This window comes from Astatotilapia calliptera, chromosome 7, assembly GCF_964374335.1.
Source record: "Astatotilapia calliptera chromosome 7, fAstCal68.1, whole genome shotgun sequence".
Taxonomy (NCBI): Eukaryota; Metazoa; Chordata; class Actinopteri; order Cichliformes; family Cichlidae; genus Astatotilapia; species Astatotilapia calliptera.
The window spans coordinates 39,144,070-39,214,389 of NC_137428.1; the positions used below are offsets into that span (position 1 = coordinate 39,144,070).

Sequence of the window (70,320 nt, forward strand, 5' to 3'; positions counted from 1 at the left end):
ACGCACTGAAGGGCAGATAAATAGATACTCACACAAAGAACAGAGGGAAATAAAATAAAAAATACTATAATGATGTAAATACTCTCAGACACAATGAGCGCTAATCAGACAGAGAGGAAACACCTGGAAAACAAAACACAGCTGAAACTAATCAAGGACAATGAAGCGGGGAAGTAAATCTGAGGAAGAAATAAGAGACAAAATGATTGTCAAAATTAAACAGTAAACAAGTAAACATGGAAAAAGCCAACACACAAATGGTGATTTAAGCAAGAGGAGACAAAATAAAAATGATTAATACCAAAACATGAACAGTCAACACAGAATAACATTTCTAATAAGAAACATCAGAGATAACAAACCAAACAGAAACTCACAAACACGACCATAACATCCAAATAAAATCCCACTGAAACCAAAGCGCAGATGGACGGTCTGTTAGTACAATTAACTGCACAGCAAGCTGTATTGTTTCTCAGATAACTGCATTAAAAAATTTTCCAAATGGCACCAACAGCACAAACACAGTCCAGATGTCCAGTTCAGAGACTCGAGTTGACCAGTTATTTTGCTAAATAGGCTTAATTATCAACTGTACTACAGCCTAAATTTCAAAGTCAAAGTTTCTACCGATTTAGTTGGACCCCCAGTTGCCATAAAAGTTGAATATAATATAAATGAAATACTCAGTTCAGGCTTCAAAGCTCAGCTCTTTTAATTAACAGATCATGGCTCATTTTTAGACCTTAAATATGGTTTTAATAAAGAGGTAACACAGTAGGAATCCCAGCTGAGCTGACAACAACACTCCCATTCAACAGTGAGAGGCTCGACTGCTGAAGTTCACACAAAAGGTTTGTTGTAGAGATTAATTTGTTGATATAGAGAACATGTCTACTCTCAGACTGCCTCTTGCTTCCAGGAACTTTGGGTTTTGTGTAACTGTGAGCAATACACAAACGCACACACTGTGCTCAAGCGTCCATGAGTCACCACAATGACGCACGCCTGCTGAACATTTGCTGTGTGCTTCAGCGTTTCATATGTACACGATGGCAAAGGAAGGAAGAACTGCAGAGCTGAAGGGAGAAAAACCAGCCTCGAACATTTTATGTCCATATGTTCCTGTGCTGCGTTCATGATCACATTTTAAGGGGAATTAAATCATCTGTGTGTTAGAAAATAGAGGCTGTGCAGAGAAGTCTGTGCTTTAAGCTGAATAGCTAAATGTTCCATGTTTGTAGTCTGTGTTTGCAGTGCTCAGTTTGAGACTTTTACAAGACTTGATACAAAAATCAGGCACACTCACGTCTGTCAGGTTTATTATGTGCTTATAAGAGGTTAGCAAGCTTGGTTAGCATGCTTCATCCATAAAGCACCAGCAGCACAAACATGGTTTGGAGGTCAGCTACAGCCGCCTGTGTCACCATCCACCTGTGGGAGCCAGCCTTAAGTGGACATTAGAGGAACTGCAGTTTTTAGCATTCCAGCGCTGGCTTCCTTTCTTTAAGCTCCAGAGCTTAGAAGTAGTCCTCCTGCTGGCCAGTAGGAAGAATGCAGGATTGAATCTTAAACTGTGTGCCAAAAAGCCTTTTGAGAAACAAGATTACACTAAATAGTGATTTTTAATGGGGATTTTTTTTAATGTTTTTCTAGAAGAGTTACACTTCATGTGTCAGACAGACAAGCATGTCTGCTAGGTCATATTTTTTCTAAACCTAACCTTAGCTGGATGAAATGATATTGCATCTTTTGCAAATGCTCTTTTAATTTCATTAATTTTGTCTTTTCCCACTGAGTCTTAATTAAATATACACCTAAGTATAAAATGACTTACTAATAAGGTCAATAATATTCTTCTATATCTTCCAAATTAATAAAGAAATAGCTTTTCACAGCACATATAACTGACTAATCTCAATAATCTGAAGGTGCATCAGTTATTCTCTCCTCACGTCCCTCCTCTTATGTCCTAAGTGTGAGGATGCAAGGGGTGGAATCAAGGATGCATAAATGAGAAGATTCCCAGTCGAATGAATCTCAAGAGTCAGAAGGACTAAATGAAAGCGAAGGGAATGTGTGCAGAGCCAAAGGAGGAGGGGGAGGAGGCACAGGATCAATATCTAATTTCAGTGCTGGGCTCACTGTAGAGGCTTTTCCTATAAGGCTGGGATGGAACAGCAAAGTTTGAATAGCTGTGTATCTCTGTCTGCCTCTTGGTGCATCTCTGTTTGTCTCTTTGTCTTTTCCTTCTGTCCGTCTCTCCATCTGCAGCCTCATGGGTGGACCACACCTCCATCTGTCTTTAGGTCCAATGTGAGTGGCGTGGACTGAGTAACACAGGCTCAGAGAGTTACTTTTAACATCTTAACATCCTCCAGGTCACTGAATTAGGGGATTTCTATTAGGTTAACATCCAGCTTTTTTTATGGACACAAACAGCAACGAGCCAAACAAATTACCAAAAATACCCACATGAACTCATATTCTTTTACTTGTTTAGCTAACTCAAACTATAAATCCAGACTACCTCACTGAATGATTAAAAGCACAGCAGATATGTATTACTTATGAACACATTCTTGTATATTTGCAGTTTCCCACATGTGGAATTTTCTTGGGTCTCATGGGTATATTTTGAGGCTTATTTGTATTATTTTCACCTATTTGAGACAACACAACAATCATTTTACTAGAGGACAGTATCCCAGCTCTTATTCTGGCCAGTCCAAAATAATACTCCAACTCATCCGTTTTGGGCTGTAGCTGGTGATGGCTACTACTGGTGTTGGTCTGCTGGACCAAGAGAAATTACAACCTCCCAAGGATGAATTAGAAAGTTCATCTCAGGTACGTTGCCCCATGTTTTTCCCACTGTCTGATTTTATGCAGGCTGTATAAAATGAATTTCAAATATAATTTCATTACCTTCACCTTTGGTCACAAGCTCTGTGTGGCGACCAAAGCAATGAGTGCATGGATACAAGGAGCTTTCTCCAAAGGGTGGCTTGTCTCTCCCTTTGAGATAGGGTGAGAAGTTCAGTCATTCAGGAGGGACTCAGGGTAGAGCTGCTGCTGCTCCACATCAAAGGAGCCAGCTGACATGATTCGGGCATCTGATTAAGAGGCCTCCTGGGCACCTCCTCAGTGAGTTGTACTGGGCATTTCCAACTGGGAGGAGGCTACTGGGTAGACACCAGATTGCATCTCTTAGCTGCCCTGGATAAGTTATGGATAGATGGATGGATGTTATCAGTGATGTAAGTTTAGTTTTATGAGTACAGTATGGATTAAAATCCTCCTCTTTTTATTGTGTTTTCTTCCAATTTGTGTACCTACATGGAAACACCTATGACAGAAGAACTGGCCAAGATGTAACAGGTGCCATTTGTTATTCAATCAGCTGTTAAAACATAACCAAACCGCCTACCCTTACCCTAACCCGACGTGGGTCAGCAGATACCTGGTGGAAGTTTACTGACTAAGAAATATGCTCATCTTGACAGTTTCCTAGCCTTATTGTGTTTGAGTCAAAGGTTTATTTAAAGTGCCAGTAACCTCTTATCAACCTCTCAGGGAGCCATCATTAAGTGTTTTATAGGTATTCTTATGAATATGTTCTTAAGACAGTTGGCAGCTGAATGAATTTACCTCACCTCAGCCTTTCATATTTGAGGAAAATCTTGCTCTGATGAGTGTTTCAAAAGCTCATTTTACAGTTTATCATCCAGAGTAATTTACAGGGTTGAACAGCCTCAACAATGCAATGGAACCACCAAGCTTTGGTCATTTCTTTTCTCTTTCACTGCAGTCCAAACCACAGCAGTGAGTGCAGGATGGAGGAGTTTGAAGAGGCGAGTTTTCCTTCCTGAAATATTTATAAGAAAATGCACCAGTGCAACTCTGCAGCAGCCACAGCCCCGATGTTGCCTCTCAGCTGTTAGGCTCTTGCTTTCTTCACATTTGTTTTTGCTTTTTTGGCCATTGTGCACCTGAAGTCATTTTTAACTTGGAAGCTAATCCATCACTTTGTCCCTATAAACATCCACCCCACTTCAGATAAATACGCTGGTTCAAGTAAACGTAACTTGTAGTGTTTTATTTATTTGAATGAAATCAGACCCAATGTAAGCTCACGTTTTCATATTCATTCAGCCCACTATAACTGCAGCCCTTGAGTCATAATGTAATAAGCAGCAACACATACAACCGACTTTGAATTCATTCTCAACGATAACATAACATCTTCAAAACCCTGCTCGTCCTCGGGTCATTAAAACCCTCAAATTCACCAAAACAATACAGAGGCCATGGCCTCGGTCTCTTCAGCGGCGGCCCTGCTGCCCTGAAGATGTCTTTGCAGATCAGCTGCACTTATCTCTGGTGGGTCTTTAACATTTCACATTCCAACATCCAACATGACATTTCCCTGACTTGACGATGAAAGATAGATATATAGCCCACATTATCATACTCATGCCAAGGTTATTTATAAGTTCAGTGTCGTAGGCGTTTTACATGATACCAAACCATCCTGGATTAGGCTTGTTGTAATTATTGACCTTTCTTCATTGGAGAATTCTTTCAGTTACACGATGTTTTAGGGTTTTCTTCCAATCAAATCCCCCCTCAGTGGTTTAGTGGCCCGGTTTTGACCTCCAGGGCTGAAAAATGAGGTCAGTTCTTTTAATGTCCATTTGAGGCCCGCTCCAAACATGAGTCAATCCCCTAAGACTTCCATGGCATAATGTCCAACTTTACAGCAGAAATAAACATGTGCGTAGCCTAATAAAAAAATGTTTTTTTTGTTTGTTTGTTTGTTTTTTTTAGCTGACCTGTTTAAGGCGTCAGTCATGGCTCAGTGACCCTCTCATAACCAGCGGTGACTAGTAGGGTCGCTTTGGAAAACAGTGTATTCCATAACCGCTAGCAGGATGCCATGGTCGCCAGTGAAACTGTGTAAAACATCAAAAAGTACAATGAAAACCAGAAGCAAAGACGGTTTGCTTTCAAAATAAAAGTGGCACCTTTTGAAACGTGTTGGTTGCAGTGGTAAGGAGCAGCTTTTACTCCTTTTTTAGTCCCTTGAAAAGAGTAAACGGCAAGTGACAAGTTGGCGCCCTCCACGCAAACTACAGGTGACCTCAGTAATCTGAACATTTACAGGCTTAGTTTGACCTTCTCTGTGGGCGATCGTGGCTCAAGAGTTGGGAGTTCGCCTTGTAATCGGAAGGTTGCTGGTTCGAGCCCCGGCTTGGACAGTCTCGGTTGTTGTGTCCTTGGGCAAGATACTTCACCCGTTGCCTACTGGTGGTGGTCAGAGGGCCCGGTGGCACCAGTGTCCGGCAGCCTCGCCTCTGTCAGTGCGCCCCAGGGTGACTGTGGCTACAATGTAGCTGCCATCACCTGTGTGTGAATGTGTGTGTGAATGGGTGGATAACTGAATGTGTAAAGTGCTTTGGGGTCTGTAGGGACTAGTAAAGCGCTATATAAATATAGGATATTTACCATTTCTCTGTTCCTCTTTCTCAAAGGCCTGGTCTTTGCCCGAGCACTCATCATCAAATATTTCTTTTTTCTGGCACAGTCTCCTATTTATTGTTGCTCAAGGTGCTGAATTTACTGGAGCAGCCAGTCTTAAATAAATAAATAAATTGGTAACCATGCTACATCACTTGTAGATGATTTCACATGAAGTGGAATGATTGATTTCAAGTGGTCTAAATATACTTTTATTAGCCCGTTACTTACTTACTTAGCACTGTTTGGCAGGTATCTCTGTCTGTGTGGTGCACTAATACAGTCTGTGCACGCAGCTTCATCACTCCTCTCATCCTCATTTGGTCACTTCTGACTCCAAGAAAACCAACATGGTGTTGACCAAAACATTGATGCTGAGGCTTCAAAACGAGTCCAAAACCGGTGGGTAACATCAGTGATGGTGATTTAGAACATGAGCACATGGCTTCACACTGAAAAAAGAAGCAATTTAACTCATAACTGGCAGCTCAGCCGAGTCTGACTGCTGGGTCTCTTTCAAATTTATGACATGCATCCAGACTTTGTTCAATTCCTCTTGGTTCAGTCTTGATATGGATATGATGGACCCATCAGGCAGTGAGAAATAGGGTGATTTTTGGCCACTTTAAAGCTCCTAAAGGGAAAACAATGAGTGGAAATTGTCAGCTGTGAACGACGCAGAGAAGGAAAAACGTAAACTTCAGAGTGGAATGGACTGCTTTTCAGAAAAAGCAGTGATGAATCCTCTCTTTGTCTTTTTCATGTAAGAGTATCAGTAACTGCTGTTTGTGTGCAGAGTACGTGTTTCCTGAGCAAACAGTATGTTGTACATACAAACATGTGTCATATCCTCACAGAGCATCCCAGTTTTCTCATGATTGTTTGATATGTGCTGTCCCTGCAGGTTTACTGAGGTTTGCTGTGTGTTCAGTGCAGGAATGAACAGCTCTTCAGCACTGAATCCTCAAACGATGACAAAAATGAACTCTCACTCTCGCTCTCTCTCTCTCTCCCTCTCTCTCTCTCTCCCTCTCTCTCTCTCTCTCTCTCTCTCTCTCTCTCTCTCTCTCTCTCGTTTTCTTTTGCACTGGAGCTCCTCTCACTGGTGACCGCAGGAACTGACTGTGTGTCGCTTGAAAGCAGCAGCGGAGTGGATGTGACTGAAACACGGGATTATTTTCACGACGGTTTTAAATATTTCAGAGAGGAAGCCTTTCTCTGGAGGTATAAAACAGAAATAATCAGTTATATTTTTAATGAGTGCACATGTGCAGGAATGTGGCTGGTTGTATCTGCGCAGTGTAAGCGCTGAGGACTGGATGCAGATGGAGACTGGCTCTGCAGACTGAACTTTCCAAATCATCACAGTGAAGTTCTCCCCACCTTTTCCTTTTTTCCCATTTAGCTCTATACTGTACTGCCCTCCTGTGGTTCAATGAAAACACTGCAGCTCCACCATGAAACTGCACCTCTTTGTAATGTAAGCAGCTGGGGTGGATTATTGTTTCTGATTTCTTTTCTCACACATCTTGTATGAAGAAGTGAAATAGTTAAGCATGGTCCTGTGCATGTAGTGAAGGACTGTTGTAATGATCGTTGGCTCTGCTGCAAAGATTGCCCAGCAAGCTCTGCTCTGAAGAAATTTAAACACTATATTGCTGAAACTGTCTGTTCACTTTCTAGCATGAGCTGTACTTCGTATACAAACTGAACTCGGGAAATGGGATTTAAGTAACCTGCTGCCCAAACAACAAATGTGAACTACAGTCTTTGATTTAAAGGAAGGTTATATTTATATTTCTGCAGTTTCATTTGTCACATCTATTATGTGATGTGTTGTGTTTGTATGCTTTGAAAGTGTATATATGCCTTTTGTACACGGGTCAGTCTGTAAAAAGAGATCTCACTTTATATGATAGGACTCTTACTCTAACTCCATCGGCTTACTGTGAGATTTATTCCTTTGCTGTTAAAATTCCACCTAAGCTTTAGAATTAGAAGGACAGTGGTGCTGTTTTTATGTTACAAAAATGAAACAACGAAAAAAGAAAAATGAGGATTTATCCATCCATCCATCCCCACCTCTTCCAGCTGTTCCAGAGAGAAAATAAGGTGTTTGCAGACCACTCATCTAGGAGGTGTCCAGGAAGAAGCCTGAACCACCTCAGCTGGTTTTGTTCAGTGTGGAGGAGGCTTTAATGACCACCTTATTAATGCCTCACCCCATCTCAGAAAAATTTCTTCAACCTTAATACAGTAATACTACTATTATTACTACTACTACTACTACATCTATTGCTACTACTACTACAGCGGAGTAGAGCTGCTGCTCATGCGTGTTGAAAAAAGATGAGGTTGTTCAGATATCTGGTTAGGACGCCACCTAAAGCAGACCCAGAACCCCCTGGATAAATTCCATATCTCGTCTGGCCTGGGAACACCTTTGGATTCCAAGGAGGAAGTGGAAAGTATAGTTGATGTGAAGAACATCTGGAATACAGACTTCAGGCAAATGCAAGATAATAATAATAATAATAATAATAATAATAATAATAATAATAATAATGAGTAGTAGTAGTAGCTTTATTATTTAATTTTTAACATGCAGAGATGACTGGAACCACTGAAAAGTGAACAGGGATTTTTAAGGTGAGGCAGATGGGTGTGGACCTTTTTGTTTTATACTCGGCTTTTTTTCTCCTTGTCCTGCCACAGTTCTTATAGAAAGTCATAATAAGTAACCCTGACAGGAAGCAGAGATGATCCTGAGCTGTGTTTTTTATGTTTCATCCTGGGTCTGAAATGACCTGATCCAAAAGCACAGGTGAAAGAAGTGGGTCTACGAAGGGCAGCAGGGGGCGCTGTGGCCGCTTCTTCTCCCAGGAAACCAAAAGAGGAAGTAACGTACCGTCACAGGTCCCAAATAGAAAAGTGAAGCACAGCAGACACCGGGAGTGGGTTCAACAGGGGCCGAGGAGGGAGTGGGACCAGGCGTTGACTCCAGACCAGGTCGGTGTGATCACGGAGAGTGAATCTATCGGGCTGATATCCGGCAGAGGCGGGTATTTAACAGCGGAAACAGCGTAACGACGGCGGCTAGGTGCAAGTTAGCACGTGCAGAGCGTCAGACGAAGGAGAGGGAGAGTACGTAAAAAGTGACAGAGAGCGACAGGTGGGAAGTTTCTGATTAAAAACGACAGAAACAGGCAGTTATTTGTTGTAGTGAGCAGGTGTGGGAGGCAGATATAGGTGCAGCTGTCACTTTAAGAGGACTTTGTAAACTTTATTAACTGCTCGGTTAAATCAGAAATCATAAACAGTCATTTACTTCCACTTATAACACAGTTACTCAGATTTGGGGAAAATATTGGCTGTAAAAAGCGAGTATTTCGTTCTGTAACTGTAAATCAGATACAAGAAGGAAAAATATAACAGAAAACTGTCCTAAAGCCTGGCAGTGATTACGTCCACAGCCCCAGTGTGAAGTATTATTAATAATGATAATAATAATAAATAGCAGTTTTATGGTTTCATGTAGCTGCTTCTTTCTGTAGTCAGGCTGTTCGTGTGTGAAACACACAAAACTCTGCACATTTAAACCATCCACTCTGTCCTGCTCACAAGACAGGCGCTGACAGCTGAACTGCAGCCACATGATGCCACATTTGGTGTGTGTGTGTGTGTGTGTGTGTGTGTGTGTGTGTGTGTGTGTGTGTGTGTGTGTGTGTGTGTGTGTGTACGCACGCGCGCGCGCGTTCCCCTTTCATGATGAACAGGTGATAGACCTCATGTCCCACTGTCCGGTGCCAGAGAGTGAGGTTTGTTGCTCAGAAACAGGACCTAGCCTGTTTATTTCTGCGCAGGTGTCTTTATTTATTTTTAGTGTGGCTCGGTCTTCTGTCCAGAATGGAGACAATAAAAAGCATTTTGCTGTCATCATAACAATAAAAGCAGCACAACTCTCAGGCTCCTTTAGGCAGGTATTTAAATTTTTCCCACAGGAATGTGAGTCAGTCTGACCATGAGCTGAAGCTCGAAACAGTTGCGTGACCTCATGGACGCCACAGCAGAAATCTTTCTGGATCTTTTTAGAGCCACTAAAGTGCAGACACCTCCAAACAAAAATCCAACTATTTCACCCACCAAAACTGGAGCTCAGACTTCTTGGATGGCCTGTTATACAATTAACCGCACAGCGGCCACATCATTGGTCAGATGATGGAATTATAAACACTAAAAAGACACCAACAGCACAGATGTGGTCCAGAAGTCCTGTCCATGGAGCACCACGCCGCTAATAATTCAGTCTTTCAGTGTAAACAAGCAGATATACTCTATATGGAAGAAGCAGCTGGTTAGCATCAACTGAACTTTCAAAATAAGAGTGGTCAGTGATATTGCAAATTTAACCTCCTTCAAAAATCATTGAATCTCTTTTGATGTTGACTGAAGCTTTTTTTTTTTTTCATGATTCAGCCATTGATTGATTTTCACATTTTTGTGCATTTTCCTTTCAGGATGGGGGACATAGTCGAGGACGAGGTGAGTTTCTACTCCAACGCTCAGGACTACTGGAAGGATATCCCACCCACGGTGGACGGCATGCTGGGAGGCTATGGCAGCATCTCCAGCATCGACATTAACGGGTCCAAGGCCTTCCTGCAGAAATTCCTTGGCGTAAGAACCTCTAAAAAGATTGTAGCATGTTTGAGTTAGCACTCTGTGTACAGGGAATTCATGGTTTTCAAACATTGTTTTCAGACATTGGTTGTTAAAATATAAAATTAATAATGAAATGAAAAACCGGAGAACAAGACCTTTCACGTGCCAAGCAGCCACTAATCCGACATGCTGATCTGACCCTTGTAGGGTTCTCCAGTGAATTATTATCATTATGCTTTGGATTATATGTAGGAAAAGCTTATTATTTTGTAATCTGTGGATAAAAATGGGTGATAACAGCTGTATGACCTTCAAAGGGAGCGAGTGCTGCTGTTTCCTTGTTTGTGATGCAGTTGAATTGTGCTTTACTTGGGTCTTTGTGTAAACCCTAGTCATCTTTTTTTCTCTTTCCTCTGCAGGATGGCGAGGGGAAGACTGGCTCAGGCTGCGCTCTGGACTGCGGCGCAGGCATCGGTAGGATCACAAAGCGCCTGCTGCTGCCGCTGTTCAAGACTGTTGACCTGGTGGACGTGACACAGGAGTTCCTGGACAAAGCCAAGACGTACCTGGGAGACGACAGCAAGAGGGTGGGCAACTATTTCTGCTGCGGCCTGCAGGACTTTGTGCCAGAGAGCGGGCGCTATGATGTCATCTGGATCCAGTGGGTCATTGGTGAGTCTGAGTCGGAAAGCAAATGAAAAATGGTGCGCGATTAGATGACCTAAACTTCCATCCATCCATCCATTTTCTTCCGCTTATCCGGGGCCGGGTCGCGGGGGCAGCCGCCCAAGCAGAGAAGTCCAGACCTCCCTCTCCCCAGCCACCTCCACCAGCTTGTCCAGGGGAACACAGCGTGCGCATCGCTGCAGCCGCTGCACCGATCCGTCTGTCGATCTCCGGCTCCCTTCTCCCGTCACTCGCGAACAAGACCCCGAGATACTTAAACTCCTCCACTTGGGGCAGGAACTCATCCCTGACCCGGAGTGGGACCTAAACTTTCCTCATTCTAATTCATTTTTTTGTTCTTTCCACCCTTAGGTCACCTGACAGACGACCACCTAATAGACTTCCTGCGCCGCTGTCAGAAGGCGCTGCGGCCCAACGGTCTCATTGTCATCAAGGACAACGTGTCATATGAGGGCGTGATCCCTGATGAGGAGGACAGCAGCGTGTGCCGCGATCTGAACATAGTGTGCAGCCTGGTTAGCAAAGCCGGCCTCCGCATCGTCCATCAGGAGCAACAAAAGAATTTCCCGAAGGAGCTCTACCAGGTCCACACGCTGGCCATCAGATAGAGGACAAGCGGCGAAGGGGGTGGGGCTTTTTAATAGTCTGTTTTCTATCATGGGTCGCTCTCTAACTGTGGGCTTTGTCTATTCTGGGGTCACTGCAGCGTGGGGTAATGATCAAAATGTTTCTGCATCATCCACAAACGCCACTTCCTGTGCTGGACTTTCTCAGGACGTCCGCCAGATGCAGCTGTGTCGCTGTCTCCTGAACAGTTATCTAACGGACGGTTTCTCTGTGAGGATTTGCTGCTTTTATATCACCTAGTATTTTTAAAAAGCTCACTTTAAGGAAAATGTGACAGAGATTTTTGTTACTTCTGGACATTTTATAGGAAAAATACACCAAACTGCAGATTAACGATCAATAAAAATGATGTATTTATTGCAGCAGTCGATTTTTGATCTGTGAGGCTGGACGTTCTCCTTAAGGTGTTTTTATACGTGTGAACAGTTAGCTAACTGAGTGGTTGTATCCGGGTTACCAGGTTTGTACTACAATTCCTGAAAGCCTGCCTAATGATGCACGGGAGAAAAGAGCACCACATGCATCTGGTGGACGGTGACACCGCATTGGATGCTGGGAGTTGTAGTGTAGTGGGATTGTATGAAGGGGCGGAGTCAGTGCTGAGAGTCATTTACCTCAGGGAAGCTGGAAGATAAAAATAAGGAAATGGAGTCAGTGTCGTGTTTCTTTGCTCTGTTCACAGCACACAACCAAGCATCTTTATTTACTTTTAGAAACCTGTGGAGCTGTGTTACAATTGGCTGTGCAGTTTCACATCAAAATGAACCGATGCAATGCCCACATCAGGTGTTCAAGCACTACATGAACAAGAATTCTCTTAATGTGGGATTTATACATTAGATCCAGTCACAAACCCTAATGAAAGCCTTCACCTTAATCTGCCGTGCGCCTCCTTATAAGCAACTGCTTGTCGTGTTTTCACGGCTGATGATGACTGTGATTGGCCTGTTCAGTTCCATTGTTTCTTGTTACAGATGTCAAACCCACCGTCAGCCAGCTGTGGGGGCTACAGCGTAGACTTGTCTTTGCTTGGCATGTCGGCATAGTAACAGCGAATAACCCCGGAGCTTTAAAATTTAGGTTGAGCTAGCCGCTCGTTGCTTTGGCTGATTACTCACAATGATCAACGTCTGCTGTTTTCATAACATTGAGGTCAGCAGCAGTGCTGTGGCGTTTGCATGATTTGATTGGCTCATTCCTGTAATGATCAGTAGCTTAGTCACTGGAGTGTTCATAGTCGGCTAATTTCAGATGCAGCCTGATGGTGGATGTATCTTGTATGAATTATTAATTTTCAGGAAGAAACCAGAAACAAAAACACTCTGGAGGAGTTTTCAGATCCAGATAGTTTATTGTGACGTATTTTACTGAATGCTTATAGCTTCATTTAAGAGTTTAGGACCTCACTGACGTACTTTAAGGCAACACTGTTTACTTGGTTTTACTTTCTGGTCAACACACTTAATAAAGCTCAAGAAAGGCAATAAATACTTCACAGATTACCATTATAACTCCTGTTCAGGAGGAATGAACATGCCCTTTATCTGCAGTGCATACAGTTCTCAAAGGGTTTATCTGACTAAAAGTTCACGCCAAATGATTTCATACAGGTTAGATGCAATCAGGCAAACTGATGTGATGAAATATTGTGATCACCACCTGCTGAGATTCTCCTGATGTCACAGACGATCAGAAATGGAGGCAGGAAGGAGGAGAAGAGCGACTTGTTCCTTAAACTGTTTCTGTAACTTGATTCCAGTTGTGAGATGCAATCCTCTCTGTCCCTGTTATTGGGTAATATTCAGTGATGCTGTACACCAGAGACTGTGTGGTGACTACAGTACTCTTCCACAGAAAAAGCTAAAAACTATTGGGTACGTCGTTCACGGATCAGGGTTTAGATCTTCTACTGCTTGACTTTAAAATGATTCATATGTTGGGGGATCAGTGAGGTTTTTCATCATGACCTCCAGAGACTTCTCATGAATGAAAGTGTAGGAAGCACCAGATTTGGTTTGGGTTTCCACAGCAGGCCAACGCAGTAGAAAGAATTAAGGAAACTGGTCCAATGATCTACTGCAGCACATCTCTGCGGCTGCGTCACAATAACAGTCGACTTAGCTCAAAGCAAAGCAGCCTGTTCAGGTTTTTAAAGTAGTGTGTAGAAAATATGCAGATGAAGCTAAAGCCCAACCCTAAAAGCATCCAAACCCACAAACAGAGCCAAAGTGTGAACTTTCTGTGGGGTGAAATGATCTCGTTCTATGAAGAGAGCGTCAAACAGAGACTTTTGGTTATTCTTTCATTTGTTGGAATAAGTTGATTCTGACAGCTGGACGGATCCCAGTGTAGTCAAAAGGTTGTTGGGGCCGAGCGATCACGACCAGGTCTCGCTCTGAAACCGACCCGTCTTCTCCATGGTCGCCAGCATCTGCTCGGCTTCTTCAGCGGACACACCTCCCGCCTGCTGGAACGCCTCTTTGAGGGCGTCGCACACACTGGCTGGCATCTGTTTAGCGTTGCTGCACGGAAACACAAAGAAGACCTGAAGTTTAGTTAAAGAAGAATCAAAACTAGCTTCCAGATGTGATCCTTAGACAATAAAAGACCAGGGTTTTTGTTTTGTCCCAGAATTGTATTTTAAACTCTACAACCTGAGTTTCAGTGGGGGAGGTTATCAGCGGCAGCTTCGAGGCCTCAGACTCACCCAGCGATGTAAAAACAGGCGTTTTTATTGGCGATCAGGTCCCACAGGAGCTCACCATTGTCCCTCACACGGTGCTGCACATACACCTTTGCCTCCTGAACAAACACAATAATGCTTGAAGGTCAAAACCTACCGAACTCCTGGACACTGGAAGTTTGATCATCTCCCATTTGCTGTTGTTCATATTGGTGATTATTTACAGGGTTAACAGGAGCGTGTTTCTGACCTGGTCTCGAGAGAAGGCCGTGAAGAGGGTGAGGAATCCAGCCTCCATCATCTCCTCCCACTCTGTCCTGAAGTAGAAGTCTTTGGACTTGGAGCGGCAGCCGAAGAAGAGGACGTTAGCTGCCGTGCAGGAAGAGGATGAAGAGGCGTGTCGTCACGTGAGCTCTGAGAGACTGTGGAGCGACTGGGAAATGTAATCAGATATCTCACCAGTTCTCCCCTCAGCGGTCCTCTCCTGTAACACCGATCTGAAGGGGGCCACTCCTGTTCCAGGTCCCACCATGATCACCGGGGTCTCCTTGTCTGAGGGGAACTTCAGACTTCCCTTCTTCACCCACAAAGGCACATACACATCGCCTGGGACACAGATTAGGAAAACATTTAAATTCTTTAATTAGACTGACTTATTAATCCGATCTAATTATTTAAAGTTCTTCAGGATTTCAGCTGAACTTTATTTAATGAAGACTATCCTATACCACAAGTAGTTTCAGGGTTACATTGCATGAGGTTTGTTCAAAATTAGAGCTTTGTATCCAAAATGAATTTTAAAAAGAGTCGTCATTTGATGCCAGTTCACTGCTGGAATTTGATTAATCAGCCCTAATCTAATCATCAGTGTATGTAGGTGGCTGCTAACAGTTACGGTGAGCATATGCTACAGATAAGGTGGAGTACCTTGTGCAGGATCCAGAGAGGCTAACCAGGAGGAGCAGAGGCCTTTTCGAGGTTTATACAGTTTGGTTTTGTAGCAAACAACAGCAACCAGGACCTGAATCCTGTTTGGGTGGGCCTGCAGGCAGACCACATCTTTACAGTGACGGCTATAACGCTAAAATATAAATACTTTTTAAATCTAATAAAGAAGGATGATCTACCCGCAGAGAGGAGGCGATGGAGAAGGAGCGAGGCTGGATCTCAGGGAAAAGGTCCAGGAGATAGTCCACTTTGAGTTCTGCTGTGGTGTGAGGGAAATCTGCCAGGACCTGCAGCAACAAGGAGCAGATCGGAGGTAAAACGCAGATGAAAACAGATTTATTTATTACACAGGTCTGAATCCTGTTTGGGTTTAATAATTGCAAAATTGCTTCTAAGCTCCACCTCTTCGACCGTTACCTCCAGCATGGTGCGTCGGGGTCGGTTGCAGTAGTTATGCAGCTCATCCTGGCCCGCCGCTGAGCTGAACTCGGCCAGCTTCTCCTGCTCCAGCTCGTTGGTGGCGAAGGTGGACAGCAGCTCGAAGAAGGAGCGGCGAGGCACAGCGGCGATATCCAGGTAACTCTCCACCAGGTGGCGCACCGTGCAGGGCTGAGGAAGCCTGGCTGGGACTGAAAGATAGACTCAGACTGATCAGTGATTGTCTTAAAATTATTTCCAAGCTGCTTTTAAATGAAAACAGTGAGGTCACTGTAGCTACCTCGATCTTTTATATACAGATTATAGATCTGACTAAGAGTCATTAAAACATTCAGAGGTCAGATTTATTCAAAGGAAAGGAAGTGCATTGATAGGAAGGGATATTTAAGAAACAGGGACTGACCTGCAGTGTTGTCTGTGGGGCTGAGAGTGAACCGGGTCTCTGGGTCCAATTTCAGCAGCTGGCAGAACTGCTGCACATCCTCAGGGGCGTTACATGGGCGCATCATCACCACGTCACCGGCAGCAAACCTGGAGGACAGCAACACAGCTGGAGATGGCGGCAGACCAACGAGGCTTACTGCTTTTACTTAAATACTGAAACTCAGGGTCATATTCAGAGCAGATTCTGCTCCAAACAAGGCGTTTCAGGACAAAAAAACCATGCAGGTTTGAAAAGTAATCTTCAGGGGATCAAGGTTACGTACTCAATGTTGGACCCAGTGACGTCTAACTCAATGTGCCTGACGTCCTGGAAGTGCGACGGCTCCGTCACCCTCCTGTTGAACACCATTCTGGCAGGAAATGGGTGAGACTGGGAGGGGACAGTTTGATCCATGGGAATCCTCAGCTGGACCTCCTCCTTCTCTTGCATGTCGTCCAGGAAGTGGAACGTGTAGGTTGGAGGAAGTCTGTCGCAAAAAAGACAGAACAAACCTATAAATTAAACGTACGCTTTCTGAGAGAGGGACACGTGGAGCAGATACTCACGGCTCGTCTTCCCTCAGCGGCATCATGCCGGACAGAGTCGGGTAAAGAGTCGACACTTTCCCCCAAAACGAAGCAAACCAGGGGTCGATCACAGCGTCCGCTCTGCGTCAAACACACTGTCAGCTCAGCACACGCGCAACAAACCCTCCGCCATGTTCATGTTTACACTTGTCTCTTACCCGAGGTCATGCTGGTCATCAGCCAGCCCCACGGGCAGCAGCACGCAGGCACCAAGCTGCAGGAGGCGCTTATGAAGCTTCTTGGCCACAAAGTTGAACCTGCGGTGCACACAACGTGCACAGGCTTTAACAAAAACCAGACGAGTCACTGTAGGCTAATGGTGAGAACAGCGAGCATAAATCCTGGACTGACTTTGGATACGAGGAGTCTCCCAGGCCCAGGATGGCGCAGTCGAGCTGACTCAGAGAGCCGGCAGGTAAAGACTTCTTAAAGAGGAACCGCCAGAAATTCTTAAAACAAAGAACACATGGACGTCTCAGACACAGGTAAAGGTTTTCAAAATATAATTGGCTGTGCATGAAATCTTTTATCATTCTTCAGAAAAACCACAGAGGTTCTCACTGACCCTCAGAATTAGCTTCTTTCTTTAATATAACTTCACTACATTTAATGAAGCCATACAACACTTTACCTTCATATTGATAAGTCCAGGAGAAATCCACCTGTTATGTCCGACGCTACTGACGCTACTGATAGTGTACAACAGTTTTAAAAAAGCTTTAATGTCTCTCTCAGCCGAGAATGTGTTTCATGTGTTTCGCGTGAATCTGATCTGATTTTAATCTGAGGATTCGAATCTAATTCACTCTGAAGCTTTGACCATGACTGACTGACTCAAAAACCTTATGGACAGACCTCAAAGATCCTTACATTTAGCAGGACGAAGAGGGGAAACACTCTAAACTTTGAAAAGGAAAACTCTTGGTTAATTTCAAACTGGAAAGACTTGAAGTAAAAAGGTAATTGTGCTTAAAAATAATATTTCCTTTTTGGAAGGTCACCTTTCACTCTTCCAGTTTTCATTTTTCTTACCTTCATGTTGTCGGGAGGATCTCCCTGACCAGTAGTGGAGCAAACAAAGACGACCAGAGACTCGGTGATCAGGTTGGCCTGTTTGATGGGAGGAAAAAGGCACGCTGTGAGGTTGAGGAGGAGTACTCAGGAGCAGCTCTGGGACTAAAGTTGGGTATAAACATGTGAAACACCGACTGTGACTCCACAGTTATTCCACATTTATCGAGTCACAGCTCTGAAAACTTTAACACCCCCCCCTTATTTTTGAATAAGGTCTTACGCACCACATTGTAGTCGTCCAGCGGCATCACTCGGACCCGCAGCTGCCGTCTCTGTGCCTGCCGGGCAAGCCTCTGTGCCGTGTCCTGAGCTGTCCCGGTCTGACTCCCGTACAGAACGAGCAGGGCAGGATTTGACATGACTGCTGACAGAAACACAAGAACAGAAACTCATCATGTTTTGGATACAAAAAAGCCTCAGGGACTAAATTAAACATGGAGCAAAGAGTTTGATTCTCTCTGAGCCACTCAGCATGCAGTCCCACAGCAGGAGTTAGGACACGTGTGGCTCATTCAGGCTAAGACCCTGGTAAACTCGCTCCTGGCTCATGTGACACAGCCACTTATTTTCCTCTTAACTGGCCCCAGATGGGGACTCAGGTTCAGTTTTCCTTGGGTGACCCAGGCAGTGGCGAAGTTCCCAGATGTGACAGTGATAGAGTTTCACTGTCATGGTTAATAACCCAGAGTTTATTGGACAGGAAGCTGCATTTGTTCAGCTGCCTGCTGTGTACATGTAAACAGATGAAGTTCTGAATGAATGTTTTGGTGAAACAAAGATGATGCTCGACTCTGGCGCAGAATAAAGTTTTATCTATTCTATAATAGATACTAGACGAAAACAGTGCCCATAAACAGAAGACTCGAAACCAATAAACGTAAAGCAGAGCTCTGCTGTTAGTTTTCAGTAAAAACAATCAATTAAACAATACAAACCATAACGTGACTTTAATTCTAATCATCTGACTTTCATCCTTATAAGCATGAGACTGTCTTCGCACATGTACACATGTCTGTGTGATAAATACATGCTGACTCGTCAAACAGGAAACGTTGGCTCTGAACACATTGATTAGCAATACTTTCATTTTTCACTCAGAAATATATGTTCCGCATTTCTTTATTTGGGCCACAACAAACCATTTTCCGTGACCAGCAGGTATCTCGGTTACTTTTTACAGTAGATATAATGAAATGAATAATATATAACAGTTAAACAGTTAAATTAGCAGATGTTCACCTTCACTCAGGACTACATAACTGAGCTGCATGCTAACGTGCTAGAATACTAGCTAACCGACTGATAAAAATCTGATCCGCTATTTTACTTATTTATTTTTTTTCGTCTATAATTCACATTTATGACCACAAGCAAACAAATCCACTCACCGTCGCTGTCTTCGTCGACAATTACCTAGAAACTTATACAAATGAACAAAATTAACTGGTCATGATGACCCTCAACGCCACACTTTACGGCAGGCACGCTGTGATTAGCTCACAGGCCGATGCTGCGTTCAGAGCCCCGGAGGAAAATCAGAAATAACAAAGTTTACGTAAAAAATTCTTTCACAAGCAACTTCTGCTGTTTATTCTTTATTCTTTCATTTTTGTTAACATTATACTTGATGAAGACATAATTTTCGTTTAAGTATTAATTAATAACAGCTACAAAGTGACTTATTTTTATTGATTTGTCTTAAATTTGAGCCTAAAACATCTTAAAAAAACATATTTTTTTAATTTAATTTCCTGATTCATCCACTATGTAGCTTCATTATGTCTCATTTAAAAATTATATTAGCCTACAGTGCTTAATGTTGTCTTATGTCAAATATCAAACAGTGACTGCTCTGTGTTTGTCTCCACCTCGTGGTCAAGTAAATTTCCTGCAAACCTCCTCACTCCTTCACCTTGAACCACAACAGATGAATGTTCTGGAAAAAGTCAGAGACTTTCTTTTTCTTTTTTAAAAATTTCTTTATAGATTATTAATCATTTGATACAGTCTCTGGTATTATGATAAATGGACTGGTTAAAGCACTTCATATGCTGTCACAGGGACTGTCATCTATGGAATAAGAGCACTTTTGTGATTGATCTGATGGTCACTAAACCACTGAAGAAATACAAAATACTCTTTCATAGTCCGAGAAGCAGATTTTGTGCCGAGTTACAGGAAACAAGATTCACACTGAACAAACTGTGAGAACTTTAGATTTTTAATTTCAGTGTCACTCTGTGGAAGAGCCTAGCACACTATGTCCAACATATTATAATCATTTCAATGTATAGTATAGTGAATAAGTTTAGAAAAGGTGCTGTCACTGAGTGAAAATCCAGAATATTTCAAGGCTGGGCTTAGATCCAGGTAACATCTCTGATCACACTGCTCCAGCCTTCCAACTTCATCAATAGCTCGATAAAATGGAACTCAGGATTTAATCAAATCCAAATGTTATACCCTCAAATCGACGTTAAAGGTCACAGTAAAGGTAGAAAAAGCTCAGAAATGAGTGTGTAGTTGTTTTATAGCTCATGTTTATATACATACACTGTGTTGAGATATCTGCCTGTGTAGTTATAATCAATAAAAAAAACACCCACTCTGACCACAGGAAATAACACGTATGGATTTTATATTCATACAGTCTGACGATATCATCACATTGACACTGAGGTGGAATCTCTGACACTGAACAAACTCATGTGGAGTTTTTAAAGGAGAGACTTTACTGAAGCATGCGAGAGGTTAAGAGCACTTGGTAAAATACACCAGCATTAGTGATGCTACACACAGACAGGTGACATTTGTTACATGGTACAGGTGAAACAGATGGACGAAAGGAAAAGCAGCAGTAAGAGGCCGAATCAGAGATGGAAACGATGAGCAATGAGGACAGAAATCTTTAAGGATCACCAGATTATACTGAGTTATTTAAACGTTAAGCTTTGGTTACTACACTAGAATTTAAAAAAAAAATAAAAAAATAAGTCATAGAAAAAGGCACGCATCAGTCATGAAGGCAGTGAACAGTCAGTGAGTGGTGTCATCCACTCGGCTCTTTATATATCACATAAAATAAAAATTACACAACTTAAACAGAACAGACACAAATAAATCCACCAGAGACGACTGGAAACACGTTAAAAAGATCTGAGAATGTCCTTCACAGAATACAGTTTGGTGATTACAGGAAAAGTGGCTCAGCGCTTTAAAAACCCACTAAAAGCTTCTCGACACGACACAGCAGCAGCTTCATCGTCATGCATAAATAGCTGAAAGTGACAGTTGTGAGGGAAGAGGGTCTAGTTGTGGTAGAGGCGTATGCGCTGGGATATGTTGGCCCGGCACAGAGGGCAGTTCTGCAGGGCATCGCTACACACCTGACAGCAGCACACATGACCACACGGCAGGAAGATCACCTGAGACTGCAGAGACAGGAGAGACAGTGAGTAATCTGAACTTTGAAGCCATCTTTCAGGCTGTCCTGGTTCTCACCATCTTGAATGAGCCATCAGCACTTCCTGTTTCCTCTGCACCCATGCAGGTGGAGACTGTTATTACCAAAATACTTAACAGTGGAAAAAACGTAAAAACTAACACCTCTCATGCCAAAAACTGCAGTTCCTCTAGTGGCCACACAAGGCTCCAAAAGCGTGTCAGTCCCATTGGATCTTATCTGAAGAACAGTTTGCATTAATAGGGGCGTGGCCTCTTTGACAGACAGGTGGATGGCCACACAGGCAGTGTAGCTGCTTGGCTTCACCTCAGCTAACTGGAGTCCCTGAACTGGACCTCAGGACCATGTTTGTGCTGTTGGAGCCTTTTCAGTGCAGTTAGCCAATAATAGGGCTGCTGTGAGGATGCTGTACCAACAGACTGACCGAGAAGCCTGAGCTCCAGTTTTGGTGAATAAAACTTGTTAAGTTTTACTGCCATTTAAGATCAGATCAGAAATGAGGGGGAAAAAAATCAGAAAATCCAGGTTTCAGAGCACAATGGTTCAGCGTTCATCCTGATAACACCTCCTCCTCATTTCTAATGCATTAATGCTCCCAGCAGCAACACTTGTACTAAACCTCAGTAAATCATGTTTGTATAACTGAGATCATGCCTGTCAGTCAAACTTGTCACTTTGCCCCTTTATTAAAACCCCAAACAGTTTTTTATGCTAAAAACGTGTTTTCTGCTCTCAAATCTGACATCTGATCTTATAATCTCATTGAGACTAAACTCATGACCATTTTAGCATTTCTTACCCCGGTCTCCATGCAGACCACACAGTCTGAGCTTCCCGGCCCTTCCACAGGGCTAGGTGCTGACGGGGTGACGGGGGTCCCCGGGGTGAGTGGTGGGCTGGGCATTTGGATGTTTGAGGTGCTGGGAAAGAACGGAGGCGGGGAAGGAGATGGCGCAGAGGGGGTGACTTCCACTTCCGCCTCCTGCTTGGTGACTTTACAAGGTCCTGTAGAGGAGGAAACGGATCACGTCACTTTCCACATGCTAAACACTGAAAATCTAACATCTCTGTCCCATTAAACAGTTGCAGTGTGTCAGTGTTACAATGTGACTAACGCTCAGCTGTGGTGTGATGTGTGGACTGTACCTTGAGGCTGGCGTTCCCGGGCCCAGTTCAGAAGAGCTTTCTGGATTCCTGCTTCACTGATGCCCAACTGAAAACAAAGAATTCCATAAAGCTGATGATTTCATAAACCTGGATGTGACATGGCACCATGGATCCAAAAAAACAAAGCTTTAAAAGTTACACTGAGATGATCTTTAAATGCAACATGATCCAGTTGGAGAATAGAAACCTGCAGATGGCTATGTCAGCTACTCAGTGACAAAGGTGAATCAAGACACCATTCACCTTCAGAGTAGAGACCATCAAAACAGCACCTCCCTGTTTTTCTAATTTTACCCGATTTATGAAAATAACAACATCAAATGTATAGTTTAGTCTGATCTGTCAAAAGTAAGAATCTGTCCAAAACACTGCTGGATCCAGAGCCAGGCTGAGCCCTGTCTCTGGTAACAATCTCATCTTTAATATTCAATAAGGCAGAAGTAGTAACTAAATAATGGAGTGAAATAAACCAATGTTCTGTTTCATTACGCTGGAGATTGATTATTTGATGTTGATGTTCATACAGATGCTGGTGCAGAAACTAGACCTGGGCCAATCAAATGGCTTCCAGTTAATATGACAGATAATCAAGATAAACATTTTAAAAAATAAAAACAAAAAACAAATCGAGCAGCCCAGACAGAAACTTGCGCTGCAGACGCACCTTCTTGAGGTCGGAGGAGCTCATGTGGTGAAGCGCCTCGGTCGTCACTCGATGATGAGCCAGGATGGGCAGGTAGTGCTGAGCGGACAGTTTGCACAGCAAGTTCACCAGCTCCTTCTCCACACCCGCTTCCTGCAGAGAGATTACAGCTTTAGGTGGGATGCCACACTCTGTTTCCAGATGTTGCAGATGTTCATCTGTGCTATGTAACCTGCATGCGGAGTGACAGCGGCTTAGCGTCCAGCAGCCTCTGGTACTGGATCATCCAGTAGTTCTGCTGGTTGGACTCAGACTTCAGCTCCATCTCAGCCTGAAAAACACAACATGGGTTTTTGTTTATCCTCAGAACAGGAAACACAAACTCTACAAACAGGTATAAAGTTTATTTATAAAGTAGTTTTCATAGACATCTGGTCACAAAGCCATCATAACAACAAAAGGAATAAAAACATTAAAATATAATAGAAAATTAAAATGCATTTAATTGCAATACAAAATGTAAAAGTTAAAACTGAATAAAAGAAAAGAAACCAGAAATGTATTTGAAAGAAACAGGATTGTGAAACTGATTTTTCATGAGAGTTGAAGCTCGAAGAAGAATCAAATATAATGAAAAGATCACGAACGCTGGACTTGTGAGAAGGTAGAAAGAGTTTGACTGACATTTATATAGTTCAGGAGGATCAATAATCACACAATACCCAATCAAGATCATTGATGGAGAGATAGTGCGAGATAAACGGTTATCTGTTCATCCGCTAAGGCTTAAAAGACGCACACAGCAGAATGTCATCAGTATAGAAATGATTAAAAAAATGTCAGAAAATGACTGAATGACACCACATAAAGGAAGGATGTACAAAGCAAATTCTATTGGATTCAGCACTGAGAGTTGTGGAACTTCTTCATCTTATACTGGGACTTGCAAGACCTGCAGCCTTCATCATCTCTCTGAAACAACCTGTTTGAGCTCCTCCCCCTTTAGGCCAACTTTCTTCTGACTGGCTGCCTCTCACAAACAGAGGGTACAAGTTGACTATGCTGAGCCCATTCTGTTTCAGGTCACTATATGAAACGGAGTACTAAGAGTAGACCAAAGCCTTGCTGTATGGAAGCTGACCTCATTATTTGAACCTTAATGTTTAATATGAACACCCACCACAGGAAGTGGAGAAACATGACAGGAAATTAGGAGAAGAAGAACAAAACCGCCACGAGATAATTCCTCACCAGAACCTGCAGCAGCTCCTGCTCTCGCTGGTCTCTCTGCTTCAGCAGCTGCTGCAACATGTCGCTGAGCGCCGTGCGCTGCTCCACCAGAACTTCCTGCACACAAACACACACAAATGGAGTGACGTTACACACACATCATTATCAGCTGTGGGCAGTCAATGTTTGTTAGTACTAAGGTTTATTTATTCAACATTACAAAAACTTAAATTTAAATATTACACAAAAAAAATTGGATATCAAATTCAAAAGGCCATGCAGGACTCGAGTGCAATGTTATAATAAAATACCATAGAAAAAATGCAGTGTGACTCCATCGTTAAAAATAAGTAAATAAAAAAGAACTAATATGAATGAGTTAATATGAATCTTTTCCTCCGCACCAAAGCAGACAGCAGTACAACCAACAGCAGTCGCATAAAGTAGCAGCACACACGTGACTATACACAGCAAAAATACACAACATGAAACAGTTTCATCAGTTTACTTTTGTCAGCATAAATCACACCGTTTGAGCTGTACTGTATTAAAAGCTGTCTGCTGCTGACAGAGAGGTGGTCCTGAGGAGGTGCAGAGCAGTTCATCACCATGTCATCAGCATAAAATCCAAGTTTGTACTTGTCTTATATGACTGAAATTATTTACATATAAAATAAATAGCAGTGGTCCCAGAACTGAACCTTGGGGAACACCTTTTTAGTCTTGCGTTTGTTTGTTTTTTGATAACCCTGCATTGACAGTTCTTTGCATTTTTATTGATCGCAGCTCGATCAGTTAAAAGGACTGTCTAATGTTGGCTGCCGTTTTGCTTTTAAGCTTTCTTCCTGAAACCTCACTGGTAGCCAGTTAAAACCTTAACAGTTTGTTTACTGTAGTTGCCTCTGTCACTCGTTTTAAGTCGCACATTTAAAGCTGCTGATCGTTTTCTTGAAATTTTGAACTGCTGCCATGAAGCGATGACATGGAAGTGAAAATAAACATGGGAGGGCAAACAAAGAAGGCGGTGACACCCACCTGCAGGTTCTCAGCATCCAGATTGCGTCTTTTAATCTCCAGTTTAGTCAGCTGCATTAACTCACCCTCTATGAGATGGATCTGAGGGACAGTGGAGAAGCAGACATGAGGCAAGCAAGGAGAGGGGACATGCTGCCGAGGCTATAATAATCTATGAGAAGCAACTTAAACTGGACATCTTCATTACTGTTAGGATGAGTAAGATGAATCTGATTATGAGCAGATTGTGGGAAAAAGTAAAATGACGTTAATGCCCAGTGTCTTTTCATTTTCAGCTATTTTTTTTTCCTTAGACTTGAATTAACTGAGTTTTTTGGACCTCTGGCAGAAACGAGCTGTAAAAACAAAACAAAGCAAAATAAAAAAACAAATAAAAAAACAATGATGCATCGTCACCGACCTGGTTACGGATGTACCCATGAACGGCGTCTTTTTGGAGCTGCAGCGCCTGGAATGCTGCCTTCTGCATCTCCTCCTGCAAAGACAACCATTCAAGGCAGGTCACCGAGGTGGGTTACCGAGTCCAGCAGCTTTAAACAGAGTGGGGGTTTGATTTCTACTCATCCTACCTCCTGTAAGATCTGGGCGATAGCTTTGGACTTGTCCAGAACTTGGAGGCACAGCATCTTGTCAAACTTCCTGTCTAAATTCTCTAAACTGTTACATAAGGAGAAGAGATTACAACATCTTTCCAAAAGCTGTCACAGGTCTCCCTGTTTATGGTTTGTGTATATGTGTGTTTCTGACCTCCTGCAGGCCTCAGTGACCAGGCTCTGTCTGCGGTAGTCACTGGCCTCCTGGAGGAGGCTCATGGCGCAGCTGTCAGACAGCATCTTCTGCATGGCCGCTAAAAACAGAGAGCAAGGAGAGGGGAAGAAAACACCACATGAGGAGCATGCTAGCTACGTTTTTGTCTTTTCCAGCTCTATGTTTTCATTCTTAGAGTAGCTTTGCATGATTCAGACTTCAAAATAATCCTTCTTTATCTCACACTTTAAGTATCAACTTTCCATACCTGAGATGACCATATTAGGGAGATCCCCTCTCTATGATATCATACAGAGCCAGAGTAGAAAAAACTGAGTAAAATTATGTGTTTTAATGCCTGAATGAGACAAGCTCTATACCTGCCACCTCCTTCTTCCTCAGTGAGTTAGCTTCTTCCTGCGTGATGGTGGTCAGATGTTCCATACGGATCCTGAGGGGAAAACATTTTGTTTCAGCATTTCACTGCAGACTTACAGGAACTTTCTATAACTTCCTGTGTTTAAAACGGCTAAGTCCTAAACAGGATGTGAAGAAACAATCACTGTGACTTTATCAACAAAACATCTTTGTAATGTGTTGACAAGATATCAACTGAAGTCCAACTAGGACCACGCTGTACCCTCATGAAATATCTCACACAACTACCAGCACCTCCATCACAATACAGCATCGCCACTGGCTTTGATGGAGTCAGATTCCAGACAGGAGCAACGCAGCAACTCACGATCTGTATTCCATTAAGATCAGAATATGAAAATCAAGCCCTCCAAACTGGTTTGTAAAGTGTTCTTTTGTCCTGCTGTTTTTTTTTTTTTACCCTCCCATCCCTGAAAGCACTTTATGCATCTCCTTCACAAAGTGCTCCAGAAATAGACAGCTAAGTGGGAAACAATTGGATGAGTGCTGCTGTGTTGTAGAGTCTTATTTCTCTTCCCTGTGTGTTATGGATCATTGGTCAGAACACTCACCGATCCTCCTCCATGGCTTGGAGGAACTCTGCACTCTTTTTCTGCCTGCAAGGATGCAGATGAACACACTGCAGTTAGCACAGACTCATCAGTGGAGACGCCATATTTAAAGTATCCGCAGAAACCCCTCCTTCAGACCTGTTGTTGTCCATCAGCAGGCTGCTGATGCGACTGCTGATGTTGTCTTCAGCTTGTCTGACTTTCTCCAGCACCAGTTGCCTCTCAGCCTCCTGAGCTCTCTGCTGCTTGCTGACGCCCTGCTCCACCCTCTCCTGCTCCTAAAAGGCACACAGAGCATATAAAACAGGCAATTTTAGGAATTACACACAGAATCATCATCATCAGGGATGATTCGGTGTTAACAGAAAGAAGGAGCTGACAATTAAACCTATCAAGAAGACTTCTGGGCGGTTGTTATTACCTGTCGGACTGAGTTGAGGATGTTCTCCTTGTTGGAGTTTTTCATCATTACAAGCTGGGTATGCTCCCTTTGCTTCTCCTCCAGGTGCTTCTCGAAGGCCAACTTCTCCTGCTGCTTCTGCTCCTGCAGGACATACAAACCAGTCAGAAAACTTTCAAACTTCAGCTGCTCAAACACAGGTTTCACTTTATTCAGCTCATGTAAAAATAATGCAACACCTCTGAACAGAAAGCCTTATCTGCAGATTCTCAGCCCTCTAAATAATAACTACTGCTACAGTCTGCAGCCAGTTTCCACAATAATAAGCTAAAAAAAAAAAATAAATTCTGTGGGGACAGAACAAGAAATTGTAATAAGAACAAATAAAATAAGAATATTTAATTTCACTGAAACAATTAAAACACAAAAAAGCAGCAAAGGAACTACAAAACTTATCAGAGTCTAGAAATGGAAATTAAACTGGGACCTAAAATCGAACCTTGTGGTGCACCACAGTAACGCTTCAGTTGAGAAGTTGGTGGTCAAAAAAGTTATTTTCAGAAGACAGCAGGAAATCAGATACGTGTACTGTCCTTTATGGCACCTCGTGTTTGAAACTGACCGAAAAAAATTACATCAAAACTGCTCTCTGCTAGGAGAAGGGCTTTTGTTCTCTTTGTGTAATGTACTCAAAAGTTCGGTAAAAGCTAGTAGTTGTGTTGAAAGATGTGCTATAACTTTGTTCTTCACCCTGGTGTTGCAGAAAAACGACACAGGAAATATTAAAGAAAACTTGTATGCCTGAAAGAAGTAGAAAAGGTACTAGATAAAACTAAGATATTAAAAGATGTTGAAGAAAAATGAGGAATGTCTTGTCACCAACCTTTCTCTTCTCGTAGTCACTAAATTTGTTCTGCAACAGAAAAAGAGGAAACACTGAAAGACACTTGTAGTATCTCACACAGAAATCCATAAACGTATCAAAGAAGCTGGTGTTCGTGTCCTCTACACACTCCACAAGAGAAAGCTGTACCTGCCAGGCCTCATCCAACCCATCCAGGCAGTCGGAGCTCTGCCTGCCGCCGTCGCTCTCCAGCACCGGCAGGAGGTACTGAGAGGGTGGGCAGTACTCCTCTCCCAGCTCTGGAAAGCAAACCAACCAACCAGTCAATTCACCTTCATGCTGCCCAAACCACAACAATCATACAGCACATTTTTAGTTTACACCGTGATGTGACACAGAGAAGCCTAGATATTAAAACTTCTAACTTGTGCCAAAACAACAGTTTTGGTCTCTATAGATGGGTTCCACCTTAATAACTGCTGTTCGTTAACCAGGAGGGCATATGCAGGTCTTTTGAGTTCATAAGCCTCCTGATGCTACGGTCAGCAAAGTGTACAATGCTGTTAAAGTGGTGGAGCTGCAGGCTGGACCAGGAATTCTCACGGCCTGATTAAAACAACATGAGGTAATGCCAAGATGAAAGTCGCTGCCTCAGCAGAAGTAACCGCACACATACGAGAGAGGGAGAAGTGAAACAGTAAAAATACACATGCATGTTCTGATTTCAGATTCAGTGTCTGTGTTCGTGTCAAATCTGTGAATTTTACTGAACTCTTTGTAGAATTTATTGCCGTTTGTTTAGAGTAACTCTGTTGTGGAAGACCTGAAGCTTTTTTTTTTTGCCTTTTTTTGCCTTTTTCAGCTTTATTGACAGGAAAGCGGAAGGAGAAAGAGAGGGGATGACATGCGGCTAAGAGCCACGGGTTGGTTTCGAACCTGGGCCGGCCACTCTCAGCCATATCTCTCGTATGGCATGTGACCGCCCGCTCAACGCACTGAGCTAAACCGGTGTCCCGGACCTTAAGCTCATCTGATGTTTTTCTACAACATTTCTTTTATATGCAATATATTGTAAGCATCTGAAATCTTTAAACTAATTATTCACGTTCCATTCATGTACAACACCATCAGTTCAAAGACAAAGTCATAGCTTTGTCTCTTTTTCTGTGACAGGAAGTTAAAAACATGCAGACCGGGCACCCAAAGCCAACCGATATGATCGAGGTGTAAACCACATTCACACAGACGTGCTGACGCTAACTAGCGAAGGAAGAAGTCTACTGCTGCCAGAGCTGCTAACATTAGCCACACTCGGCTCATATCACGTTTACATGAACGTGCTGTTACACCAAAGGCTGCACAGTTCCTGCACTATTTAAAAATATCAAAGTTTTTCCTTTTAAGACCTTTTTTAAGACGTAGTAAATAAGAACTAACACAGAGTCGTGTGGAAAAAAATGTTGTATTTTTAACCCTTTTTTAAATCCTTTTTTTTAAACCAGTTTTTTTCTTTATACTGGAAATTAGAAACAAACTCCCTGCTATCTTTCCTTTTTTTCTGTGCACTTCTGCATTTTGAACCGAACAACAAATCAGCATCATCATCTGCTTACCTCATCTGTGACGCGGCACGGGAAAACACAGAAAGACCAACATTTTCATTTCTTGTTTCCTCAAATTTAAAATTTCAAGATTAATGTGTAAAAACAGATTTATTTATTTATCATTATTTATTTTCTATGAATTCTGAACAGACTGTGCCTTTTTTATTATTATTGTATCACTGATGCAAATAGATAAATACTCACTTGAAGCATGTTTAGAAAAGATTAAACTTCTGATAAAAACTTCACTGTTGTTACAAGAAACCATCAATCGATTACAATTTAGTCTGCGTCATCGCCACAGGCTCATTATTTCCAACACAGCAAAGAAGCATCAGCATCTGCGCCCTATGTGGTAAATCTAAGGAGCTACTACATCTCAGTGAGCCAGTAGGAAAGGCAGCAATCAACAGAATTCTCACCTACAGTTTGAGGAAATAAGACATTTTAAGATTAATTTTCTTGACTGTGATCTCAGACAGGAACCCTGTAGGTTTACGTTTTTCTGCCGTTAATCAACAAATAAATGAGTGACCACGAGCGGCAAATCCTACCCGTGCACAGGAAGCGTTGGATGCTCTCTGTTCCCTCTGTGCACACAGACGAAGGTGGGAAGGACATCATGGCAGCATCAAGGCTAAAACTCTGTCACAGAAACACACACACACTTATAAAACACCAGTTTGTTTTCAGCCTTCCTGTAGGTCTGAATCAGTGGACACCTCACCTCTAAGGTGCGGATGTAGGCCAGCGCTTTGGGAAGCGTCACAATGTTGTTGTCACTCACATCGAGTGTCCGCAGGCTGCTCAGAGAACCAGCAGAGGACGGCAGCTCAGTGAGGCAGTTTCCTGTTAGAGAAAAAGAAAATACACAACTAGCTTCTTGTGACTCATCTCGCTTCAGAGCAAGCAAGCAGGAAGCATCGTACCCTTTAAATTAAGAGTCTGCAGGAGGCACAGGTTCCCGATGGAATCTGGCAGGGCCTTCAAACGGTTCTTCTCCACATTCAGGATCTGACAGAAGAAGAAAGACCGCAGGTGGATGCTGACGACATTTATTCACACTTACTTCCCGTATAACTGGAGAGCAGGCTTTACCTGCAGCGCCGTCAGTTTCCCGATGTCCTCTGGCAGAGAGGTGAGTTTGTTCTCATGCAGGTCTAAAACCTTCGGAGGGTCACAGGAGGGTTTTCTCAGAAAATAAATCCAGCACTAACATCTGCATGCTAACTCTAACAAACTCTAAGGTAACACAGAGTTAAAAACGATGATGAGCTATGAGCCTCAAGCTGAGGTACACATTCGAAATGCAGTACGTTTAAAAACAAAAAACGAGAGAAACACCATCACCTATGAAGAGGATATGATGATGTCACAGGGTCCCAGGGCTTACCTTTAATGTAATGAGGGTGCTGATGTCAATGCCTTTGGGCAACAGATGCCGCAGCTCGTTGTTGTGGAGGATAAGTACCTGAATGAAAGAAACAGAGGTAACATTTTCATTGCTCTATCTGCTGTTAGTCTGTGAGGGTTGGCCAGTCAGAAGAGAGATAGCTAAAAAGAGGAGGAGCTAAAGCACTAGTTGAAGCTCTAAGTTCTGGAGTCTGAGGAATATTGTGTGTGAGATTTTTTGCAGAAACTCTTCACTGAGTAAATAAATATCAAACCACTTAAAAGCTCTGCAACTCTGTCTCACCTTCTTATGAAGCACTTTGCTGATGGAAAAGGCACTCGAGGGGGCCTGTGATGTAACACACGAAAACATTAGCTGTAGCCAGCACAATTTAATCACATCTTAGTCAATCTCAGGAAAAAAAATGGGATAAAAGACTCAAAGAAAAGAATGAAAGAAAAATGCTGTTCTGTTGATGGTGGCACAGCTGGAAGTAATCTCTCAGCAAAAATAGCAATAATAAAAACACAGTTTAGCTCCAACTTGGCTTTTTTTTTTTTTTTTAATAGAAGTCGAAACTGCTAACTAATCGATTCACATTGTGACTCATTAGTGCTCCCACTAATGACTCCCTGCTCTCTTCCATTTCTCTTCTGTTTGCAGAGTTTTTCCTTTGTTTAGGATAGATTAGGACTTTTTTGTCATAACACATGTATAAATATATAAAATATATATGCAGGGTAACGAAATACAATTTGCTTCTAATCAGAAGTGCAAGAGCAGTAAGTGCAATAAGAGCAGATTATATACAGATATGGGTAGTATAAAAGGTGGGAATATTGATGAACAGATTATCCACAAATAGGTTAAGTAAACAGATGTTCATATAGCTATACAGAGAGCAAAAATACTAGTAGTTTAGAAGTATTAGTAGTTTGCTAACATAACAGAAAAAGAGAAATAAAGGCTACTGTTACTCATCAGGTTAATGTGTAAACCACAACACGATGGCTGTCAGGGATCAGTGCAGCTTTCCTCTCACCTCTGACAGCCCACAGGCTGAGATGTCCAGGATGTCATCAGCACCAGCTTCCTTAGACTGAGGAGGATAACTAAGAGTAAGCGGGTGGATTTGTGATAGATACGTTAACACTAGCACCAGCAGCTTCTTCTTCTTACCCGGCACAGCTGATACTCGAGTCTCTTCTGGCAGTCCTCGCTGGGCTTCCTCTTCCTGAAGAATAGAGGCATCCTGACCCCGGGTGTTTTCCTTCCTGTTCCCTCCCCCTCCACTCAAACAAGAGTCACACGGAGGTCTGACGGACAGGTTGGACAACCCTGACCACACCACCTGCACTCTAGGAGAAGCAGAGACATGAAAGACTAATCAGATAAATATGAATTTAACTTGTATCACAGAAACACAATAAGCTGTAGTGTGATTACTGAATGATTTAAAGGGAACGATTCCACTCATTTACAGCACTACATTTTTATCCCGGGACTAAACTATTTATGGTTTAGTTTAGGAGGTATATGAAGCCTTTCAGCTCACTCTCTGTCTGAGACAAGCTGTTTTACCCCTAAAGCCTTCACAAAGCTCTGTGTAGGTGTTAAAGGTGTTTCTGTAACTATGGATTACACTCCTCCTCATCCCACCAGTGTTCAGAGGTGAACAATCGCAGATTTCCAATGTATTCACACAAGTAACATTATTAATATGTCTATTACAATGCTCAGAGAAATTAGAACACTTAAATCACCCATCCATCCATCCATCCATCCATCCATCCATCGATCTTCATCCGCTTTATCCGAGGCCGGGTCGCGGGGGCAGCAGCCTAAGCAGAGAAGCCCAGACCTCCCTCTCCCCAGCCACCTCCTTCAGCTAGTGAAGGAGGTGGCTGGGGGGGGGGACACCCAGCTGGGGGGGACACCAAGGCGTTCCCAGGCCAGCCAAAAGATATAATCTCTCCAGCGTGTCATGGGTCTGCCCCGGGGCCTCCTCCCGGTGGGACATGCCTGGAACACCCCACTCAGGGGGCATCCTTGTCAGATGCCCGAACCACCTCAGCTGGCTCCTTTCGATGTGGAGCAGCAGCGGCTCTACTCTGGGCCCCTCCCGGATGGCCGAACTTCTCACCCTATCTCTAAGGGAGAGGCCAGCCACCCTTCAGAGGAAGCTCATTTCTGCCGCTTGTATCCGCGATCTCGTTCTTTCGGTCACTACCCACAGCTCATGGCCATAGGTGAGGGTAGGGATCGACCGGTAAATTGAGAGCTTCGCTTTTACACTCAGCTCCCTCTTCACCATGACGGACCAGTGCAGCGGAGTGCAGCGGCCGCATCACTGCAGCCGCAGCCCCAATCCATCTGTCGATCTCCGGCTCCCTTCTCCCATCACTCGCGAACAAGACCCCGAGATACTTGAACTCCTCCACTTGGAGCAGGAACTCATCCCTCAGATTTGGAGGTGCTGATCCTCATTCCCGCTGCTTCACACTCGGCTGCGAACCGTTCCAGTGCGAGCTGGAGGCCCCCGCCCGATGAAGCCAACAGAACCACATCATCCGCAAAAAGCAGAGATGAGATTCTGAGACCACCATATATATATAGATTCTATGAAAAGTAAAATGCCTCAGTGTTTTCACAGACAGTTCAATGTGAATGCGAATGCAGCTGCAGTAAACAGCACGGCCCCTTGGGCTTACACTTACACATTGAAGCAAATGAATACAAATTCAAACTAAAATTACAAAATTATGTTTTACTTTTTAAATTCATAAACAGCTACACTGATTTACATTGTATATAATGGCATTATTTGGTTTATTTATTGACTTATTTGTTTATGAATAGACTTTAAAGACTTGGTTGCTCAGTTCATTCCTAGATGTTTCACAATGACATATGTGATCTGTATGATCGCAGTCACGGGGAGCTTGGTGTATGGATTTTCCCACAGCTGAAGGCCCTTGTGGGTGTGGCTTTGGGGAGGGGAACGGAGGATTACCGTAAACTGACATGACGTTAATCAGTAGAATTAGAAAAAGATAATAAACCTCAGTAGACTTTAAACCTGATGACAACCACCTTTAACCCACCTGTGCTCACCTTTTGACAGCCGACAAGTTCAGCTACACTAAACTGTGCTGACGGATAAGCTAACATGCTAAAAGATAACATTAAACTGTAGCCTGTTGGAGTGTGTCAACAGCAGGAAGTGGAGTCAGAGTAATGTCAGGTTTCAAACTCACCGTGTGATTATTACAGTCTCTCCTATTCTTCGCTGTTCTCAGGATAAAAATGTTTAAAGGAAGCTCCGATGTTCGCTAACATGTGAAGTAGCTGGTCCAGTTAGTCGATTTTAACTATTTAGATCTGAACTCCTCCCCACTTTACCCTCGTAGCTCATAAAAATGAAGCCATACGGTAATATTTCCACTCAGATCGAATGAGGCTGACTGCTGCTAACCTACACGAGCTGATTAATGCAATCAAAACAAACAGTTAACTGCATTTTTCTTCTTCTCCGCCCCGTTACCGGCTCCAGCGTGATAGCAGGAGCCTGTCGCCCCCTATAGTTCACACTGCGCATGTGCACATAAGTCATATCAGGTCGCACTGCCGCTGATATTTCAAAGAGTGGTGTAGACTTCTTGTTTTTGCTTTGCTCCCATCTTACTTACTTAATTATAATAACTGAAAAAGGTGTTTGATTATGCAGATTTTCAGTCATCCAGTTTAGGGCGGTCTTATGACTCCTATGAATTGCATACCTGGGACCCTCCACCTTTTGTCTTAAAAATGAAGACTCCTCTTGGAGGAGATGTGAAATATCTTTACTAACTTAAACAAGCCCAGGTCCTTTCCTATTTAAAGCTCCCACAAAAAAATTAGTCTGCGCCGAAGATTCAGGCTAAATTTGGCAAAAGGGCATTCAGATCTAAAAACATTTTTAAACAGCCCGAAGGCTGAAAATGCTGCGTCTGAATATTTGTTACCTCTGTTTTTTGGCCCGATAATTTAGAAAACACGCTCCTTTAAGGTAGTGCAGCTTCTTTGCACTTACCCCGCACGTGAGCACTTTGTCCAGCAGGGGTCGCGCTAGGCACGTTTATGCCACACCGAACGAAGCCCGGCTGTTTGCATGTGGCAGTAATTATAATCTCAGAGGTGTGCTCTTAAAGCATGATGTTTTTGATTGTGGTTTTAAGCCTCACCCTCTCTGCATGCTTTATAACTCCACTGACTAAACACACCTGGTCGGTTTAATAAAAATATTAACATAACCAGATAACCTGCAGACCTGAACCCGAGCAGTGTTTATCACAGCCCTCTGCAGGTGTGATGTATGACTCTGAACCCACAAGAGGCGCCCGCGCAGCTATAAATAACCACATAATTAAAGGTGTTGACAGGGAACTGACACTGTGGTTAGAGCTGCTCTCCCCGGAGCCCCCCTTTAGTTTAAAAAGCTTCACACACACTACAGATCCCCCCCTCCAACAACACTAGCGTCCTCAGAACAGGATCATGTGTGGGCTTATTACCAGAGGAGGTGTTACATGTGAGGCTTGTCATGGTCTTATTGTGCATATACTAATGAATCTTCAGTGAAGGAGGGGAGACTTTTAATCAACTTAAAGTCAGAAATTAATTCCAAAGGTTCATAATTACCCTCATCCATAGACTGTATATAAAAGACAGGTGAAACGAACTTAAAATAATAATAATAATTATAAATATAACAGACATGCAGTTTACTTCCTTACTAATTTATTTCACTTCTTCATTTCCTTCCCTCCTTCCTTCTTTTCACTTTCATCCTTAAATCCTTATTTCTCTTGCTCCTATACCGTCCTTCATACTTTTCTACTTTTTCTCCTTTTTCTCATTCCCCCTTCAAACTTTCCTTTCTTACCTTGTTCCCAACTTCCTTCCTTCCTTCCTTCCTTCCTTCCTTCCATATTCCTTACTTTTTGAGTCCGTCTGTCACCCTTTCTTCCTTCCTTCTTTTCTCTTTCTTCCTTATTTTCCATGTTCCTAATTTCCTTCCTTCATTCATTCATTACCTGTTGCTCTTTAATTTTTTCCTCCCCTGGTCCTTTCCATTTGAACTGTAATTTCCTTAATTTTTAACATCCTTTTATCCCTTCTTCCTAAATGCCTTCCTTTCTTCCCCTTAGCATCCTTCTCCATTCCTTCTTATACTTTCCTTCCTTCTTTGTTTCTTGGTCCTCTTGGACTCCTTTTATTTCAGGATTGGCTCTTCACATTCGAACAATAAATTAGAAACACGCCCATTAAACTACATAAATACATAAATAAAATTAGATTTAAATAAATATTATAAATAAATCTGGAGCAGAAAGCCTAACTCTTTAAGTTAAACTGATTTGAGTTATTTATTGATTCTGTTTTTATTTAGTAATAAATCCCTGTTGTTGTAAGAAGAATAATTTCTCTCTTGAAGCAAAGCGCCATGTGAATAAACGACTGTTTGCAGTCACAGTCAGGAGATAATTATGGCATATTTAGATTTTAGATCAGCAGTCATCCATCTTCCTGACCACAGGCAGGAACCACGCCCATTTCGTGACGCAGAGGAGGCGTGGCCTGGCTGGTTTAAATTGGGGAGGAGCGCTCCTCCGTGAACAGCTCAGTGCGCGAACAAAGCGCAGTAGGTGCAGGAGAGAGAAAAAGAAAGAGAGAGCGAGAGAGCGCTCAAACATCTGCAAGAAAAAAGCAGAAGACTGCATGGAAGAAGAGCGGAGAGGAGCTCCTTCACAGGAATACTGAGCCGAAAAGTTCCCAGCTGTTTGACCTTTGGCACAAACATTAGGTGGACGAACAGAGAGATTCAAGTTCAAAGCGCGGAGGTGAGTTCACGAACCTGAAAGGACTATTTTACTGTCAGCGGAATGAAATTAAACCAGACTGAAATATTTACCGCGATTTAAGCCTCAGATTTGATGTTTTTGTCTTTAATATTTACACTTTCTCAGACACATTTCTTTTCAGACAGCATTTTTAAAACTTCTGACTCTTCAGAAACAAGCAAACGCACAAACACAGTTTTATCTTTGCTCCAAACCGCATGATATTCTCAGAAAAGCATCAACACCGAGTCTTTATTTCACACTGCAGCATGACATTTACAACAGGCAGGGTCCAGGACATGAAGCCAAAGTCTTTCCAAGCTCATCCGCCCGTTTTTATTCTATGAAATGACAAAAATATGAAGTGAAAACAGGAATGTGCTGCTTCATTTATGTTCACAAAGTGATGAAGTGGAACCAGAGAATCTGCTTTGTCCTACCTTACTCTTTGATATAAGAAGTGTTTACATCATATCTCATCAGACTTGTAGGAACACACGTTCATTTTTGGTTATTTAAAAAGGACTGTGCACATGGATTTAAGTTTAGATGCTATAACACTGCTGTCCTCACTAACTTAATATATTCACCCACTTTTAAAACCAATCTCAGATCTCATTTAACCTTTTTTGTTAAACACAACTGCAGATTCAAACTAAAAACAAATAAAAAATGTTCATCCTGAGAGGCCAAGAGATAGTTGATATGATAGACTGTATATAAAAGATGGCAGTAGCCACTGTGACATCACTCATGGGTTAGTTGCTATAATCATTTTGGTGAAATCAAGTCGTTAGCCTATGAGCATCCTCTGTTTTATCGTCCTTTTTTCTTTAATTGCATCATAATTTATTAAAAATCATTTATTTATCATTTTTGGTAAATTTATTTATTGATTGATTTAATAATTTGGACAAAGTGTTGTTGGGTCGGAGATCGCAGGAGAAGCAGGTCGCCCCCTGCTGGTCATTATAAAGAGTGCAGGTTTAAGGTTCATAACTTCAGGTTTCAGATGTTTTACCCGGCCTGTGGTTTGTTTCTGGAGTTTCTGCTTCACATTGTGACTTTTATGGAACAAAACAGCCCGAGTAGGTTGGAACGACTCGGGCGTCATGTCCTGAAGTCTGTGTTTTTCATTTTCATGCCGCAGCGTGTAATAAATGCTCGGCACTGGTAATATTTTGGCTGGCTTTGTTTATGTGTCTGGTATGAAACATTTTGTGACTTTGAGCAAACACTCAGTTTTGTAAATGTAGTTTAAAAAATGTTTTGTGTTTTGTTTTTTTTTTGTTTGTTGTTGTTTTTTTCAAAAGAAATTGGAAAACTTGTAGAAAAATGTGTTAGCAGATGTGGGCGAGTGTACTCTAACTCAGCACTACACACACTCTATTTAGAGCTCTTAATCGTTATCATCCCGATAACGATTTAAATCACAAAAATGTAACATTTTCTGTAAATTCTGTGAATCTCGGGCAGCTCGACTTGCGGGAAGTGTTTCCAGCGTTTCCACGTCATGTAGCTGGAGTCGAGTGTTTTAACCGACGCATGAAACTATACATTTTTAGACATAAGTTGTAACGGCCGCCGTTTTCTTTGTGAGTATTTATTACACGGCGTGCTGCGGGGAAAAGGCTGTTCTAACGTTTGAGTCTAAGGTTTATTTTTTAGCACCCGGCGGCTCTTTTTTACTTCTCATCTGTAAATAATCTGCTCTTTCACGTGATTCAGTTTATTTTGAAAAGTCTCAACAGGATCTTGAGCTTTATTGTGAAAGGTTTATGTGGAACATAAACAAGCGGACACGCGATGGTGTTACCATCGTTGTTGCTAACCACAACGCATAAAAACAGGCGCTTGTCCGTCCGTAGTGTGGTTATATAAAATATAAGAGAAAGAGAGAACTTTAAGAAATTAATATAGCCGCTACAGTGACCATCAAAATAATGAAAAATATTTCCGTAAACAGTTTATTTTGCGACACCACGAAACAAACGATAGCGTAAAATGAAACGACAGACGTTTTTATATCGTCATCTGATATATATCGTTATATCCAACAGCCCTAACTGCCTGATGATTATACTGTTTTATAAATGAGTTTAAACAGAGAATACCCAAAAGCACATTTTCAAAAAGCTGTTTCACGACCTCTGCTGTAAGTGAATGACTTTTAATTCTGTGTAATGAATCATTCAGAGAGGAAAATTACGCTCAAGTAAAATATCCGCTGACTTGTTCATTCAAACTTATGCTTTAATTCAGTTATTATAGCTAAATATTTTTATTCTGACTTCACAAAAATAACAAACACAAGCTTATGAATAAGAATCAAAATCAAATGATCAGAAAAGCTCCTAAAAATAAATAACTAAAAATCAAGAGTTGCAATAAATGTAAAAAACTATTGGCATGTATGCTTCATCCATCACTGTTGGTGTCAACGATGCTCTTTATAAAAAAGACATTATTGAAAAGTGAAGCCGCTTAAACCTGTTTTTTCTAATGACCAGCAGGGGGCGACTGCTCTGATTAAACAGTCTGTGCGAAAATGACGCAGTGTCTCTCAAGATCCTCATGATGAACTTATGATCTTGGTTTTAGGTCATATTAAAAACCGTGTTGTTAATTATAGGTCCCATTAAGAGCCAAAAAAGGCGGGAAAATACTCAGAACAGGACTTCACTAACGAGGGACATCACAGTGGCCATGTCCCTCTTTCATATACAGTAAACCTGCTGCATGCAGTGAACTTTCATCACGTCGTTACAGGCGTGTGTGTGTCGGTGTGTTTAAGTGATCTGAGCTGTACTCGTTCAGCTCTCAGCACCACAGGAAAGTCTCTGTGGGAGAATCTGCAGGTTGTCTCTGAAACTGTTTTCCTAAACGAGCGACTGACTGAATAAATTTGACCAAATTTTTATTAAAAAGGATATTTCTATCAGCTCTTGCTTCTGCGGCAGAGCTGCGTCTTTTTAATTTGACTGAAACTGCGAGCAGGATCGCTGCTGCCACACGAACCCGTGCCCTCGGTGTTAATTAAAAAGAGGCCTGTTTTAATGAAACGGCACGTCTCTCTGTGAGAGTCTCAGGAGAAGAAACTGGATCTGTGTGACCGGCGCGCCCTCGCTCGGGCTCGTTTAGTCACTTTTACCCCCTCAGACTGAAAGCAGCTTATTTGTTAATTACACCTCTGAAGAGTGTGGAGGAGGCTTCACTGAGCTGCTTTGAAAAAAGAAGGAAGGAAGCACTTCATAATTTCAGAATAAAACAACTCGTGCACAGTTCGTCCTGTCAGCATCCAGCAGCCGCTAAAATGGCTGCAAACCATTCAGGGCATCCGTCCTTCGTTCCGTTTCTTTCTTTCATTTCTTCCTCCTATCCTGTCTTTTACTCTTACCCTTCCTTTTACCCTCCTTCTTTCTTCCTTCCTTTTCATCTTCTACTCTTATTCCCCTAGCTTTTCTTCTTACTTTCTTTACTTTACCTTCCTGTTTTCTTCTTTCTTTACTTTCTTCTCTTTCACTTCATTCCTTTTTTGTCCTTTCTGTCAATCATTATTTTCTTCTCTATTGTGCTTCCTTACCTATCTTCCTTGCATTTCCATTCACTCCTCCCTCCTTGCTTAGTTGTTTTGCTTTTCTTCCATTTATCAAGCCTTCATTCTCGCCTTTATTTCCCCTTTCTTTCTTCTATCCTTCCTTCCTTGTTTTCCTTTCTTTTTGAATACCCCATTTTCCTTCCTTTCTCTTCATTCATTTGTTTCTTTGTTCCTTGCTTCCCTGTCCTTATTTTTCCCCATCCTGCATTTTTACCTTTCTTCCTTACCTATCCCTTCCTCACTTTGCCCTTATTGTCTTACTTACTTGCCTCTATCCTTGTTATCTATCCTTTTTTCTTAGCTTGTGTCCTTGTTTTCCCCTTTCTTCTTTCTTTAGGTTCTCTCCTTTCTTCTACTGGAATTTCCTTTCTTTGCTCCTTTCTCCCCCCCAAATCTTTCCTTACATCTCACCACTGTCTTCTCTAAACCAAATAAGAAGCCAGTGGTGAGATGTCAGGACTGGGGTGATGCTGGAACCAGTAAAAAGCTGAAATACAGTCCTGATGGTCACAAGCTTAAATGGCAAATAACTATTAAGTGCTTAAATAAAAAATAAAAAATCAGGCAAACACAATTTAAATGGAATAAGAAACACTGAGTGAAAGAAATGATTAAAAAGATTGATTAAAAGGGAATATAAGCCACTCAAACTGGGAGTCCTGTGGACTGTGATGAATTACTAGATGACATATCAGCCATAACCTGATACGCCCTGTGACACATTATACTCTTAAACCCTTTCCTTTTAGACTAATTGAGGTCCTCCAATCTGCACAGAACGAAGATTTTTCTTAATATGAGGAACATCCGTCAACTGCCAGGAAAAAAAAAAAAAAGAGCTGTTGTCAACCCAATCAGCCTGAAACTGGATCTGATTCACCAGTTTGTGTCTCTTCATTAGCCCCTGTGTTTATTCACTGCTCCATCACACGCAGCTATTCCTTTACCGGCGATTCTTTAGGATTAAAGAGCTGCTAATAAAGAAAGAAAAAGCAAAGGTGGGAACAGTTCAGTTTGCTGGATGTGATCATAATGTTTGTGTGACGCTCAGCTTCACCGAGAAGTCACACAGATGTTCTGGCCAGCTTTCAGTCAGATTCCACTAACTACAGTCTGACACCAGAGCCAAACATCCGACCAAAAAGACTCGAAGATGAAGACTCGTTTGAAGAGCCAAGCTTCAGCGAGTGTTGTGGTGGTTCAGCGGCCATGCAGCAGAGCTCACCGGCAGCGGTTTGAAAGCACGTAGTGTTTGCTGCTGACACCCCGAGGGGAAGCTCAGAAAGTAAAGCCCACACAGGTGAGTGTGGAGCTGGAAATGACATGGTCAGACCTGCGTGTGCAGGAAGGAAGAATCGGAAGTCTGTGCAGCGTTTTATCAGGCTTTAGAGGAAACTAAGAAGTAGACGGGAAAGCTTTCAGCAGGAAACGACAAAATGACATTTCCGGCAAACAAAATGGGAAAATAAAAACCACCTGACTGCACCAAGGCAAAAATCTGTAAAACACTCCTTCTTCTTTACGAAATCACAATGCCATTCCAGAAGAAGTTCCACTTCAGGAAACACGTTCAGGAAACCACATGTCCTGTACATGTTACACAGCAGCAAAACCAGAAATATGTTTCAGAAATCACATTTCTGCAAAAAGGAACATTAAAAAAAGTAATTAATATTAGGAAAATATGAAAATAACAACAACACAGAAACCTAACGAGAGAATTGTTCAGGAAACACGACATTCCAGAACTTTTATGAGAATACAAAAACACAACAGCAAAGCATGACAAATGTTTCAGAACTGCAATGTTTCCAGAAAACCTTTCAAATAACTTGCAAACAAAAAAACATCACGCCCAGATTACACAACAAAGCAGATTTTCCATAAAGCATCCAGAAATTATAAAATAAAGCTTCTGGTAACATTCCAGAAGATGATAAAACATTCATGAAAACACAATGACTGAACCCAAAATGTGACAAACGTCCTGGTAAATATGGCAACATAATTACACTTTACACAGAAGCAGCTTTTGTTTAGACAAAGATATTTACTTTCTGCAAATATATCGTACGACCTGCTGGGTATAAATCTGAGTATCTGTAGCCTGAAACGTCCCCGTCTCAGCAGTGAGACACGCTGAGGCTTTGTGTGCTGCAGGAGATGATTAAAAGCAGGATTTGCATTTTAATTGGATAAGAATTGTATCATAGAGGTTTTTGGCAGCTGTCTCGAATCTTCTCGAATTAACACAGGTGTTAGTGTGATGATTGCATTGGCCGCTGCTCCACAGTTTTGTTTTGGGAACGTTTGGACATTTTTCAGGTTAAAGAGCTGTGTGTGTGTGTGTGTGTGTGTGTGTGTGTGTGTGTGTGTGTGTGTGTGTGTGTGTGTGTGTGTGTGTGTGTGTGTGTTCTTTTAAAGGTTTCAGACTCATTAACTGAGGTTTCTTATCCTTTTTAGTCTGCATATGAGCCGGTCAGGTCTGATTCACCACCTGAATGATATCCAGAGGACAGGGTTGTGTTTTGGATGCCACTGTAGAGACAAACTCATGACGATGTACAGGTTTTCACTTTATTTCACAGGGGTGGGAGGGGAGCTGTTATGCTTTGCAGACTCGGGCCGCTAATTGATTTCACGGCTGGTGATGTGCCACCCAGAGGAATCTGGCACCAAAGACAGGAGACAGAAGGAGGAGAAAGAGATGTTTAGGCACACGGTCACATTAAAAACACCAAGTGGGAACAGATCCAGAATTATTGACCTTGTGATAACCTTTTGGATTTATGCTAACGGGAGAGTGAGGTCAGAGGTTGAACTTCAGGATAGGTTTAGTAATGAGTTGGTCAGCTATAAATGCTTTTGATCCTGGTTGGATGAAAAAGCCCACTGAGGCGGAAATGGCTCAGTTTCCATCAGTTTGTAGCTAATAACAGTTGGCGCTACATTATGACAATGATCAGTATACTTCACACTTATTGGACGTCACTTTAATTGCCTCCAAGTTGAGATTACTTTTACTTTCTTCTGATTGGGTGCCACTTGTAAACACATGTGGGTGTAGCTTCTGTCTCTCTGAGATGACCACATCAGGCACGTCCCTGTCTTTTGCTTTTACACCCCTGATAACTGGCTAAGAAGGAGAAAAATAGCTATCGAGACCAAAGCAGGGCAGCGCGGTGGTTAGCACTGTTGCCGCACAGCAAGAAGGTCCTGAGTTCAATTCCATCATCAGGCCGGGGTCTTTCTGTGTGGAGTTTGCATGTTCTCCCCGTGTTTGCATGGGTTCCCTCCGGGTACTCCGGCTTCCTCCCATCGTCCAAAGACATGCAGCTTGTGGGGATAGGTTAATTGGATAATCCAAATTGCCACTAGGAGTGAATGTGAGCGCGAATGGTTGTCTGTCCCTGTGTGTTGGCCTGGCGACCTGTCCAGGGTGTACCCCGCCTCTCGCCCTACGACAGCTGGGATAGGCTCCAGCGCCCCCCGCAACCCTGAAAAGGATAAGCGGAAGCGAATGGATGGATGGAGACCAAAGCAGTTTATTTCTGCTGTTGAATTTGAACATGGGAGTCTATGGGGATTGACTCACAGGAACCTCAAGTGGGCATTTGAAGAACTGCAGCCCATGTAGCCCCAAATATCAGGGCAATGTACTGATTATATACAAAGTGAATTTAAAGTATACCAGTGATGCAGGTTTATGTAATCATTCTTGTCTTTCATTGTCAGCAGACACATGAAGAAGGACCCGTCGGTTCATTTCCAGCTTCTTTAATTCTATTTTTGGACTCTAATAAAGCAGCTTTGCATGATTCACAGTTCAAAATAACCCTATCTTATACTGGGCCTTCAGTTCATCTTGTCTAAAACAAGCTATTCTGCATCCTCCCCCTTTAAGCAAGCTTTCTTCTGATTGGCTGCCCCTCATAAACCCATATGTGTAAGGTCTGACATCAAACAGAGCCAAGAGTAGAAAAAACAGTGACAAATGAGTGTTCCGCTCACAGGGATTACTTGTAGAAACACTGAGCTCATTATTTGAAATTTTGGACGTGTTTAATGTGAAAATCCAGCTTTGGAACAGGAGATTCATGGCAGGAAGTAGAGAGGGAAGCACAGAGCCCAGGTCCACAGATTTGAATGCAAACCCCCGACTGTGCACTGTTTAGTTTTATGTCTTTCTGGTAGAAAAAGTTGTCGGATTTAGTCACGCTTTGTGTCTGTGGTTTGTCCTGGTGTGCACTACAAGCTGTTTAAACACCTCGAGGAGAATTTAAGGCTAAAACGATGAGCTCGAGTTTTCACCCATTTCAAATGTAAAGGTTTCATTTGTGGATTAAATAAATGGCCTCACTTCTCATTCAGAGGATTGACTCATTCATGACTGAGCCGTCACTAATAAGAAGGTTTGGTCCCAGCGCGTGTGGCTGTTTGTGGTTTGAACGTAGCCTTGGGCTTCTTAACATGGTGTTCCTGTGGTTGATTAGAGCCAGGTGTCTACTCTAGAAAATGAGGGTATTGAGGGCAGCCCGCCTCGCCGCAGAGGACCAGCTGCTGCTTGCTGCAATCTCAAATGATCTTGTGGGAAGGCTAGTCGTAAAGCTAAACATGCCCTTGCTGAAATTAGACGCTCTGGAGGACAAATTGTGCTGCTGTTGCTCATTTGGAAAATGAAATCTAGCCCTGCAATTATTTTATGTTGTTGTTGGCCCTAATTATAAATCATGGAAGCGGCTGAAGAGGCAGTGTTGCTGACTCATTGCTGAGCGGCACACACACTGCTGTGGTTGTACTCAAAAGCAATATTATTCCCAGCTGTGCATGAAATCAGCTCAGTTCTGTAATGGAAAAACGAGAGTGAGGAGGAATATGCTGAATGCTGCCCGACGGTACATGTGTTTCCATAATGTTTAAAAAGAGATGATGAAGGAAAGAATTAAATCAAGGCCCAGATCCTGCACAGATTCCCTGCTCACGGGGCTCGTTTATCAGGTTCAGAAGAGTGTGTGTGGTTTTGTTTTACCATCTTTGAGCTTGTTTGGGGATCGTTCTTATGTTTGTGTATTACATTCATATTCAAGGATATGCTCCTGCCTCATGCACTGTTTTATGAGCCTTTAATTATTCAGGTAAAAGTCTCACTCCATAAGTGGGCCCAGACCTCCCTTCAACCTGTCAAGCTCCTCTCAAACTGAGGGTAGACCCTGGGTCTACCCCAGCATCTCCTTCCATGCATTTCTTTTTGGTCTTGAGGAGCAGCGTCTGTACTCTGAGCTCCCACCCTCCTCTCTAATAGATATCCAATAGATAGATACCAGATACCCAACTTAGTCTCCAAACTAAGTACAAACACTAAAAACTGTGGCTACAGAAAAATATTCAACTTAGCGTTGTTTGGAGGAGAAGAAATATGTCATTAGTTGACAGTTGGTGTGTCAGAGGGCTTCTGGTGGTTATACAACAAGAGGCAGCTGTGGCACAGGAGGTAGAGCAGGTCATCTACCAATCAGAAGGTCGGTATTTCGATCAAGTATCCTTGGGAAAGAAACCAAACCCAGAGTTGGTCCTGATTCGCTCATTGGAGTGTGAATGCGTGTGAATGCTGGATGGAAAGCACTTGTGTGTAGAGAAAAGTGCTTGCGTGTGTGGGTGAATGAGACATGTTGTATAATGTGCTCTAAGTGCTCGAGTAGAAAAGAAGCATTTACAGCTAGTTTAGAAAAATATCATGGTCCAGTCCAATCCTGGTTTTCTCACCCTGCCATGCTGTCCCACACTGATCATCAGTTAGGTGGCAACAACTGAAAGTGAATCTGAAAGTAATTATTAATATTAGAAAGTGAGTCGCAGCCTCAGGTTTGGAGTTAACATCACTGACACGCTTTTATTTGGTCTCATCTTTGACACCTTTTTTATATCTAACCTCCAATGGTTCCTCTTTCCTTTTACCCTCCAGTGGCGATGGTGAACAGCAGGGTGGAGGCACCCACAGTAGCGGTGATGGGCAGCGGCGGCGGGACAGCGGGCAGGTCGTGTGCAGGATGCGGGGGTCGTATCGCGGACCGCTTCCTGCTCTTCTCGATGGAGCGGTACTGGCACACGCGCTGCCTCAAGTGCTCCTGCTGCCACGCTCAGCTGGGCGAGTACAGCAGTACCTGCTACAGCAAAGGCGGCATGATCCTCTGCAAGAACGACTACATCAGGTGAGGCTTTTCAGAAACGTGAAACGTGTGTGTGTGTTAGTGTGTGTGAGGGAGGTGCAGGCAGGGGTTTTGTGGGCATCTCTAGGAAAAACTGAGGGCTGGATCTGGAAAGCTGCTGAGGAGGACCCTGAGACACAGCAGACTTTGTGCATCAGGCCAGTAATAATACAGCAGCCTCTCATGAAATAAATAAAGCTCTGACTGTACGGTCGGATTACGCCACAATCTGCAATAAGATACACTGAATAATCATGAGAGGTCTGCAGTGTGTTGGAGGAAATTCCACATTCGATCCAGCCGTAAAATGGGATGTTTATGCAGGTGCATATAAATGTCCCTGATTAGTATTCATGCGGTTTTTGCACTGGTGTGACTCCAAATTAGAAGCTGGACTCTCACAGGTTCCTATGCATTCATGACTGGCTCATGATTAAGCTCATTCAAACTCATCCAAACTGAAAAAGGCTTCACTGAAGGCAAAAATCTGCCTTTTACAAAACAGACTGGTCGAGTCACAATCAAACTATGATTCTAAACTAACAGGGAGCTCTTCAGTTGTTGAATGCTGCTTTTTTTTTTTTTTTTTTTTTTGACAGCTTCGGGAACGTGTGCCAAGTCGATACACCAGTTTGGTCTCAGGAAGCTCAGGTGCTGAGATGTGATGGCTTCTCATGTTAGAACCTGCAGTTCCTCTAGTGACCACTTGAGGCTGGCTCAGGCACTGAATCAGCCCCATAGACTCCTGTGTCAATGTGTCTAACTTTAGAGCAGAAATAAACATGTTTACAGCCTTCTACAAAAATACCTTTGGTTTCTATCACTATTCTCTCGTTGTTAGTAACTATACATGTTTTTGGAATGTGCCCGTTCAAGCTTCAAAATACAAAACCTCAAAGCAGTGCAAGCTAGCATGTTGGCAGTGTCCATTTTTTATATACAGTCTATGATTCCTGGTCATTGTAGCACCCTCTAGTGGTCAAGACTTTACTGTGGTTCGTCCAAAATAAGATTAGTGATCCCATGAGCTACGTTTTGTTTTATGAATGCTGCTTTGTGATGTCACTTCTAGGGCTGGGCCATATCATACTGTTCACAGTAATACCGGTATAATGTCGGGCAAACGATAAGAAAATGAAATATTGTGATATAATATGGGTAAAACACACATGTGCAGTGCCTTTGTTTTCATATGCACATGGCGGAAAAAGCATGACGGCGACAGAGAATGAGAAGGGCGAAAGCGGATCGTTAAATGAAACGGATGAACCAAAATTGGTTTGTAAAAATGCTACAACTTCAGTGGTGTGGAACTGGTTTAGCTTTCGCCCGTCAGATACACAACAAAGCACTATTTTTGGTAGAGCATGCTAGCGGGCCGTCGTTATTACGTGTTGTTTGGAAAAGACGGCACACTTAAAATCAATCCTTTGATTTTTCTGAAAATCGACAGTGCCCCTTATAATCCTGTGTGCCTTATGTATGAATTCTGGTTGTGTTTACTGACCTCGAAACGATTTTATGTCGTACACGGCGCTCGAAAATCTGTCAAATGTTTCAGTACGACTTTGCTAAGCTATGAACCCGCACCGCTTGATGGACTGTCGGAGCATTGCGGCTATCGTAGGCAGGAGCCTCGCAGAGTGATACGTACTGTGCTTCAACATAATATTACCGTATTGTGTGTGTATAACCACTTTTTAAGTTTTGTGGATATTATACATGGTTATGCTGAGGATCTGTCAGCCAGTTTCCACTGGAAATGCCTTTTGGTTAAACTGTCAGCAAGGATTTTGCATTTGCACTGTTAATTTTTTATATAACTTTAATGCACATAAAAAACAGCTGCTTGTTTAAGTGAAAATACATTGATGTTTTTGGGGTTTTTTGCACTAATAAAGTTGTGGAGTTGTAAAGCATTTTGTCTAGTGTCAATTATATCGTCAGTTTAGAGCTGGGCGATAGAACAATAACGATATGTATCGCGATATAACTTTTTCTCGATAGAAAAATTAAACTATCGCGATAGACCTCGCCGCTCATGTCCTCTTTTAAAAAAAAAAAAAAAAAAAAAAAAAAGGTCAGCCAATCCAAATTAAGTAGCGCAGAGCCGAACCAATCAACCAATCACAGCCGCAGCGTCACGTCACGTGACTTGTTACGTACAGCACAAGTGCCAAGCCGCACATGTGTATTTGTTTGGGAAGCAGCCAGCCACCGTACCGCCCGGGTAATGGAGGAAATGAGTGTGCCGACTAGAGAAATCAACCGAGCGTGACCGAAGAGAAAACAGATGATGGTTCCAACGGAACGGAACGGAACGGAAGAGCAATAGAAGTTCCGTAGTGTGAAGGTATTTCGGCTATTTCAAGTCTGACAAAAAACAGTAGCGTTCACTGTAAATTGTGCCGAAAGCAAGTCTGGACATACAATAAACTGGTGCATGCGCTACGTCCACACGTACCCGGGTATTTTTGAAAACGCAGATTTTTCTATGCGTTTGCACCTTTCGTCCACACGTAAACGGCGTTTTTGGTCACTGAAAACGAAGATTTTTAAAAACTCCGGCCAGGGTGGATATTTTCGAAAACTCAGTTTTTGCATTTACGTGTGGACTAGAAAAACGGAGAAAACGCAGCGTCAAAGGTGTGCGCATTTTTTGACGTCACACTGTGCACCACGTTATTGTTTCGGTGAAATGAATTTCTACAATACTGTTACTGTTAATTCTACTCTCTGCAGTGTTTAAATGCTTACATATACACACAGTTACTGTCCGTCCACACATACGACTCGGTTCTGCTTCTATGCCCCAGCTTTGTTTACTTTTTCCCACCGAGGCTTCTAGACTTCTGATTGGCCAACATTTCTGCACGGTTAGGAATCTAGCGCCACCTGCTGCTTTGGCATGTTCATAGCAGCGTTTTCCTTCATTTCTGCCTTTATGTGTGGACGGGATTATTTTTTAAAACGAACACGGAAAATCTCCGTTTTCAAAAATACCCGTGTACGTGTGGACGTAGCCTCAGTCTCTGACTGGAAGCGCTAATTCGTCATTCGGCTTTTGTCAGACTAAAGTAACTGTTAAAACTGTTTGAAAAGCTCAGCTATACAACAAGGAGAGATTGAGAATTTCCTTTTAGTTCTCAGTTTATTTGATATTGACAAAAGTTAGTCAATTTTGTCTGTTATTCTGTAAAACAAACTAAGATTTATTTTTAGAATTAATATTTTGTTTCTAAGTTGAATTGACAATTTAGTCTGTTTCGTTTGTTCTATTTTGAAACGTAAACGCTTTAGCGGCTGCCTTTTGTGTAGTTTGAAATATTTGCCTTTATTTATCTGAAAAAGTCTCATGTTCCTTAAGTACATCTACCCTGTTGAACTTATTATGGGAAATAAATATTTAAATCAAAACAAGCTGCTGATTATTTCACATTTTACTTGTGAGCACATTTAAATCTTACAAATATAGTTATTTGGCTTATATCGTGATAGATATCGTTATCGCCTGAAATGAAAAAACATATCGTGATATGAAAAAATCTTATATCGCCCAGCTCTACGTCAGTTATATCGTTATTGCAAATTTTCAAATGTATGTCATGATAAATATTTTTTGTCATATCGCCCTGGTCTAGTCACTTCCTATTTTGCCTTTTTTGATTGGCTGAATGCTTTTGAATAGATTTTTTTTTTTTTTTAATTCAGCTCATGGCTTTTGTTACTCTTGTGGAAATTGAAGTCATGTGTGCTTTTAACTCCACCAATACCTCTTATTTTTGGCCCAATCAGCAGTGATGGAGCACTTGAGAAGCAGTCCAGTCAGTGTGAAAGCTCTCCTGCTTTGATGGCTTTTGAGAACCAGCGTACATTTTGATTGGCTTGAAAGCCAAATGTTCACAGCATCATGTGGCCGTTTTGTACTGATGTTCAAGTGCTAGCTTTTTGGCACCTGACACCAGACCTAATTTTCACAAAAAAACAAACAAAAAAAACCCTGCGTGTGTTTCCAGCCGCAAACGAGCTGAAGAAACGTCGGATTTAAATCCACTCTGGACTTCCAGTGCCACTCCAGAATTACAGCCGCCTCAGATTTCTCGCTTGGCAGCCGTTTGTTCCGTTCTGTGGCAGGAGTGCAAATAAAGAGCTCAAAATATGTATAAATAGTCCTACAGTGGATTTCAGCTAATTTGTGTTTGAGTGGGGAGGACCTCCAACCGCCATCCATCCCATGAACTCAAAGCTACAGACACTGACCAACAGACAGGAAAGCCATGGCTAAATTATCCAAACCTTGAGCTGAGGTGGACTTACCTAAGGTCTGGTTTGGGGTCGAGTCCTTAGATTCGTCATGCTGCTAAAGAAAGATGAGCCTTAACTGAGACTCGGGAGGAGTGTGTGTGTGTGTGTGTCTGAGGGTTAATTAAGGAGGACAGGGATCCTCTCAGGCACACTCATTAAATGACTGTTTGGATTAAGATAAAAAATTCATTACTCTGTGGAGTCATTGAAAGGGGAAGACAAAGAAAGAGGGAGAAAGAGAGAGACGCCAAAGTGGTCAAGTGAGTATCGCGGGGTTTCACGTGTAGCTTTAATGATGACAGCAGCTTCCTTTAAAGGTTCAACACAGGCACTGACCTTCCTCCAGGTTCAGACTGATGAGGACTGGCTGCTGTGTGCCGCCACACTGAAACGACCCGGAGCCGATACCCTCTCATTGGACCTTTTATGGGTGCTAAATACAGACTATATATAACTGATGCATGAAGACTTAAAACCATTTACAGCTTTAATCACAAACTTTTGTTATTACCCTTCTGCCCAAGCTTCAGTGGTGCCAACATGCTGTGTTTATATAAGGCAGGGGTGTCAAACATAAGGGCTGGAAGCCAGAATCTGCCTCACAAAGACTCTAATCCGGCCTGCTGGACTGCTTTTGAAAATATGAAGGAGGTCATAGGTTATTCTACAGTAAAACCTTCAGTTTTATAATAACTATAGGAGTCTTTTCTGTAATTTTATACATTATTTCTTACACTTGAAGCCCAAAGACTCATCTGACAGATTTCTTTCCTTTACTACATCAGCATGTAGAAAAACTGACATTTACTGCTGTGATGGCAACTTTTTTTCTGGCATTAAGATATCTTGACGTATTTGGTGGCATTGAACTTATGTCTTAACATTTCAACATTTCACAGGTACCTGAAATAGTAGAGATGGGATTTGAGAACCCACGACATCTGCTTTATGGCTGTTGTGTTGATGCATGACTGTTTGGTTTCATGTGCAGGCTGTTTGGACACAGTGGAGCCTGCAGCGCTTGTGGACAGTCTATACCTGCCAGCGAGATGGTGATGCGAGCACAAGGCAGCGTTTACCACCTGAAGGTGAGCGTGATCTTCTACCAGTCCAGCGTTGTCAACCTTACATGTTTTCATCTTTTCAGACCGGTGAAACTTTTAATCCAATTTATTTGTTTTTCTTTAGTGTTTCACGTGTGCAACATGCAGGAACCGCCTGGTTCCCGGCGATCGCTTCCACTATGTCAACGGGACAATCTTCTGTGAGCACGACCGGCCGGGAGGAGGCCTGCTCGGCGGACACTCAACTCCACTGCAGGGCAACAACATCATGTCTGACCAGAAGGTGAGAGGCAGTTTCTGGACTAAGACTTTTTTGAACAGTGACATCATTTTCATTCAGGAAGATTTTCATGAAGCAAAAATGTGAGCTTAACTGCTGATGAATTGGCGAGTATTTTTTGCTCCATCCCCCTTTTTTCAGAGGCTTAAATAGAGGTTGATAGTTCAGTCAAAAGTTGCTTCATCAGCAGCTGAGAGTAATTTTCTCCGTGTTGGGGAGAAGATCTGGAGATGATTCAAAATGTGGTGTTTGCACCTGGAAGTAGTTTATGTGGACTAACAGCATGCAGATAAAAAAAGAGTTCTTAATGAAAATGAAACAGACCAATCCAGTGGATTGGAATTTTGTTTTGTTGTTTTCCAGTCAATTTAACTTTAATGCAGACTCATGGATGTTTATCCAAGCTGGTGATTGGTTTGGTTTATAACCTCTTCTCTTTACCATCTACAGGTCTGCTGAGGAAGAGGATGGAAAACCAAATGTGTGCCTTCTCCCCCACCTTTTTCCTCTTCACCTTCTCCCCCTCGCTGTAAATCCCACCGCTGGTCAACCTCCCTCTGATCTCGTGGACCCTTGCCGCTGGTTCAGATTTTAACTTCCCAACAGACTCTGAAGATGACGAGGAGTAAAATCTGAAAGAGGTCTGTTGGGATTTCACTGATTAGCTGTGGCCTGGCTGAAAGAGGAAAAGTGGAACTGTCCCATTTGTGTGATTTTAATTTTCCCAGCCAGCCAGTTACTGTGGACATTGAATGAGGAGAAGACAATGAAAGCAATGTGACTCCTGCAGGAGGTGAACTATATTTGACCACATATTTGAGTAAAACTCGTTTGGGTCTGTTGTGTCGTCATTTTAGCTACTCGACGTTTCCTTCGACACGCTGAGAGACACCTGGACACCATAACATCTGTACTGACTTAAAGACGTGTACTTCTCTGTGAAATATTCACATTTTAGCGAGTTAGTGAAGAGAAATTGCTCCCTAGTGGCAGTGTGAATGTCACAGACAATGGGATTGATTTCTCCATGAATTTTAAGACTGTCTTTTCCCAGTTAAATCAGCTCGTTCTCCTCCACATGTCTCATATCAGTGACTCTGTATGACCTGTTTTAGTCTGTGCAAGCTGCTTTGCAACCCACCTCCACCTGAGCTTCTCTTTTTAATGCCGTTTCTGACTTTTTCAGTGTCATATCTGCTGACATTGATACCTGCTCTGTTCTATATGTGAAGGGAGATGTACTGCCATATATATATAAATGACTACAAATGGAAACCAAGAACAGTCGTCTTTTGACTGTAGTGTCAAAAACAAGGACGGACCCTTTATTTAACTTACTTTATTAAAGACTGGCTTTGATTTTTAATTCTTCCTGTTCTCAGGAAGAAGCTACTATCACTGAGTTTCTGTTGTGGAATAAAACATCAGCTTATGCATATGTGCAGTTCCTGGCTCCCAAGGTGAGTCAGTCCCTATACACTCCCATGTTATAATGTCCAACTTTGAAGCAGTTTTCTCCTAAATAACAGGTGTACGGTGGGGTTCATTTGTTTATAGCTGTTTGGATTTTATTGAGGCTTAAAATAACTGGCTTGCTCACTTTTAGCTGACAACGTGGCACAGCACCTTCTCCTCCAAATATGGTCACTTCCAGCTCCAGAAAACCAACATGGCGGAGGCCAAAGAATGATAAAGTTAAAGTTACAACAGTGGGTGACATGGCAGTGGCCAAGTCCAACTTTTCCTTCTACTAAGAAGAATTAAGAGTGTGAAGGTAATACTCTTTTAGCAAAACAATGTTTATGTTGTTGTTGTTGTACTGATGGCATTAGTGCTGTGGAAGCTTTACCATGTGAACCATTGTAGGATAAAGTTATAGTGCGCTAAAGTTGATTCCACCTGTCTCCGTGTGCTGATGGCGATTAATAAAACAGCTAAGACTGATTATTTGAATAAAGACTCATCTGACAGTCTGAGTTAACCACAATCTGTGCCACAGTTTCATTTTTTAATTTTGTTGCCTCATCTCCAGTAAACATGATAACAACAAAGTAAAAATGCTAACATTCTTTATTGATTTAGGAAACTGTATTTAAAGAAATATTAAAGCAGGCTTTGATATTTATCTCCTATCATGTTTGCCCTCGATGTTCATGTCATACAGAGTAGATGAACCCTGCCTAATTTTCGTTATGTGGCTCAGCCAATCAAAAGGAAATGGGAAGGGGGGGTAAAAATACAGTGTTTCACTGTTTTGTTTTTCTATTTCTGGCTCTGTGTGATGTCATGATGATGGAATGAGCCCTGCCCACTTCTCTTTACATGGTCCAGCCAATCAGAAAAAAGTTGAAAGGGTGGACTTGTTTGAGCGATGCTGCACTATGGACCAAAATAAGATAGTTTAGGCTTCAGGATGCTCTAAATACTCAGTTTCAGAGAGGTTTTACTGCTCTAGGATCTTTGCAATATCATAAAAATGGAATCAGTTCCGCCTACATCTGTTTACGTGGGACAACAGAAGGATGGGAGGAGCTAAAACAGCAGCTAAAACCGCTCAATACTCACTTTCAGACAGGTTTTTCTGCTCTTGGATCCGTGTGATGTCAGAGGGAGAATATCCCTAATATGGCCACCTCAGCCACAGAAGCTTCATCGCCCTGCAGTCTGGACCTTCTGTTTCTGAAGGGCAGTCCTTCAGAAGTGGTTGGGCAGTATGTTTGTTGGCATGATCACAAAGCAGCCTAACCAAGCTTCAGTTAGTTCTTTGTTTTTAATGTCAAACTGCACAAACAGTCATCCTCAAGCACTCTGTAGATATTTTTTATATGTTGTAGTTTGAAGTTAAATTTTTTCTCAGTACATAAGCGAAACAAGAAAGTCAAGATTCTAGAAACATAGTCATTTCTACACAGGTAAAAATTTCTCTTAGATCAACTAGGAGCACAGCTGCTACTGGGCGTAGCACGGCAGCACCCATGATGTACCTTTTTCCTAGGATGCTGTATGAAAGAAGTATCATCTGGAACATGTTTAAGCTTCATGCAGTAACCGTGTTTGGAAAGATTACTCAGCTGCAGTGACATATACTGTGTAGTTTAAATGTTTACTGCAGTACTGTTCACATTTTTACTCTTTATACTGACGTGTTTTCATTGTGCTGACATTCTCTCTGCTGCAGTACAAACCATCATTTCTCTGTTGATTCTTGAGTATTTGGAGTTCTTTCAGAAGAACTAATAATAATAATAATAATAATTCAGTCATTCGACTCACATGTGACAAGTGTGTGATTGGGCTAAAGAGCTAGCTCTGGCTGCCTGAGACTGAGGGGTAAGTAGGGGAGAAACGCTTGTGGTTCTCAGACAAACATGGCTGATTACCCACAGGAATGGGATTTCAAAGGCCTGAGCTGAGGCCATTACAGAAGCAATTAAAGTGGGATGCGCTGGAGGCCTACGCGGGCTTTAGCTGCACTCCAGTGTTGCAGCCTAATGAGGCCTAATCTGGTGAGCTGGTCTAATTAAAAGGGAGGGTTGTTTTTTCCTGTGGGCTCCAGGCAGCCAGCAGTTTGTGGTCTCCATAGTTGTCTGAAACAAAATAAAAAAATAAAATACAAGAGCGAAGACTTACATTGTTTTCAGCCATAAAAACGTTCGGATTCCTCTTTTGTGTGTCCCTTCAAATTAAAACTTTTTTTACATGCTCTCTGATCCGTCCAGGCTCTCGGCTCTGATTGCTTTCTGGCATGAAAAGTGCCTTTAAATTAGCCTTTTTAAATCTTTTTGGCATAGAAACTACAAGATCATCTCTTCCACGCTAATTTTGGGATCTCTCGTCCCCCTTTTTTTCCCCCTGTATTGTTTTATGCAGCTTTCTGTGGAGCTAAATTAAAGGCTGGAAGTGAGGCACACAGAACGGGCAGAGGCACACATGAGTAGCCAGCTGCGACTCCTCAAATTAACGGGGCCCGGAGAAGTCGGCAGCTCCCTCTCACAGGGTTAGTCCAATTAGCTTCACATTCACAGCAACAATGAGGCTTTTAATGGTGGTGATTCAGAGAGCTCTTTCATAATGATGGAGGGCGAGTGCATTCCTCTGGTTTTTCACTCATGACTCTGCTGTAAGCCCGGAGTCTCACCAGTTTCTCCCAATTCAACCTCAGTCCTGTTTAAGCTAGTCAGGCTGTAGCTTCTTATCACAAAAAATACAAAATACAGTCTGTGCGATTGTGGGGTTTTTTTCGCTCATATATATCCTTTTTCAGTTATGTATGTTCCCAATAAAGATGGCTAATGTTTCAAATAACAAGGTCAGTGTGTGAACAAATAATCCACTTGAGCCAAAAGCTCAGGCTTTAATTTAATAAACACAGTTTATTAGATTTTTTTCTCCTCTTGGATCTTAATGATGTCAGTGAGAGGAACACACAAGTCCCACCCACTTTCAATTACAAGGGAGGCTGGCTTTATGTGGAGGTGAAAAAGCTTATTTTGGACAGAGGCTCAAAAAAAGAGGTTGTAGAGGCGAAATAAAAGTTTCTAACAAGAGAAGCCTCTTTTTCTTATGTCAAAGCGGAATTTAAGATTTAGTGGTATCTTCATATTTTATCCAGACTCCAACCTTTCGGGCTGAAGATAAAGCTCCAAATGGCTACTTGAGGTTCAAAAGTGACTCGGTCCCCATAGACTATGATGTTAAAATGTTTAGCTTTAACTAGGAATAAACATGTTTACAGCCTACTATATATGGAGGATAAACATGTTTATAAGACACCTGTTTAAACAATACGAAGCATTAACATTTGCAAGTAACAGGGAGGGGATCTTTTTAATATGGTCCTCACAGGCAGAAAGAAGTCCCACCCACTTTTATGTTACAAGTGGTAGCCAATAAGAAGAAAGTTGGCTTAAAAGGAGAGGGGGGAGGGAGCTAAAACAGTAATGCAAAGTTGTTCTAGCACAGTAACGTGTGCGCCCAGTATTGTGTATATAGAGACAAGAGGAAAGAAAGCAGTTCATTAAGTTCACAGATGGGAACCAGCACTTTCAAGTCTGAGTCAGAAAACGGTGGAGTGCCCACTCCAGGTTAAAGTTAAGGACTTCAAGTATCTCACAGTGTTTTTCTCGAATGAGGGGAGCACTGAACGGGGGACTGACAGAAGGATTGGTGTGACATGGGGGCATGATTTCAGTGGTGAAGAGTGTAAAAGGGAATCTGTTTCATTACATTCCCGCTGCCAACATGAACATGAGCTTTGTGTCATTACCAGAAGAATGACATCACAATAAAAGCTACCAAAATGAGGCCTGGGAGGTCGGTCATTCAGGAGGCGTTTAGAGTAGAGCCCCTACAGCTCCACATTGAAACCAGGACCAGGTGAAGTGTTTCAGGGACTTCCAGCTGAGAGAATTCTCCAGGGCAGACCCAGAAGACAATAAGGAGATTACATCTCTCAGCTGGCCTGGAAACACCTTAGTGTCCTCCTAGAAGACATGGAGAGAGCGGATGGATGAATGGATGGTATTTATTATAAAAATTCATGTTAGTATTAAATCATTTATTGATTCAGCTTTGATTGTGTGACAGTGACTGGTGGAAAAGTGAATTATTTTGATACAAAGATATGCTGTATATCAAAGATGTCAGTTTCTTTAAACATGCATTATTTTCTGGAAAATAAAGACTCATACATCAGGGTACTTTTTGTTGGTTACACCTCCGTTCTCAATATTGTCATCCCACACAAACTCACTCACAAGCCGGCAACACTCGGCCCGCACCCCACCCTATGTGACTGGCTACAGGACTTTTTGACTGGCAGGCCCCAGTCCGCCAGGATCAGCAACAGGACTTCAGCCATCATTATTACAAACACTAGCGTCCCACAAGGTTGCGTCCTCAGCCCCATCCTCTACACCAGAGGTGTCAAACTCAAATACACAGTGGGCCAATTCAAAACTGGAACAAATTCGCGGGCTAACGTTAATATTTATTGAAATATATTTATATCTCCAGATATAAGAATGAATCTTTTCTTATGGACTCAAACATGTTTTGCTGAAAAACTGAATATGGAACAAACAAAGCTTAATACTAAACAATATATATATTAGCTGTATAATACCAGTAGGCCAGCTCTAATAGTGATTTGGTATGGCTTCGCGGGCCAAATCTAATTTTGAGTTTGACACCTATGCTTTACACCCTGTACACCCACAACTGTGTCGCCTCCAACAAAGACAACATCATTTTGAAGTTCGCGGACGACACTGTAGTGATCGGTCGCATTACTGGAGGGAACGAAGTGGCTTATAGGAGAGAGGTGGCTGGTCTGGTGTCATGGTGTGAGGACAACAACCTCACCCTCAACACTGACAAGACAAAGGAGATGATAGTGGACACAAGGAAGAAGAGGAGGCCTCACCCACTGCTGTCTATCCAGGGCCTTGAAGTGGAGAGGCTGAGCAGCTTTAGGTACCTGGGCATCTACATCACGGAGGACCTCACCTGGTCACTGAACACCACACAGCTGGTCAAGAAGGCCCAGCAGCGGCTGTATTTCCTGAGGAGGCTGAGGAAATTTGGTATGTCGGCCAAGATCCTCGGCAGCTTCTACAGCTGCATTGTAGAGAGCACACTGACCAGCTGCATCACTGCATGGTACGGCAGCACTACTGCTATGGACCACAAACACCTGCTGAGAGTGATAACAACTGCGGAGAAGATCATCAGAACTCCGCTGGCCTCTCTGCAGAGCATCTACCATCGCAGAGTCCAGAGGAGAGCTGCCTCCATCCTCAAAGACCCCACGCACCCCCAACACGGACTGTTCACACTTCTGCCCTCGAGACGAAGGCTCAGAAGTGTGAAATCCAGAACGTCCAGACTCACTAACTCCTTCTTCCCCATCAGACTCTTGAACAGCTGACCCATTTTGAACAGTAATAATAATTTTTTTTTTTGCACATCTGGTCATCTTACATATTAAGCCAGCATATTAAGCTCATAGCTCTTTTGCACACATCAGTTTCAAATCTCCATATTTTGTCTCCTTTTCTGTCTTCAGCTATTTATTTGTATTATTTATATTTATATGTTCCATTTCTATTGTATATATTAATCGGCATCTGTGAGTGGACAGCAAAGAAAGAATTTCATTGCACAAAGAAATGCCTTTTCTCTTGTGATACATGACAATAAACACTTTCAATCTTTTGAATCTTGAATCTTTCAGTGGCCAGCAGGGAGCAACTCCCTTGAAGGCTGTGCAAAAATGACCCTCCTCCTCTCTTGATCTATGACTTCAGTGAACACTGATGTGTCCATGATCTCAGTTGTTAGTTTCAATAATCCGTGATGAACCAGGATATGTTCAAGGGCTGGTTTCAGAACACCAAGATGGCGACAAAGAAGCCTGCAGATTGAAGCTTCTCAGAAGGACTTCACTGTGTTGTGGTGGCTTCGTTCATCCTTTATATGCAGTCTGTGAGAAGAGTCCAAGAATAAAAACAGGAGAGGTGGATGCAGAGCAGGTTCCTTTTAATTCCTCCAAATCCCACTCTCCAGCATGCTTCTAGTGTTATTCAGCAGCACATTTTTCTTACTGGGGCTAATCTGGGTGGTGGGCAGAAGTAGGCGTAGCACTGATTACTGCGGTGCCTCACTGGTAATCCTGTATCTGTGGACAAAGATCCCATTGTTTCTCCATTTTCCCCAAGAAATCTGCCCAGGAGATACATGAAACGTGGCCATATGTTGAGAATAGAAACATTTAACTTTAAAATAAAGTTAAAATGTAAACTAAAACACGTCCTGATCAAATCTAATTCTGCTCGGTGCAAAGAAATCTCCAAAAGTTTGTGTTTTGTTTAATCAACAAAACAAAAAAAAAACACAATTTCTGCCAAAGCCTTTGGTGATTTGTGCCCATAATATGATGAAGTGTCTGTTCCCTAAAGTGTAACAGAAGCATAAGGAGAGGAGGATTAAAGAAACATAAAATCGCTTCACAGTACTGGAACATGCTTCGTTCTTCATGTGTGGTGTAATATGAGGACAAATGTAAGTCATACCCTCTGAAAACTTTCATTCTCCTCGTCTCACATCTTTGCAGTGCTGTTAATTGGTTCTTGAATTCGTCTGGCTAATTAGCGAGATGCAGATGAGGCTTGATTGGCTCGAGGCCGGCATGGAACTCGCACTATGGAGGGAGGTTGGGAGACCCCCCTCTTTCCTTATCAAGATATGGAGATAATTGCAATTAAACTCATTTGCATGCATTAATGAATTTGTCTTATGCTTTTCAAGATCACAGACGTGGAGTAAATAATTGATTTCCTATCAGCACGGACAGGCTGAGCACGTCAGGCTGCCTTCATCACAACCGTGTGAAGTCACCAAACTGAAAGCTGCCCGTGCTGTTACACGACTCTCCTCCTAGGCTTTATATTCACCCACACGGAGTTTATTCATATTCACTATAAACACAGAAATATGAAAAGGAGACATATCAAAAGGCTGGATTAACATAAATACATGAAATCGGTGTCCAGTCCTGTGGTGTAACAAACCTATCGTATAGCTCAGTGAGCCACTTCAAGATGAAATATTAGAGAAACTTGTTGAATAATTTCATAAGTTGTAGGATGAATTTCCACAGCAGGAACTTTTTCTGTGGAAAAGAAACTGTTTGAAGGACTCAAGGTCTCAATAAAGTGATGGTAGCTGTTTGAAGGAGAACTGAAGTCAAAATTAGGACCTACTCATCTGGCACCGTAATCTAAACATTTTTATATCTTCTTCTATCATAAACAGTCTTGGTCTCTGCCAGCTCTTCTCTTTTAATATTGTTAACACTTAAGGTTTTCATTATTAGGGGTGTGGCCTCTTTGACTGACAGGTGGATGGTGCTGTTGCCTTTCCACAGCACCTGTTGTCACTTTGATTTCCACCAAAGGTGACAATGATCTTCTGGATGATGGATATCATTGAAATTTAACTGACTTTGTATTGTACCCATGATGATGATAATTAATATTATTTTTAGCAGTGTAGAATAACAACCTGCCAAACTTTACTCCAACAAAGAGAGACATTAAAGAAAGTCACCCTAGAGACTTTGAAGTTATCACAGCATACATGTTTACTCACACACTGAAATACTCAATCTTTTTTTATTGGCAATAAAACTAATACTGGACTGTAAAATAAAACTGGAATATTGTCAGATTGACCCTTTAAGACCTGATCAGTAATGGGAGATAATGTGAACAATGATTATGTTGAAATGAGGGCTCATGTCAAAGTCTGGAATCCATTAAAGTCAGTCGCACAAGGAAGAAAAGGTTCAAAGACACAAGTGTCTTTGACAAGGTCCTATAATTACAACCAGAAGACTGCAGCTCCAAACTTAAATGGCACTTCGTCTTGCTAAGGTCAGTGTCCCATTTTGAAGATTTAAAGATAATGGATTTAAAGGTTCCTTCTTTGCTCACCTTTTCACAGAGTTTGGCAGTTTTTGGTAAATCTGGCTGATGAATAAACAAACAGTGTTGACAATAATCTCACAGTGAGCTCCAGAAGTTAACTCACAACCCGTTGAGCTGTCTGAATCATCCGCTGAGAGTCCATTCAAGCACCAACAAGCAAGCAATGATGGTTAATAAATAAGGAAATGAAGATAATTTGATGTTTGAACATTCAATTTAGAGCATGAACACCTGCTCTAAACTGAATCAGGTGAGTGCTGACAGACTGTAACAGAAGTGAAGAGCATCAGTGTTTTGGTGCCATATGCGGAACTTCCTGCATCAGTGAGAAGTGCCACCCTCAGGAGGTTTCCACACATATTGTACACAGAGTTTAGAGCCATGTGATGAGTACACCAAACATGGACTCAGCAGTAGGTCTCCACTGATGCCACATCCACTCAAGCTAATTGTATCTTTGCCACTAAAGCAGAGTGACACTGTGGATTCGCTGGTTAGTCAGTCAGAAATGTCTCAAGGAAACTGAACGGATCACCGTGAAGTTCAATGCTGCTTAAGCTCTTAGCATCCACCAGGTCAACAGCGACTCACCTAGGGTGTGTGGTCAGATTAAAATCTATCCCTCTTTTGTAGACTTTTAATGTATTTGAAACAACCAAAAACAAAACTTAACATAAAATCTGAAAGCAACTAAACACTGAGGTACCACTGATGGTTAAAACATGAAATCCACACCTTCCTGTCTCGTGTTTCTCTACCGAGGAGGAATGGTTCAATCCCTGCTACCTGGAGTTCATTGAGGATGCAAAGCAGAACAAGGAGTGTCAGTTGATGCCAAAATGTTGGAGTTGTATCTAAAATAGTGTGGGTGCTCCGGTTTTACAGCTTTTGTCAATGTTTTTTTGAAAGTACTTTAATGTGTAATGGCGAACAAAGTGATGCTAAAACAATTATGAAAGGATGCAAAACAACCACAAAAAGATATGTTGGCTACAGAAGACGATAAATGACCACTAAGGGGTGCAAAACATCTTCAACAGAGTTATAAAAAAACACTACAAAGGGATGCAAAATGAGCACACACAAATAACTAGAGCAGGAAAGAGAGACATAATGCAACCACAAAATCAAAGAGATGTGCTGTAAACAAAAGATACTGACTGTGAAGGGATACAAAACACCCACAAAAAACACAAACTAAGCACAAAGGAAGGAAAGCAAAAATCAGGAGACACAACAGAAGTAGAATTGGATGGAAACTACATAGGGACTCAAAATGAGGGTTAAAATGTTCTCAGGAAAAGTTGATGCTGAGGGTCCTCTATGGGCAGAGGCAGACATCTAAGATAATCCAACCACATCGTGAGGTTAGTCATTAATGCGTTGCACATGGTTTGGATTACTCGATATGGATATTTGGTGTTCAGGATACCGTGAGTCCATGAACTTGTGAGTTTTTAAAGACTTGAAGACATCCTGCACTTGAATCATGATGATAAATTTACAGCCACAGCTCTAACAGTTGGTATGATATGAAATGGATATGATGTGAATTTGAGTCTGAAGCAGACATGTTTTGGTAGGTGACAGAGGGAGGGGGGATGGGACCGTAATTCCATCCAATCAGAGTACTTTGAATAATTAAACTGATCAACTTAATTAGCTCAATTAAGTTGATTTGACCACAGAACATTGCCATATGGTGCAAGGAAACAAAAGAGGGGGGAACTAATTAAAAGTAAAATAATGAGGATTTTAATTAACTGGTTCCCCAGACGTCAGCAAGCAGGGATGTGGAGTTGTAATTAAAAAGTCCTGTAGTGCTGGCAACATCCTCTCCCTCCCTGTTTTAATAACGGCAAGGGCTCCATCCATCTAATTAAATCTGTAAATGAATTAGTAACATTGAGGGTCCCTGCTTGAGTTTTACACCCAACCTCCCAGAGCAAACCTTCCAGATACTTCTCATAATAAAAAGGAAGGAAATGAGGATAAATAGAGGCTTCCCCTGGACAAAAAAAGGAAAGAGAAGCAAGTTCAAACATTATACTTAAGTATAATGTGTGCGCATGGCTTCTTCTGACTTAAACCCAAACACATAAAGCTTGGAGTGCAGATGGAGTGAGGCAGCGGGCTCAGGTGACCTTGTGTAAAGGAGATATTGATAGCTAAACACCATATGCAGATTACGATCAAGAGCCTGATAACATAGAAAAATATACGGCTGTACCATCTGCTGCAGCCACGTCGTATAGGTACTCTTTAAAATGTGACCTTCAGGCAGATCTCCAACTTAAAGAAACACTTGAAAAGAGAAAGAAGCCTTACTGAAATGTAAAGTAAACCAGAAATTATTAGAAGTGATAGGAATGAGTGACGACTTCTCTTCTCGGGAGGAGACAATATATCACCCTACCTTCCTCTGAAGAAAGTCCTAACACCTTATGTGCAAATACGAACAGGTTAGATTTAGCTGAGAGAAGTGCTTCATTACATAGAATCATCATGGACAGCATGGATGGTTTACTGAACAGGAATAAGGAGAGAAAACATCGCGGTCCAAGAGGTCATGAGGCCAGAGTGTCTCACAGAAGTAACTGTTAAAATACAAAGGGGCGATAAACATCCACAATGTAATTCAAAATAACTACATATGGATGCAAAACAACCATAACTGGTTTCAAAATTATTGCCAAGGGATGCAAAAGGACAAAATAAAGATTAAAATAAATCAAAAAGTCCCCAAACTGACCTCAAAGAGATGCAAAACAACCACAGGGAGATATCGGATATGTACAAAAAGATCACATTGACAACGAAAAGACTCAAAATGACTACAAAGAGATGCAAAATGATTCTGAAGGGATGCAAAACAAATGCAAAGCAATCTACAAAAGACTACGATTGGAAGAAAAGCTTAAATAAACAAAACATAACAACAACAAAACAAACAAGCACAATACAACTTCAACAGGACAAGAGGCAATAATAAAGGGACACAGCATTACCTCAAAGAGATTCAACAAATTCAAATGGAAGCAAAATTACACCAGACAGCTGTACTGCAAACCCAGATTAAACTCAGACTTACTGATGTATGTCAAGCTTAAAACCCGAGTTTTCAGTCACAAAAGTCAGCCTTTTCATACCTGGCTAAACCACCATGGTAACTTATGCTGGGGCATCTCCTGGTTGGGAGCAGGTAATGTTCCAAATTCAGTTTGAAATCAGCTGGAAGTGCCATCATCATCATCTGATAACATCTCTGATTGGAGTAGATGGTGTTCATAGGGATGGTCCTGTGTGAAAACAGAGTAACCACAAAAGGGCACAAAATGACTACAAAGAGTCTCAAAATAACCACGAAAATACTTAAAATCCAAAGAACTTCAAAAGTTATAACATTTCATAAAATAAAGTGACACAAAAATGTGTTACATGTGATGGAAAGCAAAAGAAAACGTCCACAAAACAAACCACAAAACAAAGAAATTTAAAAATAAAGCACAAAATGATGAAAAAATGAGAACAAACAAGCACAAAATACCTTCAAAAACGCACAGAACACAAAAATATGCACAAAGAAAATGATAAAAGATGCAAAACAAGAATAAAAGTTTTAAAAAAAGAGACAAAACCCACATAATAAGAGAAAAAGCCCAAAGAAAGATGACAAAACAACCACAAAACAGGGTTTCCTGTTTCACATCATTCTGTTTTCAATCAAACCAAAAGTTGTCAACGTCGGCTCTAACGTTGATGAATAGGTTTGAAAAGCTTTAAACTAGTTTAGCAGCTTGAGTTATGGCTGCTGTCAGCTGCAGTCAGAACACTAATCTAATCTGGACTTATTATAGAGATCTGCCGGAGATGACGAAGACGAGCTACACAGCGACAACCAGAGGAGGACGGCATCTGTCCTTCAACAATCAGCCCGTCACATTTGCGTCTTCATCAGTCTTCGGCACCCACTGTATGTTCTTCGCTTTGTTTACGACTGCATGTGCCGTCAGTTGCTTGCCTCCTTGGAGGGGCGGAGGCGAGGTGCCAAGCCGGTCCTCAGTAGGCCCACCAGGAGTACAGGCTTTCATTAGCACTCTGTAATTAGGAACAGATGCAATTTGCAGCACGGCACTCGGCTCTCACAGTGACTCAGAAACCTGCACACATGGAGGCAAACTTAGAGGTAACGTACCTCCTCCACTTACACAGACCTGTGCCCTGTTTCACCTCCAGCAAACTCACAGGTCAAAGTGTGCAGATGACCTGCAGGAGGACATCGTCCCATCTGTTTGAAGTCTGTTTCTTTATAAAACACAGTTATTTAAACCTACAATAACCCATGTTTTACAGTTTTTCTGAGCCCTTTAGTGTCTTCAGCTCAGTGTTTTGGACTTTTTGGCTCATTTATGGCTTGGCTCAATTTCATCACCCTCATCAACACAGATGTCATTAAAGAACAATGGAAAAATAAAACAGGTCAAAAAGGAGAGCATAAACTGGTCACAAAGTATAAAAGACAGGAGCAGCCTCAGTTGAAACATATTGAAACCTCAGCATTCTCATTTTGGGGTTTATTGTCAGCCAGATGTGACCACATTTGGACAAGAGACGATTGCTGCTTGCTGCACAACTAAGGATTTTACATTGCCACATTGCATCACGCTCCATTACCTCCAACCCTCAACTAAATCTAGTGACCATTTGTAGTGAGCGGTAAAAGGATCACAGAGACCAGAAGCATTATTTGAAACAGTTACAAACATGTAACATGGGAACAGGTTCTCTTTATTTCTTGATGATGACTTAAAACTCTGGTAACAGTTTCAATGTTCAAACATTGCCGCAAATGTCAATGTGCGAAAAAAGGAAAATTGACTAACAGACCATTTATCAAAGAAAACATATACTGAGAAGTATATTTGATATATGAAGCTAAAATTTCTTTTTTTTACAACCGGAAATGTAAAGATTGGTGGATTTGAGATAGAATGATCCTAATACAGTTTAATCTGATCCATGTTTAAGCCCCTCGTGAATGTTTCCTTACCACCTAGTAGCCAGAAAAATGGCTAATGTACCGTAGCTTGAATATATGCAGCTATTCACAGTATAGATATACATGAAAAAACATGAATATCAAAAAATATCAATATCAGACATTGGTGAAGATTATTAGCTTATTAAAATAGTATATTAAATGATTTTAAAGTTTTAAAAAATGAGGCCAGTGCATGTACATGTGATCCCTGTCAGATAGAGGTTCAGCATACTGCTCTAAACAGTCAGTTTATGTCATTTTTTTTAAATCCCCGGGACCATATGATGTCAGCAAGAGGGGGATGTTCCTAATAAGCCCCACCCACTTCTGAAGCCATTCAGAAGCAAGTTGGCTTAAATGGTAGGATGCATTTTGACCTGTGAAAGATTAATTTGAACAGTGAGTTATGCAAAGCTACTGAAATAGAGTCCATGAATAAAAATATGTATCTAGAAATGAACACAAGAGCTCCCGTTTAAGATGGCAGAAGCTCTTTGTTATAGCCTGTTCATTACATACTGTTATGAAGCACTTAAAAGTAAAAAGGTCAAATCAGAAGTCCCTGTGAACCATTTAAAGCCTGAGATTTGCAGTAGCGACTGTACTTTGCACATAATTATCCACAGAAGCTCCATGAACCAGTGTTTCCCTCTTAAACTTTTCTTTAATTAACTTTTTCTTCTTTTTCCAGTGGGTCATTGCTGGAGCCTGCACCAACACGCCTGCAACTCTACACCTCTGTCCTCCCACTGCCCCCACAGCCTGCACTACACTTCCCAGTTCCCCTCAAATCTCTGGTCCAGATACAATATCTCTAATATCCCTAATTGCCTCATTAAACTGACACACAAGCCAGGACCACGGCTGAGGCAAGGACCCTAATTAGACACCTAAACACGAAGCCAAGGGCGTTTTAACGGAGGGGCACTTTGGGGAATGTTTTAATGAGGACACGGTGCTGAGAATAGCTTTAGAGTCATTTGTTGACGCAGGAGCTGCACCCGGTGGCTGGCACTCCCTAACCTTGTTCACACACACTTACACGCACACATCGACGATAAAGACAAAATAGACCAGGCTAGAACCCCGCTGGTGCCCCCTGTAGGTGGCACTGCTTCTTACACATGAAAACATCAAAGGGCTTTTTCTCTTTTTTTGGTTTTTAGTGGGTGTGAAGTCTTGAAGGTTCATCCTCTGAGAAGCCTGAATGTTTAAAGATTCACTCCACTCACTGTTTCAGTGTTAACTTTTAATTAAGTTCGGTAAATGGACGGATGCGTCCTCACACCGACGCATCCGTTTCATTTCCATATACAGTTTCATGTGTAAATGTTAGCATGTTATATTTAGCCAAGGGCAGCGCCTCATTATAGACTCACAGAGCTATCACAGGCAAGCAACATGGCTGTTCTACTGAGCAGATGTAAAGAGCAAAAACACAAAATCCAAGAGGCCAAAACTTAACTTCTCTTCTTGACATGAAACACAAAATAACAAAAAATAACTGCTGAAAGATCAAAAAGCAATCCAAAATAACTACACATGGGTTCAAAACAATCACAACTTAAAATGATTGTGAGTTTATGCAACATGACAACAAAAAGATTTAAAAATTAATACAAACAGATGTAAATAAAGCACAGAGAAAGGCAAGAGTACTATGAAGGGATGCAAAACAACTGCAAAGTGGTAGAAATACCAAAATGTAATTCAGAACATCTTCAAGAAAGCCAAAAAAGGAAGCAAAATGAGTAGTAGCAGGCACGAAACAACTACAAAAGGACGGAAAACAATAACAAAGGCATACAATAAAACAGCCAAAATAACTACAAAAAGAACTAAAAATTGCCACAGAGACATGCAAAATAAACACAGAGATTCAAAACAACATCAAGTGATCTACAAAAGACTACAAAGGGAAGCAAAATGAGCACAAGTGAACAAAACATAACAACAGGATGGACAACACAAACTAAGGTAAATAAAACAGCAGTAAAATAATTACATATAGATGTAAAACAACTCATGATTACAACAAAATTATGCAAAATAAATTTACCGCCAATGAAAGTATACAAAATGAATGTCAGTAGATGCAAAACTATCGAAATGATCACAAACATGGCCACAAAGCTCTCCAAGAAGTCTACAATAGACTAATAAAGGGACACAAAATGAGCACATACAAATGAAAACTGACAATAACAGGACGGGAAGCAGAAACAAAGAGGCACGTTAGAACCATAAAAGGATGAGGAACTACATATGTAGTATGTGCTATATAGCATGTATATAGCTATTGTTTTTAATTATTTTTAAATTTTCTAATATAGCTCTAATTCATTTTTCTCGCTGGCTCTTGTGCTGCTGTAACAATGTGGGATTAATGAAGTCTATGTGTTACAGTGGCAGAAAATTACTACAAAGAGATGTAAAATATTTTTAAAGGACTACAAAGGGAGGCAAAATAGAAACAAAATAATTACGAAAGGATGGAAAGTAAAAGGACTGGGTTACACAATGTTTTTCATCCATTAAACATTATATTTGTTACCAATAAATTAGTTTTGGGTGTTGAAATTCCCTCCAAATTCTTTAGGCAAAACAAAGTGGCCATCAAAGGAAATTCTAGTTTTTAGCACCAGAGGTTGCCTTAGTTTGATCAGAACAATTTCAGTGCCGAATTTTTGTGCCATAATAAGGTGTATCTTTTAAGTGAGGCCTAGCAGACAACTAGTAGCCACACCTCTAACTATAACCCCTAACAAAAGTCAAAACGATGCTTTGAACAAAGTGAAGTTGTTCCGAAAGGGGAAATTAGCTGCGGAGACCAAAATTATTCTTTGCAGGAGGCTTTAAACATGTTTATTTCTGCTGGAAAATGGGACGTTTTAAAAAACGGGGTCTGTGGGGATGAACTCACTTTTGGAAGCAACCTTAACTGGACACTAGAGGAATTGCAATTATGAACTTGCAGGATTAATTTTTCAGCTCTGGAAGTTGAAACTTGGTGAAAACTGATTTAAAAATGTCACATTAATTTCCCAGAGACTTACCCCAGCCCTTACTCTAAAGCTAAACTCCATTAAACTAGGTCTTCATGATTAAATGTAATGATTTACATCATAGGGACTCACTTCCTGACCTCAGAAGCAAGGACAGGTCTCCTTAATGAGACTGTTTAAACAGCAAATTTAAAATTTCCCTGTAACTTCGGCTAATGTCAGAAGGTAAAATGTAGTTTTAATGAAAACCTCTCATGTCACTGTAGCTCTTCCTGCCCTGCACAGC

General features: G+C 41.9%; 4 protein-coding genes and 1 long non-coding RNA gene across 8 annotated transcripts; 2 read left to right on the forward strand and 3 right to left on the reverse strand.

Annotated features, from left to right (window-relative positions):
• The first annotated feature begins 8,375 nt into the window (after positions 1-8,375).
• On the forward strand, positions 8,376-11,858 carry ntmt1 (N-terminal Xaa-Pro-Lys N-methyltransferase 1). Of its 3 annotated transcripts, none has more exons than XM_026174571.2 (4): positions 8,376-8,529; positions 10,038-10,197; positions 10,602-10,854; positions 11,221-11,858. In XM_026174571.2, exons 2-4 carry the CDS (start codon positions 10,039-10,041, stop codon positions 11,475-11,477), a joined length of 669 nt encoding a protein of 222 aa, XP_026030356.1. In that variant the 5' UTR covers positions 8,376-8,529; position 10,038; the 3' UTR covers positions 11,478-11,858. The 3 variants fall into 3 exon arrangements, with proteins under 3 accessions (XP_026030356.1, XP_080160638.1, XP_026030357.1); XM_080304512.1 differs by having other exon boundaries at positions 8,436-8,578; XM_026174572.2 differs by having other exon boundaries at positions 8,477-8,692.
• LOC145430110 (uncharacterized) lies at positions 11,826-12,488 on the reverse strand. Its single transcript, XR_013910521.1, has 2 exons — positions 12,369-12,488; positions 11,826-12,120 (listed from the first exon to the last, which is right to left on the reverse strand). It is a non-coding gene; the product is annotated as an uncharacterized LOC145430110 (long non-coding RNA).
• Positions 12,489-12,827: 339 nt separating this feature from the next.
• Positions 12,828-19,170, reverse strand: ndor1 (NADPH dependent diflavin oxidoreductase 1). Of its 2 annotated transcripts, none has more exons than XM_026174569.2 (15): positions 19,039-19,170; positions 17,875-18,011; positions 17,609-17,686; positions 16,928-17,025; positions 16,735-16,833; positions 16,556-16,657; positions 16,273-16,476; positions 15,969-16,096; positions 15,545-15,756; positions 15,307-15,414; positions 15,107-15,221; positions 14,639-14,785; positions 14,430-14,548; positions 14,204-14,298; positions 12,828-14,018 (listed from the first exon to the last, which is right to left on the reverse strand). In XM_026174569.2, exons 2-15 carry the CDS (start codon positions 18,007-18,009, stop codon positions 13,874-13,876), a joined length of 1,785 nt encoding a protein of 594 aa, XP_026030354.2. In that variant the 5' UTR covers positions 18,010-18,011; positions 19,039-19,170; the 3' UTR covers positions 12,828-13,873. The 2 variants fall into 2 exon arrangements, with proteins under 2 accessions (XP_026030354.2, XP_026030353.2); XM_026174568.2 differs by having other exon boundaries at positions 17,875-18,014.
• Positions 19,171-20,271: 1,101 nt separating this feature from the next.
• lrsam1 (leucine rich repeat and sterile alpha motif containing 1) lies at positions 20,272-34,745 on the reverse strand. Its single transcript, XM_026174574.2, has 25 exons — positions 34,423-34,745; positions 32,345-32,523; positions 32,208-32,264; positions 31,469-31,513; positions 31,166-31,243; positions 30,871-30,939; positions 30,702-30,786; positions 30,500-30,621; positions 30,327-30,417; positions 28,358-28,467; positions 28,208-28,237; positions 27,346-27,468; positions 27,063-27,202; positions 26,925-26,969; positions 26,316-26,386; positions 25,936-26,035; positions 25,758-25,845; positions 25,589-25,663; positions 25,189-25,269; positions 24,175-24,270; positions 23,156-23,254; positions 22,945-23,076; positions 22,260-22,326; positions 21,913-22,118; positions 20,272-21,081 (listed from the first exon to the last, which is right to left on the reverse strand). The coding sequence occupies exons 2-25, from the start codon at positions 32,414-32,416 to the stop codon at positions 20,959-20,961; spliced, it is 2,205 nt and encodes a 734-aa protein (XP_026030359.2). The 5' UTR covers positions 32,417-32,523; positions 34,423-34,745; the 3' UTR covers positions 20,272-20,958.
• Positions 34,746-36,820: 2,075 nt separating this feature from the next.
• On the forward strand, positions 36,821-54,487 carry lmo4a (LIM domain only 4a). The gene is made up of 5 exons (XM_026174575.2): positions 36,821-37,047; positions 46,608-46,854; positions 52,148-52,244; positions 52,345-52,503; positions 52,951-54,487. Exons 2-5 carry the CDS (start codon positions 46,613-46,615, stop codon positions 52,957-52,959), a joined length of 507 nt encoding a protein of 168 aa, XP_026030360.1. The 5' UTR covers positions 36,821-37,047; positions 46,608-46,612; the 3' UTR covers positions 52,960-54,487.
• Positions 54,488-70,320: the final 15,833 nt, after the last annotated feature.

Coding starts and splice junctions, on each gene's coding strand:
- ntmt1 (XM_026174571.2), top strand. CDS start 10,039: ATGGGGGACATAGTCGAGGACGAGGTGAGTTTCTACTCCAACGCTCAG. Junction 10,198..10,601: donor TCCTGCAGAAATTCCTTGGC/GTAAGAACCTCT, acceptor TTTCCTCTGCAG/GATGGCGAGGGGAAGACTGG. Junction 10,855..11,220: donor CTGGATCCAGTGGGTCATTG/GTGAGTCTGAGT, acceptor TTCCACCCTTAG/GTCACCTGACAGACGACCAC.
- ndor1 (XM_026174569.2), bottom strand. CDS start 18,009: ATGTCAAATCCTGCCCTGCTCGTTCTGTACGGGAGTCAGACCGGGACA. Junction 17,687..17,874: donor CGCTGGACGACTACAATGTG/GTGCGTAAGACC, acceptor CCCATCAAACAG/GCCAACCTGATCACCGAGTC. Junction 16,097..16,272: donor GTCACTGGGTCCAACATTGA/GTACGTAACCTT, acceptor GCTGTCCTCCAG/GTTTGCTGCCGGTGACGTGG.
- lrsam1 (XM_026174574.2), bottom strand. CDS start 32,416: ATGCCTCTATTCTTCAGGAAGAGGAAGCCCAGCGAGGACTGCCAGAAG. Junction 26,387..26,924: donor CAAGCCATGGAGGAGGATCG/GTGAGTGTTCTG, acceptor TTTTCCCCTCAG/GATCCGTATGGAACATCTGA. Junction 25,270..25,588: donor ATGGGTACATCCGTAACCAG/GTCGGTGACGAT, acceptor ACTGTCCCTCAG/ATCCATCTCATAGAGGGTGA.
- lmo4a (XM_026174575.2), top strand. CDS start 46,613: ATGGTGAACAGCAGGGTGGAGGCACCCACAGTAGCGGTGATGGGCAGC. Junction 46,855..52,147: donor TGCAAGAACGACTACATCAG/GTGAGGCTTTTC, acceptor TTTCATGTGCAG/GCTGTTTGGACACAGTGGAG. Junction 52,245..52,344: donor GCAGCGTTTACCACCTGAAG/GTGAGCGTGATC, acceptor GTTTTTCTTTAG/TGTTTCACGTGTGCAACATG.